Consider the following 62,391-nt stretch of genomic DNA (forward strand, 5'->3'; position numbering starts at 1 on the left):
GGAGAGAGGCTGCCCGGGAGTGTGGCAGACTATGTGATGGATTTCCGCATGTTGGCAGCTGAGAGAGCCAGGAACCCAGAATCGCTGTATCGGAGGAGGTTAAGGATGAACTAGCAGACCGGGAACTACAGATTGGTCTCGACTCACTCATTGCCTTGACCATCCGGATCGATGGGAGGCTACGGGAAACGGGAAGGAGAGGGGGTTCAATTCCACTCGCCCACCCAAAGATTCCACCTCGCCTCCAAGGCAGAAGTCCCCGATGTCTCCTTTGCCGAGAGGACTCGAGGCTACCCAAGTTCACCCAGAGAGTTTCCAAGGTCTGCCGAATCACCTCTTCCTCAGCCGATGCAACTAGGCAGAGCTAAGCTGTCCCCAGCTGAACATCTACACCGGCTTCACACAAAGAGTTGCCTGTATTACGGGACTACTGGTCCTTCCGTGTTCTCCTGTCCACTAAAAGACCAGGCTCACCAGGCGCACCCCTTTCCATGCCATCCTGCTGTGGGGGAACCAATCATCGACTCTGGGGCCGATGAGACTTTTATGGATGCTACTCTGGCGTCCGAGCTGGGCATCCCCACTCAAGCCCTCTCCATTCCCATGGATGTTAGAGTGCTGGATGGGTGCTCTATAGGCCGGGTCACCCACAATACCATTCCCACCAACCTACGAGTGTCAGGGAACCACAGCGAGTCTATCCAATTCATGCTAATTAAGTCTCCTCAGGTTCCCGTGGTATTGGAATTCTCTTTGCTCCAGCGACACAATCTCTTATTGACTGGACTGCTGGTGCCATCATAGGCTGGAGCCCATTCTGCCACACCCATTGCCTGAAGTCAGCACAGCCTGTCCCGGGACGTCTTCCGGTGGGCTCGGGAAGTTGCCCCGGCCCTTTCCGCCATTCCCGCGGAGTACCAGGACCTCTGGGATGTTTTCAGTAAGGCCCGGGCCACTTCACTTCTTCCGCACCAACCCTATGACTGCGGGATCAACCTTCTCCCAGGCACTACACTGCCCCGGGATGACTGTACTCTCTGTCGGGTCCGGAGACCAAGGCTATGGAGACTTACATCAAGGACTCCCTAGCTGCAGGGTGTATCCATCCTTCTGCCTCCACCGCCGGCTTCTTCTTTGTGGGAAGAAGGTGTGGATATGGGACGGGGACGAGTGGAAGACTGCCTTCAACATGGCCAGCATACACTACGAATATCTGGTCATGCCATTTTGCCTTACCAACGCCCCAGCAGTGTTACAGGCCCTGGACAATTACGTTCTCTGCGACATGTTGAACCGGTTTGTGTTATTCTACCTCGATGACATCCTCATTTCCTCCCACTTAGCCCAAGAACACGTGATCCACGTCGGACAGGTCCTCCAGCACCTCCTGGAGAACCAGCTTTTCATGAAGGCGGAGAAATGCAAATTCCCTTGCTCCACCATCCACTTCCTTGGTTACATAATCGCTGTAAGGAATGTACAGATGGATCCCGGAAAGGTGAGAGTGGTGGTGGATTGGTCCCAGCCTACGTCCAGAGTGTAGCTGCAACGTTTTCTGAGATTTGCCAACTTTTATCGCCGCTTTATCTGGGGCTACAGCATCCCTGGCTTCCCCCCTGTCTGCACTCACCTCTCCCAAGGTTCCATTCACGTGGTCCCCAGCTGCTGACCGTGCACTCCGGGACCTTAAGCACCGCTTCACCACAGCTCCCATCTTGGTTCATCCTGACCCGTCCCATCAGATCGTGGTGTAGGCCGATGCTTTGGATGTCGGAGTGGGGGCTGTCCTGTCCCAGCATTATGCCCTGGACCTCAAGTTATATCCCTGTGCCTTCTCATCGCCTTAATGCCACGGAGAGGAATTACGATGTGGGGAATCGTGAGCTTCTCGTGGTGAAGATGGTGTTGGAGGAGTGGAGACACTGGTTGGAGGGGGTGGAACATCTGTTCATTGTGTGGACCGACCACAAGAACCTGGAATATCTCCACACCGCCAAGCATCTCAATTCCAGGCAAGCTAGGTGGGCACTGCTTTTTACCCGGTTTAAATTTTCCCTCTCCTACCGACCAGGATCCAAGAATATCAGGCCGGATGCCCTGTCACGCCACTATAGCCCCGTGGCTACAGACCCCGAGACCATCCTTCCCACCATGTGCCTGGCAACGGCACTCAGCTGGGGAATAGGGAAGCAGGTCCGTGAGGTGCAGCGTTCCCAGCTGCACCCCGGGGGTCCCAGATAACCGGATGTTTGTTCTGACACTGTTCGCTCCTCGGTCCTGGACTGGGCCCACTCCTCCAGGCTTGTCTGCCACGCGGGCTCCTGTCGGACCCTGGCATTTGTACAGCAAAACTTTTGGTGGCCAACCAAGGTCCCGGACGTCTCCGTGTTCGTCGCTGCCTGCACGGTCTGTTTGCAGAACAAGACTCCTCGGCAAGCTCCGGCTGGTCTCCTTCAACCACTGCCTGTCCCTCACCATCCCTGGTCTTACATATCCCTGGCCTTCGTCACGGGTCTTTCCCCGTCTGAATGCAACACCGCCATCCTGACAGTAGTGGACCGGTTTTCCAAAGCCACCCACTTAATTCCCCTCCCCAAGCTACCCTCCACCAAAGAGAGGGCCCAGCTCATGGTGCAGCACGTCATCCGGATCCATGGACTCCCTCAGTTCTCGTACCAGTTCTAGAAGGTATTTTGCACGCTCATTGGGTCATCGGCCAGCCTGTCCTCTGGGTTCCACCCTCCGTCCAACGGCCAGTCGGAGCGAGCCAATCAAGACCTGGAGACGACTCTTTGCTGCCCCACCACCTGGAGCCTGCAACTCGTGTGGGTTGAAAACGCAAACTTGCCTCCCGTATAATCGGCCCTTTCCCCATTTCCAAGATTATTAGCCCCTCTGCTGTTTGTCTTCTGTTGCCCCGTACCCTCTGGATACATCCCACTTTTCATGTGTCTAGGATTAAACCTGTGTCTTACAGCCCATTGTCTCCTGTTTCTAGGCCCAAGCCTCTCCCCCGTCTCATCAACGGCCAACTGGCGTACATGGTGAGGCGCCTCCTGACGGTTTGATTGCTGGGCAGGGGATTCCAGTACTTGGTTGACTGGGAGGGTTATGGTCCGGAGGAGAGGTGCTGAGGCCTCATCGCTGTGTTCCAACGCCAGCACCCCGGTCAACCTGGTATGCGCCCAGGTAAGACGCCAGGTGGCGCCCCTAGAGGGGGGGTAATGTCACACCCTGATCTGTTTCACCTGTCCTTGTGCTTATCTCCACCCCCTTCCAGGTGTCGCCCATCTTCCTCATTATCCCCAGTGTATTTATACCTGTGTTCTGTCTGTTGCCAGTTTGTTTTGTTTCATCAAGCCTACCAGTGCTTTTTTACGTGGCCCTGTCCGTCTCTAGTTCCTGTTTTCTAGCTTTCCCGGTTTTTGACCATTCTGCCTGCCCTGCCCCTGCCTGTCGTTCTGTACCTTTCGGACTCTGCTCTGGACTACTGACCTCTGCCTGCCCTTAACCGGTCGTTTGCCTGCCCCCCTGTTAATGTAACAAACTTTTGTTACTTCAAAACGGTCTGCATCTGGGTCTTCTCTTGAGCGGTGACAGTGTTGCTATATAGCCTATGTAATATTCTAACATGAAAGAATTGACAGGTCAGTTACTTTTTTACATGTAGACCCAATGAACAATGTTATAATATAGTGTTTATATACAGGCATTATAACCTTGACCGATAGTAAACAGTGCAGGGGTCATGTTAGTACAGTGGCTATTATATTGTGGAGTGAATTCTATTAACCCAACTGTTTGAAACTGAATTAATCAGACTTCGTATTGTTGTGAATAAACTTGGTTGAATGGTGCAATATTGCTTTTAACATTAATAAAATCAATCACGTGTTTCAGTCACATCTTCAAGAAAAAAACAAGTTCACACATTCACATGCTTATTCAATGGTTAATTTTTGGCATTTATCACCCTTCATACCAACCCCCCACCCCAACACACACAGCAGTACTAACCTACTTTACGCATGTATACAAACACACACACACGTCAAACCTCCAGAGCCCCTGTGGAGGTCAGTCTGTCAGCAGGGCAGAGGGAGGCTCGTCTCCCCATGACGGAAGACATTTCCCTAGAAGAGACACACCCCCCTCACACCTCCTGCCCTAATGTTGTAGTCCTCCTCCTCCAGAGAGATATGGTATATCTACATGTCATCAAGATCTATTTAACCTTTCATTTAACCAGGTTAAAGCTTTAATGATGAAGCTTTGTATCTCCCCCTCCCTGGACACCCACACACAGATTCACACATTCATCCAGCATACATGCAGTCGTGCACACACACACACACTCCTGAGACACACACTGGGACTATCATATTCAGCTTGCTCTAGCAGTGTGGATGAAGTGATAAAGAGGTCACTGGTTCCCTAATGACATAGTAAGGAAGGGAGATCCCACCGTCTCAGATGTGACCCCCTTATTTTAGAATCTGATTACTCATTTTCTGGGGAATACGGATCCTAGAATCTGAGTTAGTGGAATGGATGTTCTGATTACAAGTGTTCCAATGACGTATATAGGTTGGCAGCCATATTGGAGTATGAATGTTTGAATCAATTTGGATTATACTTGCACACCCGCGTGTGCATGCACACTCACTCAAACACACGCTGCAGCAGTGTTTATAATGTCTATGCACTGAACAAGCAACAGCTGAACAACGTTTTTGTGGTTCAGCTAAGTGTCTATGCATTGAACACCAATGCTTCTCTTGGGTCATCTCAGGCACTATCAAGTTAGTTAGTGGCTTTATCTCAAACAAAGACCTAAATTGTAAATGCTGTATTATCTTGTCCTGACCTGATTCCCTCCCGTGGCAGAACCGTGGCAGGTGTGTGTGTCTTGTGTGTGTGTGTCCATTAGCAGGTTGTTAGGGATCAATGGTGTGGTATTATGGGTCCAGATAACAAGCTATAACAGAGGATATGACCTGGTAAATAACTTAAGAGAGATGGATGGTCATAAACCTATGGCTCTCTTATGTTGTTCGCATCTGTGTCTTCAGAAGATCAGTGTCTTTTGGGATGTTGTGGTCAGGTTGCACCCTGACTGAAGAAAGTGGGCTTTTACACTTTTTACACTCTTTTTAGTGACCAGAAGAATAGCTGACTCTATAGCGAGAAGGGCTTAACCTCAGCTGATTACTGTCCCGTCCCTGTGACTGTTTCCCTTTCAGTTGGTCACTCAGTATAACATACTATGGGGAGTCAACGACCAATCCCATTCACCTGAAACAAACTGAAATCACGCCCCACGGGCCAATGGATGTTGAGACCGCCCTCAGCAGCCCTGCCTTCCTGGCTAAAATACCGGGGCTTGCATCCATTTCCTCAATTCTTCGCTCTTCAGCTCGCCAAACTTTTAAGCATGAAAGCTACCAGATTCGTCTCTGACTTAGGTGTCTGTTAGTGGGGAGAGAGTAATAGTCCCCATAGACGTTGCGAGTTTTGGCTCTTGGTATCTTTTTTTTGTGATGGCTAAAAACACACTACTTTCTGCTCTGCTTGTGTAGCCAGTGCTCCCTTGCATGAGTAAGATGGCCAGCAGAAAGAGTTTGAACCTCCGACAGTGCTGTACGGCATGTGGTTTCACAATGAAAATGAAAGATACTCACGAGTGCTGTCCTGTTGCCTGGGGTGGAAACATGCCCAGAAGGACATGGGTCGGACCAGTTTGTGTGACTATTGTCTCCGGCTGGGTTCAACTTCCATTGGGAGTCGGGCTGACTTTGTGAGGAAAATTCAGAGTCCAGATTCCGGGGAGGATACATTATCCCTGATTGGCTCTGGAGGGTTTTTAAGAGAGTGAATTGGATGACATTAGTCCGGGGCAGCCTGAAGCACCGGCTTCGGATTCGGCCGGGGAGATTGAATGAAGTGGTCAGATGAAACAGATGCTAAGCTAAAGGACTGTTTTGCTAGCACAGACTGCAATATGTTCCGGGTTTCTTCTGATGGTATTGAGGAGTACACCACATCAGTCACTGACTTCATCAATAAATGCATCGATGACGTCATCCCCACAGTGACTGTACGTACATACCTCAACCAGAAGCCATGGATTACAGGGAACATCCGCACTGAGCTAAAGGGTAGAGCTGCCGCTTTCAAGGAGCGGGAAGCTTATAAGAAATCCAGCTATGCCCTCCGACGAACCATCAAACAGGCAAAGCTTCAATACAGGACTAAGATCGAATCATACTATACAGGCTCCGATGCTCAACGGGTGTGGCAGGGCTTGCAAACTATTAGACTACAAAGGGAAGCACAGCCGAGAGCTGCCCAGTGACACAAGCCTACCAGACGAGCTAAATTACTTCTATGCTCGCTTCGAGGCAAGTAACACTGAAACATGCATGAGAGCCTCAGCTGTTCAGGACGACTATGTGATCACGCTCTCCGCAGCCGATGTGAGTAAGACCTTAAAACAGGTCAACATTCACAAGGCCGCAGGGCCAGACGGATTACCAGGACGTGTACTCCGAGCATGCACTGACCAACTGGCAAGTGTCTTCACTGACATTTTCAACCTCTCCCTGTCTGAGTCTGTAATACCAACATGTTTCAAGCAGACCACCATAGTCCCTGTGCCCAAGAACACTAAGGTATCTGCCTAAATGACTAACAACCAGTACCACTCACGTCTGTATCCATGAAGTGCTTTGAAAGGCTGGCCACTCCAATTTGCATCCCGCCCCAACAGATCTGCAGGTGATGCAATCTCTATTGCACTCCACACTGCCCTTATACACAAAGGAACACCTATGTGAGAACGCTATTCATTGACTACAGCTCAGCGTTCAACACCATAGTGCCCTCAAAGCTCATCACTAAGCTAAGGACCCTGGGACTGGATCCTGAACTTCCTGACGGGCCACCCCCAGGTGGTAAGGGTAGGTAACAATACATCCGCCATGCTGATCCTCAACATAGGGGCCCCTCAGGGGTGCGTGCTTAGTCCCCTCTTGTACTCCCTGTTCACTCATGATTGCACGGCCAGGCATGACTCCAACACCATTATTAAGTTTGCCGATGACAACAGTGGTAGGTCTGATCACCGACAACAACGAGACAGCCTATGGGGAGGAGGTCAGAGACCTGACTGTGTGGTGCAAGGACAACAACCTCTCCCTCAACGTGATCAAGACAAAGGAGATGATTGTGGACTACAGGAAAATGAGGACCGAGCACACCCCCATTCTCATCTGTAGTTGACAGTTCCTTGGCGTCCACATCACCAACATACTAACATGGTCCAAGCACACCAAGACAGTCGTGAAGAGGGCATGACAAAACCTATTCCCCCTCAGGAGACTGAAAATAATTGGCATGGTTCCTCCGATCCTCAAAAGGTTCTACAGCTGCACCATCGAGAGCATCCTGGCGGGTTGCATCACTGCCTGGTATGGCAACTGCTTGGCCTGCGACCGCAAGGCACTACAGAGGGTAATGCGTACGGCCTAGTTCCAGTGTCATCCAGGACCTCTATACAAGGCGGTGTCAGAGGAAGGCCCTAAAAATTGGCAAAGATTCAAGCCACCCTAGTATAGGAAAGATTGGAAAGATTCCAGCCACCCATGGACTGTTCTCTCTGCTATTGGAGCGCCAAGTCTAGGTCCAAGAGGATTCTAAACAGCTATGATTGCGTTTTTATCCCCGGTAGTGGAGTTTCTCCAGGTTTTGGGGAAGGTATTTACCTCCTGCCCCTACATTGGTGAAGCGTCGCTTACGCCTGTTTAAAAATGTTTCCGATGAGTGGCAATTGACTTAGCTCCAGAGGCTAACAAGGAGCTTCCAAATAAACAGCACCGGTTCTCGGGATTCCTGAGAGGGACAGGAGAAGGCCCTGGATGAGCCAGTTTTGCTAACAATGTTGTTTTGCTTGGGGCCCTCCTCCCAAAGCATTTACTGTGGCTACTGCACTCCCAAGTGGTTTGGGGGCAAGTTACCTTCCCGAGGTACCGCTCCCGAGTGGCGCAGCGGTCTAACGCGCTGTGTCTCAGTGCTAAAGGCGTCACTACAGACACCCTGGTTTGAATCCATGTTGTATCACAACTGGCCGTGATCCCATAGGGCGGCGCAGAATTGGCCCAACGTCGTCCGGGTTTGTCCGGTGTAGGCTGTCATTGTAAATAAGAATTTGTTCTTAACTGACTTGTCTAGTTAAATAAAGGAAATAAATAAAATATATATATATTTTTATTTTTATTTTGTGGGCTGGGTATCAGAACGCACAGTTCCTTTCACACGTTCAGACACATGGTGGTCAAGAGTGATGGATATGAAAACAAGCATGACAGGACATAATGTAGGCAGGCTGGCAGCATGCTCTGTCCAGTGGCAGGTATGCAGAGTTTCACCATGGGTGATGAGGACGGTGATGAGGGGCTATGGTCTGCAGTTTGCTGTGCGTCCTCTTCCTTTTTGTGGCATCATTACGTCACTGGTCCCCGAGGTCCTAGCACCTGTCTTGAGAGAGGAGATTTCCTCTCTTTCAAAAGCAGGCTGTTTGGGTGGTCCCTGTGTCAGAAGTACAGAGCGATTGGTGCAGCCGGTACTTCTTACTTCCCAAGAGCGATGGAAAGTTGCATCCCATCCTGGACTTGTTTTAATAAATCCTCTTAAGGATCTCTACAGATCGGAGTCCCACCCTCGGGACTGTTGAACTAATGTACGCTAATGTAATTAGCATGACGTTGTAAGTAACAAGAACATTTCCCAGGCATTGACGTATCTGATATGGGCAGAAAGCTTAAATTCTTGTTAATCTAACTGCACTGTCCAAGTTATAGTAGCTATTACAGTGAAATAAGGTTATACCTACAGTGAGGGAAAAAAGTATTTGATCCCCTGCTCATTTTGTACGTTTACCCACTGACAAAGAAATGATCAGTCTATAATTTTAATGGTAGGTTTATTTGAACAGTGAGAGACAGAATAACAACAAAAACCCAGAAAAACGCATGTCAAAAATTTTATAAAATTATTTGCATTTAAATGAGGGAAATAGGTATTTGACCCCTCTGTAAAACATGACTTAGTACTTGGTGGCAAAACCCTTGTTGGCAATCACAGAGGTCAGACGTTTCTTGTAGTTGGCCACCAGGTTTGCACACATCTCAGGAGGGATTTTGTCCCACTCCTCTTTGCAGATCTTCTCCAAGTCATTAAGGTTTCGAGGCTGACGTTTGGCCACTCGAAACTTCAGCTCCCTCTACAGATTTTCTATGGGATTAAGGTCTGGAGACTGGCTAGGCCACTCCAGGACCTTAAAGTGCTTCTTCTTGAGCCACTCCTTTGTTGCCTTGGCCGTGTGTTTTGGGTCATTGTCATGCTGGAATACCCATCCACGACCCATTTTCAATGCCCTGGCTGAGGGAAGGAGGTTCTCACCCAAGATTTGACGGTACATGGCCCTGTCCATCGTCCCTTTGATGCGGTGAAGTTGTCCTGTCCGCTTAGCAGAAAAACACCCCCAAAGCATAATGTTTCCACCTCCATGTTTGACGGTGGGGATGTTGTTCTTGGGGTAATAGGCAGCATTCCTCCTCCTCCAAACATGGCGAGTTGAGTTGATGCCAAAGAGCTCCATTTTGGTCTCATCTGACCATAACACATTCACCCAGTTGTCCTCTGAATCATTCAATGTTCATTGGCAAACTTCAGACGGGCATGTATATGTGCTTTCTTGAGTAGGGGGACCTTGCGGGCGCTGCAGGATTTCAGTCCAATTGTTTTCTTGGTGACTATGGTCCCAGCTGCCTTGAGATTATTGACAAGATCCTCCCGTGTAGTTCTGGGCTGATTCCTCACCGTTCTCATGATCATTGCAACTCCACGAGGTGAGATCTTGCATGGAGTCCCAGGCCGAGGGAGATTGACAGTTCTTTTGTGTTTCTTCCATTTGCGAATAATCGCACCAACTGTTGTCACCTTCTCACCAAGTTGCTTGGCGATGGTCTTGTAGCCCATTCCAGCCTTGTGTAGGTCTACAATCTTGTCCCTGACATCCTTGGAGAGCTCTTTGGTCTTGGCCATGGTGGAGAGTTTGGAATCTGATTGATTGATTGCTTCTGTGGACAGGTGTCTTTTATACAGGTAACAAACTGAGATTAGGAGCACTCCCTTTAAGAGTGTGCTCCTAGTCTCATCTCGGAGCCAGACACCTGGGAGCCAGAAATCTTTCTGATTGAGAGGGGGTCAAATACTTATTTCCCTCTTTAAAATGCAAAAGTGTGTGCGAGCAAGGAGACCGACAAACCTGACTCAGTTACACCAGCTCTGTCCGGAGGAATGGGCCAAACTTCACCCAACTTATTGTGGGAAGCTTGTGGAAGGCTACCCGAAACTTTTGACCCACATTCTTAAAATAAAGTGGTGATCCTAACTGACCTAAGACAGGGAATTTTTACTAGGATTAAATGTCAAGAATTGTGAAAAACTGAGTTTAAATGTATTTGGCTATGGTGTATGTAAACTTCCGACTTCTAAAAATACAAGGGGGATTGGAAATGACGCAGACAATTACTTAGATGGAATCTACAATCTATCCCCACTATTAAAGCTGATCTACCTGATAAATATATAATAAAAAATAAAAATAAACTGTTTGGGGAAGGCCCTTTCCTGTTTCAGCAGGACAATGCCCCCGTGCACAAAGTGAGGTCCTTACAGAAATTGTTTGTCGAGATTGGTGTGGAAGAACTTGACTGGCCTGCACAGAGCCCTGACCTCAACCCCATCAAACACATTTGGGATGAATTGGAACGCCGACTGCGAGCCAGACCTAATCGCCCAATATCACTGCCCAACCTCACTAATGTTCTTGTGGTTGAATGGAAGCAAGTCCCTGCTGCAATGTTCCAACATCTAGTGGAAAGCTTTCCCAGCAGAGTGGAGGCTGCTATAGCAGTTCCCTGTGGGTTTGAGCCTTGGGCTGCCGTGGCTGCACAGGAGTACACAGTTTCCATGTTACCGCAGGTTTCCTGTAGGTTTGAGCTTAGGGCTGCCGTAGTTCCTCGACTCTGGTCGATGCTATGCAGCGCACGTGTGCGCTTCACCAAGTCACGACAGGTGTTCTGTTGTTTTGGACTTGCGCTTCCTTGTATGAGTTCTGACATTTCAGGCTTGCAAGGTAAGTATTGTTCTTGGAACCGTGGGGTGTAGGGATTTGGGATGCAGTGTGTCAGTGTGCATAGCACCTTAATTGGGGAGAATGGGCTTGTGATAATGACTGGAGCGGAATCAGTGGAATGGTATCAAATACATCAAACACATGGTTTCCAGGTAGTTGATGCCATTCCATTTGCTCTGTCCCGGCTATTATTATGAGCCGTTCTCCCTACAGCACCCTTCTGTGGTGCATAGCCAAGTTGCATGAGGCTCTGACAGTTCAGGCGTCTCAGGTAAGTATTAGGGGAAAAGTTGGCTTCTATAATCCCTTTTTGGAGCTGGTGTGTCACTCTAGCATGACAACACATGTTCGAACTTGGCATATGGTTGGAGTTCCGACGGGAGCTGTGCCGGACAGTCATTGGCTAACTATTCCCACAAGGTCGTGAAGATGGCGTCATTGGCTGATTCTTGGTCAGCTCCTTGAGCGACACTGTCTTGTAGGAGGTGAGTGTAGGAGCTGGATGAGATCCTCCGCGGAGTCAGCCTGGTGGAGTCTGGGGGAACTGAGCGCGAAAAGAGATCTGCCACCACATTGTCCCTGCCCGGCGTAAACCGCAGCTTAAAGTTATACTGCATGAGGCGGTCTCACCAGCGGTACATGCGGAGGGGCTTGTGACCCGACCTGGAGGTAGACGTCAAGGCTATGAGGGCTGGTGGTCGGTGCGCAGGGGGAAAGAATGTCCGTAGAGGTAAATGTACCACAGCTCACAGGCCCAGATGCATGCTAGTGCCTCCCTCTCTCCAACGGAGTACTTCTGTTTGGTGGGCCTCAATGCGCCAGATGTGAAAGCCACTGACTTCGCAACACCATCCTGAAGCTGAGAGAGGACGGCTCCCACTGTTGTGGCTGATGTGTCACAGGTGACCAGAGTTGGGCTGTTGAGGTTAAAGTGGGCCAGGACAGGTGAAGTGGTCAGCAGTTCTGTGAGAGAGTGGACAGCCTGTGCACAGTCGGGTGTCCAGGCCCAGTACACCTTTTTCAACAGCTAACGCAGAGGGGAAGTGATGGCCGAGTACTGGGGCAGGAAACGCATGTGTAGCAGATGTCGGTTCTGGGACATGACGGATAGCTTCCAGGTTTGACTGCAGCGGTGAGAAAGGGCATGAGGTTGGTGCATGGGAAAATGGGCTGGTGCTGACCTACACCACTTTGCAAAATGGTTTGGTTTCTGACATCGTCGCCATGTCTGTCCACGAGCGGGGCAGTCAGGGGCACGTGAATTGTATCTATTGGAAACACAGTTGGCACACCGTTGACACGCAAGGGTTCTCATCAACTGCACCGAGGAGCTCATGTCACTGTCTGAGTGATGGCTACAGTCTGAGGACTGAGACTGCTGCAAAGCTTGAACAGCACTGGAAGCATGTGCCTGTGCCTCAGAGATCTTAGTTGCACAGTGAGCTGCTGATTCCACTTGGGAAGCTATGGCTACAGCTGTTGCTAAAGTCAGATCATCCTCTTCAAGGAGAAGCCTTTCCCGCACGAATGAGCTTGAGGTTCTTTCAATTAACTGGTCCCTGATAATTTAATCTCAAAGATAACCAAACTGACATGACTGCGCCAGCCCTACTCGGTCACTGACTCACCCACTCACCGTGAGCGATGCCGAAAATGTTTCTTTGTGAAATGTCCATCCAAAAGTTCAACAGCTGCATCATGTGTGTGCTTCCCCGAGCGTTTGGAAGATGTGCAGGCTCTCGGCACCAAGACAGTGAAGAATGGCCCTTTTTCTCTCAGGGCTAACCACATCCAGTCTGGTAGCTAGCATGGACGTGTCAAACGACAACTTCCATCTGTCCCATAGGACTGTTGGTTTACCCGCATGAGGCAAGAACTGCTCCGGTGGAGGTAGGGATATTGCAGAAAAACTTTCAGCCATCCTCGTTCGCCAAATGTTATGTTAAAAAAAACAAAAAACCCCCACTTGTTCTCAGTTGAAGCGGACGTTTATCTCAACGAGTAGCATCTCAAAATACAACGGAAATAGAACCACCAAATCACCTAGTCATTTCCAATGAAAAAACAAACAAAATGCTGTCCAATCGATGATACGATTCATGGATGCTATACTAGACAATCAATGATGAACACAACTGAACCTGTTTGTGCTTGAGCTGCCGTGGTCCTCCTAGCTTGGTACCCTCTGAGCCGACTTGGGGCATGATTGTATGTCCCCATAGTATGTTATACCGAGTGACTGACTGAAAGGGTACGTACAGTTATGAATAAAACTACTGTTCCCTGAAGGAGGGAACGAGGTATGACATATTTTGGCTACGCACCGCCAGGGCGCTTGGGTTCGCTGAAGAGCGGTACTGAATTGAGGAAATAGATGCGAGCCCTGGTATTATAGCTAGGAAGACGGGGCTTCCGAGGGAGGGCTCGGCTTCCATTGGCCCGTTGGGCGTGATTTCAGTTTGCTTCAGGCGAATAGGATTGGACGTTGAGACCCCATAGTATGTTATCCTCTCTAGGGCAGGTGGCACCAAATCGTCCCACCTACGTAACAGCCTTAATACCTTAGAAATGCTATTACTTCAATTTCTCAAACATATGACTATTTTACAGCATTTTAAAGACAAGACTCTCGTTAATCTAACCACACTGTCCGATTTCAAAAAGGCTTTACAACGAAAGCAAAACATTAGATTATGTCAGCAGAGTACCCAGCCAGAAATAATCAGACACCCATTTTTCAAGCTAGCATATAATGTCACAAAAACCCAGAAGACAGCTAAATGCAGCACTAACCTTTGATGATCTTCATCAGATGACACACCTAGGACATTATGTTATACAATACATGCATGTTTTGTTCAATCAAGTTCATATTTATATCAAAAACCAGCTTTTTACATTAGCATGTGACGTTCAGAACTAGCATACCCCCCGCAAACTTCCGGCGAATTTACTAACAATTTACTAAATTACTCACGATAAACGTTCTCAAAAAGCATAACAATTATTTTAAGAATTATAGATACAGAACTCCTCTATGCACTCGATATGTCCGATTTTAAAATAGCTTTTTGGTGAAAGCACATTTTGCAATATTCTAAGTAGATAGCCCAGCATCACAGGGCTAGCTATTTAGACACCCAGCAAGTTTAGCCTTCACCAAACTCCGATTTACTATTAGAAAAGTTTGATTACCTTTGGTGTTCTTCGTCAGAATGCACTCCCAGGACTTCTACTTCAATAACAAATGTTGGTTTGGTCCCAAATAATCCATAGTTATGTTCCAACAGCGGCGTTTTGTTCGTGCGTTCAAGACACTATCCGAATGGTAAATAAGGGTCACTCGCACGGCGCATTTCGTGACAAAAGATTTCTAAATATTTCATTACTGTACTTCGAAGCATGTCAACTGCTGTTTAAAATAAATTTTTATGCCATTTTTCTCATAAAAAAGCGATACTATTCCGACCGAGAATCTGCAATTAGGTAAACAGACGAAAGAAAATAAAGCACAGGCTCGACTCGGGCACGCGCCTAAGCCCTTTGTACTCTGATCGGCCACTTGGCAAAGGCGATAATGTGTTTCAGCCAGAGGCTGCCTCGATATCGTTCAGCTTTTTCCCGTGCTCTGAGAGCCTATGGGAGCCGTAGGAAGTGTCACGTTACAGCTAAGATCCTCAGTCTTCAATTAACAGAGGCAAGAACAACAACACCTTGTCAGACAGGCCACTTCCTGCATGGAATCTTCTCAGGTTTTTGCCTGCCATATGAGTTCTGTTATACTCACAGACACCATTCAAACAGTTTTAGAAACGTTAGGGTGTTTTCTATCCAAAGCCAAGAATTATATGCATATTCTAGTTACTGGGCAGGAGTAGTAACCAGATTAAATCGGGTACGTTTTTTATCCGGCCGTGTAAATACTGCCCCCTAGCCCTAACAGGTTAAACCTCGTTCCCTTCGCCAGGGAACCATAGTTCCATTCATAACTGTACATTATGTGGACTTTACCTTGTTTTGACAGTCAGGAGGCTCTCTCTGTCCCTGAGGTGGAATTTGGGACTAACACCGGGTTAGTTTGAGAACAAGAGATATAAATTAAAGGGAAGTATTCACAGACACAGAGAGACAGAGAGAGAAACAGAGACAGTATCCCAGTACTACTGTGCTCCATCTGAAAACAGTGTTAGTACCAATTACAATGTGTTTAGCTGTCTAGCATCAGTTTTGAATTTTAGATCATTATGAATAAGATTGTATAGACAGATCGTAGATTCACACTCCTACTCAGCTGCTTTGTGGACACAGGCGCTGGGGCCTCATTTATAAACGTTGCATATGAACAAAATATACCCCAAAACATGGGGCGGCTTATTTAAAAACTGAATGTGACGTGACTTCCCGCAAACTTTAGACCATGCATATGCAGATTCTAGTGGTTGAAGTATTGCATTGCAAGCAGGCAAATAGCCTAGTATTTCAACCTGGTCTCAGAGCATTTCCTATTAATCTGTACACTCCATTTAATGTTATGTTACGTTTCATATGGTATGCATTAATTTGTGGATGTCCAGCATCCATTTCTTATATGTTACAAATAGCAATCCGTATATGTTCCGAATTGCAATTCGTACAGTATGTTATGAATTTGCAGTACATATATGTCATGAATTCCAATTTGTTGTGGCTAATGTTAGCTAATGTTAGCTAGACTAGCAGTTAGGGATTAAGGTTATGAGTTAGGTAACCTTAGGTAACCTTAACCATTTAACCTAACATGCTAAGTAGTTGCAAAGTAGCTAAAAAGTATTTGCTAAAATGCTGAAGTTGTCCATGATGAGATTCGAACACTCAACCTTTTGGTTGCTAGACGTTCACATTATACACCCACCCACCCTCCTTTTGTTGTTGCCAACCACTTAACGACACGCCCCTTTTTTTCAATTTTCACCTAAAATGACATACCCAAATCTAACTGCCTGTAGCTCAGGCCCTGAAGCAAGGACATGCATATTCTTGGTACCATTTGAAAGGAAACACTTTGAAGTTCATGGAAATGTGAAAGGAATGTAATAGATCTAGTAAAAGATAATACAAAGACAAAAACAACCGTTCTTTTGTATTTTTTTGTACTATCATCTTTGAAATGCAAGAGAAAGGCCATAATGTATTATTCCAGCCCAGGTGCAATTTAGATTTTGTCCACTAGACAGCAGCAGTGTATGTGCAACGTTTTAGACTGATCCAATGAACCATTGCATTTCTGTTAAACATGTATCAAGACTGCCCAAATGTGCCTAATATGTTTATTAATAACTTTCATGTTCTAAATTATGCACTCCTCAAACAATAACATGGAATTCTTTCACTGTAATAGCTACTGTATATTGGACTGTGCAGTTAGATTAACAAGAATGTAAGCTTTGTATGAGACCATGCTGAGTATTTTGTGCAAATGGGGGGGATATGACACTTATAAAAATAAAAAAAGGAAATATAATAAGATGCAATCATTTGCTGCTAGTGAGAAGAGCAAAGATAAAACATGTTTGCATTCTAAAATGGTTAGAAATGAGCTTATATTTCCCATTTCATTTCCATGATCACCGTTTCTGACTGTGATGGTTTCCTACTTGCGAAGTACCCTACAGGCCTACAATGTCCCAGCTCTCATTTAATTGGACCCACATTAGTGGTAATCAATAATTTCAATTATTTTGCTCTAAGTGATTCTTTTTTTTTTTTTTTAAATGTGTCAAGTAGTTCTTTTTGTTTTCTCTTAATTTGGTTAGGTGCAATTGTGTTGCCAGAACCAGCTGGCTGCAGGGACTCTTTAGGTTAATCTCCTTGCAGGTTAAGCCTTTGTGCGGGAAGGTTTAGGCATATAAATCTCTATATTTTTGTACATGCAGTCTTTTCAGAAATGGCACGTAGATATTTAGTGTGAAATGTGCACAAAGGTTACAAGTTCAGTAAAGAGATAGGATATCATGGGATTGCCAAAACAAACAAAGTTGTGTGACAGGTTAGGTGATAGTGTGGCCAAGTGGTCTAAGGCGCTCCAATCTCTTTGGGGGCGTGGGTTCGAATTCCACTGCTGTCAGGGTCCGCTTTTGATCATAGTGAACAACTAAATGGAACAGTTGGTAAACACTGGTATAAGTTGTTTGAGCCAAAAGGTAACTCGAGCACTCAACTGTTAAAAGGTCAACATTTTATTTTAGAGAGGTTGTCCAACTGTCAGTCAGTGGCTGTTGTTGGCCAGTTGCATTCTGGGTATAGACCTTTTGAAACAGTCACTGTGCATTGGCCAAAGAGTCAACTTATGATATGTAGTACACAACATACCCCTGGACAGGGGACTGTGTGTATACTGTACTTCAGTGGAGGCTGCTGAGGGGACGATGGCACCTAGTAAATGGCTGGAATGGAGTCAGTTGAATGGTATCTACCACATGGAAACCATGTTTGATACCATTCCAGCCATCCTCCTCAGCAGCCTTCACTGCTGTACTTGTACATCAACTCTGCCTCATGCTCCAGAAACAGTAGATAAACTCCAGCCCCACAGGCCATTCTGGCTCAGACAAGGCTTACTAATACGTACATACACAAAAATATAAATGAGGGACAGTTGTGGTGGTAAGATGTACATGAACACTTTTATTGCAATAGCTCTATTGAAAGCAAAAAAGTTGGATAAATATAAACACTATGCTCCAAATTCCTCCGCTAGGACTTCACCCCCATCCCTCCTGAAGTGAAAAAGAAAAAAGGTGCCTTGAGGCGCAATTATCATGAAAAAAAATACTATAATATTTAAATAATTTCTCTTTTTTTGTTTTAACACTTTTTTTTCTCGTAAGGACATACGTTGCAGAGAAATATAATGCACATGAGGATTAACACCTCCACCGTATGAAGAACTGTCTGTTCCATAAAGCTAAATGACAATGCCATTAAATTCTGAACAAAAACACAGGTAGCAATGAAAATGACATCGTCACGGTTGCCATCAATCAACAGCATTCAAATGGTTATTTTGTAATACTACACAGCAGCAAATAAAATCGGAAGTTACAAAACATTAGGCAGAGGTTCTTTTTTATTTTTCTGTTTTTAAATTATTTTTTTTACAAAACCGCTAAATGTCTACATTGTCACTCTTGAAAACAAGTTTATCCCACTGTCTCCGTTTAGCTTAAAAATGATTTTAAACCCCGTCTTTAAGAGTTCAATCAAAAGTATCAACACAACACCCAGAAAACTATGGAGATTTAACTTCTGCTCTTTCTATAAAGTAGTTAAAAAAAAAAAAGATATACTGTTGCACATTTATGCAGTACCGTTTAGTTCCTCTGTAATATATTATGTAGTTATTATTAGATTTTCCCCATTATTTCCTAAAAGGGTTTGTTATTATTGTTAACTCAAAATGCTACGGCTCTGTTCCAACATCCACACTAGCATACTACTTAGTATGCACACTAGTAGCACACTACTGAGAATGCGTGTCCAATACATCGCTAGTAAGGAGTGTGGGACCCGATCATATTGGCCTATAATATATCATCAACAGAACAAAGTAGAATCATCATCCACCAAATAGTACAGAACAAGGCTGATATGAGTATCGATAATCAAGCCTATTTTAATAATCAAGCCTAAGTAAGACTTCTTAAATCACAGAAAGTCTTGCCAAAATAAAGCTTTTGTATTATTCAAATCTAATAGCTCAAAGCCGAAAAGCGCTGCAGCGTAACCAAAACTAAATAAAATCACAGTACAGCCTTTAAAATGTGTTCCAACCACAGAATTAGAATGAGGATTCTAGTTCTATGGTTTCAGCCTTGGGTAGGTATAGTAACCGTTCCTTTTCCATAACATACAGTAACAGTAGGTTCTGTGCACTGCAACTGTACCATATAAGACATTGGTTGTACCAAATGGGATCTGACAGGCTGTTTTTTTTTTTGCCTGGGGGGTGGGGGGGTCAACCTTTTCCACAGTCCATTATTCTGTACCAACAAATATATCATCATCTTCATACTTTAGTTAACACAACGACAAGACGTACCATGATACTTTCGAGCCCTTCTAATCCCCCCCTCCCTTCCTAACAAGCATCAAGCTCTTTTTTTCTTTTCACTGACATTTCGGTTCAGTCATCATCAAATGACTAAGGGATCTAGAAAAAGAGGGAAGGGAAGGAGGGGGAAGGGAGCGAGGGAATAAATCAGGTGAGCGAATAAAATTAACACTCCAGTCACGCAATCAATAGTGCCACTAACATCTTCTCCCTCTGCCCCCCCCTCCCCATTCCTCCCACCTACACCCATAGTGGGTTAACTATATAAAAAGGCTGACAGAGATTGCACAGAAAAATACACAACAGTATTCTAGCAGAACTCACTGCTTCCAGCCTTTCAGAAGGGAGACAGGAGGGTACATTTTTTTTTAGGGATATATATATTTTTTAAAAGGCATGGCACACGAGTCAAAATACTGAAATGAAAGAAAATGAAGAGGACAACCTACAGCGGTCTTTCAGTTAGGATGGTAACATGATCACTCCTCTTAAGTGGCGCACTGACACGTTTTTTCCCCCCTAACTTTTCTAAACGGACTCCAAGCAACATATTAGACAACGTATTTTTACCTTGTACCTCATCTCTTGTATTTAACCCTTTGTTGTAGCTACACTTCCCAGCGCTAACCCTAAAGTAAAAAGTCGTCATAGGCTGAAAACCTCTCTGAACTGGTTCTTGTGGATCCCAGTTTAGGCCGAGAATAGACACTCACTCCCCTGCGCTCTCTCCCTCACTACGGCCAGCCTACATGCTTGGCAATGTGAGGGGTCTAACGTGCGTAACCAGGGAAGTTAGGGGCTGGCAGAGGTGTGTGTCCATGTTGCACCTTGGGGGGTGGGGGGGGGGGGGGGGGTAGAGTCAGGTTACTGGAACCCCTAACGTCACACCAGCCCCGTGTGTCACCCAGCACACTTACTGATGGATTAGTGGAGTCACAGCAACAGGGGGCATCGCGTGTGTGGTGAGTCACTGTAGCCAGGGCCGTAACTACGAGGACACAGCGGTCCGGACCTCTAATTTGTTTCTAATAAAAATAATCTATTATGGGTCAACATCTGAATATTGCTTTCAGCATTGATCAAAGCTCAGAACGCTTACGTTCTTGATCTGACTGTTTTAAATCACGCCGGCTTCTTTGCGAACGAGTTGGAATCAGGAACAGTGGTTTGTTCGTTATGTTCGCCTGCGTCCCCTGGATTTGCCTCCCAGATTTTCCTTTTTAGCAGCACATTCACCACTCTCTCAAACGGCTAACTTTACCCTCTTGTGGCACAGGCCGAGGGCCAGCTAGAAGGATGAAGTAAGAAGCTAATGTTAAACGAAGCCTACCTCAACAGGAGCAAATAAATCGTTTAAGATCTCACAATAACTTTGCTTTACAGAGAATAGGCTACTGAGACAGACAGTGATGTGGCAACTCAGTGTTAAGGTTGAGGCAGGCTGCAATGGAAGCAGAGAAGGAGTGGTTCCCAAACTTGGGCCTGGGCCCCTGAGAAAATCTGTACTAATCTTTTAAACAGGTTAAGGAACTTAAAATTTGTTTCAATATGAACATCTCAACATGGCCATCTTCCCTATAGGCCTAGGCCGACATTACATTCAAATCGAAATGCAAACAATACAGTACACAAAAAATTACATACGTTTTCATTTATATTGGTAGCTGTTTACCCCTGGAGTTTATAGTTTACCCATTTCTTTTTTTTACCACTACATCACTGATATTAATAGAGAATCATAATATTCTAATAATTCATGTGCATGTGATAATACGATCTGTGTGCTCCTTTGACGTCTGTTTGTGCAGAGCTTGATTAGTAATGCCTAGGGATACAAACGTTAATGCTATGTAATTTGAGAAGAGAGACGTGTAAAAATGTGATTTTATGCAATTCATCATTACAACTGACTCAACAGTCGCTGATGCTATGGGTCAGTTTGAAATCATTCCTCCTATTTCCCCCCTTTCAGGGATATAACATTACAATTGTATAGCTAATATATGTTTATAGATCGACTGAGGTGAATGAATGAACCTACAGCAGCCAAGGTGATAATGGCGGGGGTCGTTTTAGCTCGTTTTTGCTGTTCTACAAATAGCTTTTTTTTTTTAATTGTATAGAAATGCAGTAAATGAGCTTCATCGTCCTCCCCAAAAACCAGACCTCACAAAAACCTTGGTTACGGCCCTGACTGTAGCCTAAAGAGCACAGACAAGTGTGTATATATATTATATCCATCCATGAGCCAGACCTGTGCTAATAAGGCCCTTAAGTGGAAATAAAGTACTTGCGTCTTTTATGGAAAATATTGGGACTATCGTTGAGTCCAGTACCATCTTCTGCTAATAGAAAAATACTAAATAAACCATGTTAGAATAACAAATGCACTATGTGGCTTTAAATACATGTAGCAGTTTCTCAGTGAGAAGATGAGTAAACTCTAAGATAAGAGTAATACTTAAGAGTAAACTCTACTGACCAGTCTCAACCCAGTCTAAGAGTTGTATTATTATTTGGCTATCATTATTTTTATTAACTTGCAGTGATACTGTGTTTGAGCGAAGCTCACTTTTTGCGCTGTAGATCAGAAATAAATGTTTTTATATCTAAAGTCCTTCAACGACAAGAGCAGACTCAAAACCAGCCACTGAGCAAACAAAAATTAGGGCAATTTTTTTTTTACTAAAATGCGAGCGCCTTCAGTCTTCATCTTCTGCCGTCTTCGTGATGTTGTGGTTCAAAGGGGGCGTGACCTTGTGGGCCAGCCTTGGGGTCGAGGTTGAAGGGTGGTGGCGGAGGGCCAGCCTTGGGGTCGAGGTCAAAGGGCGGTGAAGGGATTTAGTTAGAGGGGTGAACCACAGGATCCCTCCATCGAGCTTCATTCTGTAGAGAGAGAGCGCATCAGTTAACTTCACCAAAACAGTTGGTAAAGAAGCATGTCCCTTCGTGGCCCACACACATTAAGGCAGTGGATTAGGCTGGGCTCTGGCTGCGCATATCCCCTGTATCTAAAGCGTGTTTGTATATCCCCCTGTGTGCGTGCGTGCATGCATGCATGTGCGTGTGCGCGTGTTTTAAGGCTGGCCCCAGTTGACCCTGAGCAGGGCTTTGATAGGGGCTTTGTCCTGTTATAACAATGGCTGCTGGGTCACAATACAGATGCTTTGAGAGAGGGCTTCAGCTGTGGAAGGGCTGGAGCGACAGGAATGCTGGCTAACGCTTTCTGTCTGTTGGGGGGGGGGGGGGGGGGGGAGAAAGGAGTGGGAGGAGATGGGGACACAGAAAGAGCGAGAGAGAGGAAGGGAAGGAGAGATGGGGAAACAGAGATATAGAGAGAGAGATGAGAGAGAAGAGGTGGACAAGAGGTCTTTAGGATATTTTTATGGCAGTTTACTTAGACCATAACAATATGCTCAGGCTCCAACCACTGCTGGACACTATCTGACTTATCTGGCGATGAGTCAGATAAACTCGTCGATACCATTTTTAAGTCGCTGCGTACAGTATGAAGGAAACAAGATGTTGTTTCGCAACTCAGTGCTAACTAGGATTAGAGTAATGACGAAGTCTACATGTTAGCTGTTCCCATTAGACTCCCAGTCATTGCGCAGTTGCTAACTAGTGTTAGCGTAAACGCTAGAGAGCATACTTCCTTTAAAATTGCAAGCAGACATAAAAATGGTATCCACAAGTTCATCTGACTCTGGGGAAGTAGATAAAGAGCTTCATTGCCAAAATCCCAAACTACTAAGTCTACTTACCTCAACTATGAATTTAATAATTATTTGTATTTAAGCCAGTTAAGAACAAATTCTTATTCACAATGACAGCCAACCAAAAAGCAAAATGGGGGCCTGGGATTACAAAATAAAAACAATATATAGGACAAAACACACATCACAACGAGAGACAACATTACTACATAGCAAGGCAGCAACACATGACAACACAGCATGGTAGCAACACAATATGGTAGCAGCACAAAACATGGTATAAACATTATTGGGCACAGACAACAGCACAAAGGGCAAGGTAGAGACAACAATACATCACGCAAAGCAGCCACAACTGTCAGTAAGAGTGTCCATGATTGAGACTTTGAATGGAGAGATAAAGCTGAGATAAAACTCCAGTTTGAGTGTTTGTTGCAGCTCATTCCAGTCGCTAGCTGCAGCGAACTGAAAAGAGGAGCGACCCAGGGATGTGTGTGCTTTGGGGACCTTTAACAGAATGTGACAGGCAGAACGGGTGTTGTATGTGTAGGATGAGGGCTGCAGTAGATATCTCAGATAGGGGGGAGTGAGGCCTAAGAGGGTTTTATAAATAAGCATCAACCAGTGGGTCTTGCGACAGGTATACAGAGATGACCAGTTTACAGAGGAGTATAGAGTGCAGCGATGTATCCTATAAGGTGCATTGGTGGCAAATAACATCTAGCCGCTTGAGAGCACCCTTAGCTGCCGATCTATAAATTAAGTCTCCGTAATCTAGCATGGGTAGGATGGTCATCTGAATCCGGGTTAGTTTGGCAACTGGGGTGAAAGAGGAGCGATTACGATAGAGGAAACCAAGTCTAGATTTAAATTTAGCCTGCAGCTTTGATATGTGCTGAGACAAGGACAGTGCACCGTCTAGCCATACTCCCAAGTACTTGTATGCAGTGACTACCTCAAGCTCAAACCCTCAGAGATAGTAATCACACCGGTGGGGAGAAGGGCATTCTTCTTACCAAGCATTTTATCCTGTTAGGGCTAGGGGGCAGTATTTACACGGCCGGATAAAAAACGTACCCGATTTAATCTGGTTACTACTCCTGCCCAGTAACTAGAATATGCATTTAATTATTGGCTTTGGATAGAAAACACCCTAACGTTTCTAAAACTGTTTGAATGGTGTCTGTGAGTATAACAGAACTCATATGGCAGGCAAAAACCTGAGAAGATTCCATGCAGGAAGTGGCCTGTCTGACAAGTTGTTGTTCTTCTTGCCTCTGTTTATTGAAGACTGAGGATCTTTGCTGTAACGTGACACTTCCTACGGCTCCCATAGGCTCTCAGAGCCCGGGAAAAAGCTGAACGATATCGAGGCAGCCCCAGGCTGAAACACATTATCGCTTTTGACAAGTGGCCGATCAGAGGACAATGGGCTTAGGCGCCTGCCCGAGTCGACCCCATGCTTTATTTTCTTTCGTCTGTTTACCTAATTGCAGATTCCCGGTCGGAATATTAAATCGCTTTTTTACGAGAAAAATGGCATAAAAATTGATTTTAAACAGCGGTTGACATGCTTCGAAGTACGGTAATGGAATATTTAGAATTTTTTTGTCACGAAATGCGCCGTGCTCGTAACTCTTATTTACCATTCGGATAGTGTCTTGAACGCACGAACAAAATGCCGCTGTTGGAACATAACTATGGATTATTTGGGACCAAACCAACATTTGTTATTGAAGTAGAAGTCCTGAGAGTGCATTCTGACGAAGAACACCAAAGGTAATCAAACTTTTCTAATAGTAAATCGGAGTTTGGTGAAGGCTAAACTTGCTGGGTGTCTAAATAGCTAGCCCTGTGATGCCGGGCTATCTACTTAGAATATTGCAAAATGTGCTTTCACCAAAAAGCCATTTTAAAATCGGACATATCGAGTGCATAGAGGAGTTCTGTATCTATAATTCTTAAAATAATTGTTATGCTTTTTGAGAACGTTTATCGTGAGTAATTTAGTAAATTGTTAGTAAATTCGCCGGAAGTTTGCGGGGGGTATGCTAGTTCTGAACGTCACATGCTAATGTAAAAAGCTGGTTTTTGATATAAATATGAACTTGATTGAACAAAACATGCATGTATTGTATAACATAATGTCCTAGGTGTGTCATCTGATGAAGATCATCAAAGGTTAGTGCTGCATTTAGCTGTCTTCTGGGTTTTTGTGACATTATATGCTAGCTTGAAAAATGGGTGTCTGATTATTTCTGGCTGGGTACTCTGCTGACATAATCTAATGTTTTGCTTTCGTTGTAAAGCCTTTTTGAAATCGGACAGTGTGGTTAGATTAACGAGAGTCTTGTCTTTAAAATGCTGTAAAATAGTCATATGTTTGAGAAATTGAAGTAATAGCATTTAAGGTATTTGAATAACGCGCCACAGGATTCCACTGGCTGTTACGTAGGTGAGACGATTTGGTGCCACCTACCCTAGAGAGGTTAATGAGGGAAATAAGTATTTGACCCCCTCTCAATCAAAGATTTCTGGCTCCCAGGTGTCTTTTATACAGCTAACGAGCTGAGATTAGGAGCACACTCTTAAAGGGAGTGCTCCTAATCTCAGCTCGTTACCTGTATAAAAGACACCTGGGAGCCAGAAATCTTTCTGATTGAGAGGGGGTCAAATACTTATTTCCCTCATTAAAATGTAAATCAATTTATAACATTTTTGACATGCGGTTTTCTGGATTTTGTTGTTGTTATTCTGTCTCTCACTGTTCAAATAAACCTACCATTAAAATTATAGACTGATCATTTCTTTGTCAGTGGGCAAACGTACAAAATCAGTAAGGGATCAAATACTTTTTTCCCCCCTAACTGTATTTCTCATTTGCCTGAACGAGAGCCAGTAAGCCTGAGTGTGCTGAGCCTTTCACCAAATGCAATACTTGAGGTGGAGTAACTCTGCAAGATCACGGTCAAACTTGTTTTTAATTCTCATTCTTTTCATGGGGGCATGTTAACAATACCATTGAAAATATTTTCTAAAAGTCCAAGCGTGCTCGACAGTGGGGATCAAGCGGATTCTATACCATTTTACAAAGGCCAGTTCATGAAGGAAGGCTTGCTCATTAAAACATTTTTTAGCAAGCGTCTATGACAAATCCGGACAGGTCGTTTCAATGAGCAGCCATTACGAACGCAGGCTGTAAAACAGTGATCACTAAGGTCATTACAGAAAACACCAGACTGATACCTATCAGGATTATTTGTGAGGATAACATCAAGGAGAGTAGCCATTTCTGGGTGTTTGGAGTCATACCTTGTGGGATTGGTAATAATCTGAAAAAGATTTAGGGAGTCCCATTGCTTTAGGACTTGGTCAGGTGGTTTAAGCATGTCCCCGTTTAGGTCACCAAGCAGGACAAATTCAGACTTAAGGGGCCAGGAGAGAGCTTAGGGCAGGTAGGGTACGGTGCTGATGGAGGACGATAGCACCCAGCAACAGTCAACAAAGAGCTATTTGAAAGGTTAAAGCTTAAAACCAGCAAATCAAATTGTTTGGGGAAAGATTTAATGGAGACAACCGAGCACTGAAAGTGATCCTTCGTAAAAATAGCCCCTCCCCCACATTTGGAAGATCTGTCATGCCGAAAAAGGTTTTAACCAGAAAGGTTAACATCAGTATTCAAAACACTCTTAACCACGTCTCAGTAATGACCAACACATCTGGATTGGAGCTGTGAACCCACACGTTCAATTGATCCATTTTAGGTAATAAGCTTCTTGTGTTAACGTGCAGAAAACCCAGGCTTCTACGAGAGCAGAAATCAGTGAAGCAGATATCAGAGCACAAGTTAGAATTGGGGCTAGCAACAGTAGATGGGCCAGAGTGTACATGCACATTTACAGAAATCATCAACAGTAATACAATCAAGGCACGGCATAGGACAGGGAGAGCTCTGCAGTGCTGATTTATGACATCTGCATCAGATAGCAACAAGATCATATTGTACAGCAATTCCATCAGGTGACATGAATACAAAGCCGGCGAAAGGTGGTTAGAATAGGATGGCAGGCCAAAGGTCTGCGTTACCAATAGAGAGTCAGAGTCCCGAGTGTGGGAACACAGTCTGTCCCACGGTTGGGTAAAGAAAGTTTGCTGACTACAACGTATGCAGCAGTCATGAGGCAAATAGCAAAATGCACAAGAAATACATTTTATTTTTAACGACTTGGGGCTAGCCATCGTGAGTTCAGAGTCACTCGACCCAACAGTGCGTGAGTACTGGAGGCGAGCAGAAGCTCGGGAGGGGTGAGTGTGGTGGGGTACCTGTACCAGACATGGGGGAGACAGGCCAGGGCAGACGGTGAACAGATCGCCAGGTGGAATCCAAGCAGCAGTGCAGCAGGCAACGGGAGTAGGTGTCACACCCACTTGGGAGAAGCTTTTATTTCTGGAGGCAGATTTATTTTAGAAAATGCCAGTGAATGGTCTTTAAACAGCAGGAGAGGGATTCCTGCCACTTTCTGGGCGCAAAGGCCTCGACACCTTTTACTTCACACCTTAGTGCCAATTGAATTTGTATCTGGTCTGTCCTTGCAAGCCTGGGAGCTTCAATTCAGCATTCAGTCCCCTTAAATATATAATTGTAATGTACTTTATTTTTCTTCTTGGCTTTCAAAATAACATCAGACCAACCACTACTCACTCAATCAGTTCCAGGTTGGATGGTGTCCTCAGGTCTCTGCTGTTTGTTTGCTAGAATTGGGCCCAACGTGAACGTCACACCATCATTTGAGACTAATATATGAGAAATCAGCGGACAAATTCAGGTAGGTCCATCCCCGTTTTCTTTCTGGTCAAGTCTGGGTTTGGTTCTGCGGTAAAACGTAAACTGTCAATCAGCTTACAGGTTAAGTGTCCCTGATTAGTCAATAGCCAAGGATCTCCTGTATACCACCCCTACCTTGTCACAACACAACTGATTGGCTAAAATGCATTAAGAAGGAAAGAAATTCTGTTCATCGAAATGCATTACAGGTGACTACCTCATGAAGCTGGTTGAGAGAATGCCAAGAGCGTGCAAAACTGTCAAGGCAAAGGGTGGCTACTTTGAAGAATCTCAAATATATTTTGATCGGTTTAACACTTTTACGGTTACTACATGATTCCATGTGTTATTTCATAGTTTTGATGTCTTCACTATTATTCGACAATGTAGAAAATAGTAAAAAGAAAAACCCTTGAATGAGTAGCTGTGTCCAAACTTTTAACTGGTACTGAGCGCACACACACACACCCCCCCTAATGTTAGCCCCGTCACTAAAGGTTCTTAGAAGGTCAAATGGCCACCAACGCTACTGTCCCAGGATAAGTAGAGAAGACCGACTGTTGGACTGAAAAGGAAGGAGAAAGAGTGCGAAAGAGGGAGCGAGATTGACCTGAGAAGACTGCTGACGCCGGAAAGAGGAGGAAGGGAAGGAATTAACCTAGCTGCATTGGACACTAATTAATCCCACTTGAAAACCAATTAGATTACTCGGCTTCACCACCCTTCCTTCTCTTCCTCCCACTCTGTTTGCTCCTCTTTCTCCCCACCATCTCTAGTTTAGGGACTTTGGGTCAGTTCCATCCAAAGGGTCAAGTCCAATAGATAAATGCCATAATTAAATGATGGGAGTCGAAATAGGCTTAGTGGTAATGCCATTCACCCATGTCAACATGGTCTCTCACACATGTATTAATTTTTATTTATTTCACCTTTATTTAACCAGGTAGGCTAGTTGAGAACAAGTTCTCATTTGCAACTGCGACCTGGCCAAGATAAAGCCTAGCAACTCGACACATACAACACAGAGTTACACATGCAATAAACAAAACACAGTCAATAATACAGTAGAACAAAAGAAAACAAAAAGTCTATATACAGTGAGTGCAAATGAGGTAAGTTAAGGCAATAAATAGGCCATGGTGGCGAAGTAATTACAATATAGCAATTAAACACTGGAATGGTAGATGTGCAGAAGATGAATGTGCAAGTAGAGATACTGGGGTGCAAAGGAGCAAGATAAATAAATACAGTATGGGGATGAGGTAGGTAGGTAGACAGATGGGCTGTTTACAGATGGGCTATGTACAGGTGCAGTGATCTGTGAGCTAATCTGACAGCTGGTGCTTAAAGCTAGTGAGGGAGATATGAGTCTCCAGCTTCAGAGATTTTTGCAGTTCGTTCCAGTCATTGGCAGCAGAGAACTGGAAGGAAAGGCGGCCAAAGGAGGAATTGGCTTTGGGGGTGACCAGTGAGAGATACCTGCTGGAGCGCGTGCTACGAGTGGGTGCTGCTATGGTGACCAGTGAACTGAGACAAGGCGGGGCTTTACCTAGCAGAGACTTGTAGATAACCTGTAGCCAGTGGGTTTGGCGACGAGTATGAAGCGAGGGCCAACCAACGAGAGCATACAGGTCGCAATGGTGGGTAGTGTATGGGGCTTTGGTGACAAAACGGATGGCACTGTGATAGACTGCATCCAGTTTATTGAGTAGGGTATTGGAGGCTATTTTATAGATGACATCACCGAAGTCGAGGATCGGTAGGATGGTCAGTTTTACAAGGGTGTGTTTGGCAGCATGAGAGGAGGCTTTGTTGCGATATAGGAAGCCGATTCTAGATGTCATCTTGGATTGGAGATGCTTAATGTGAGTCTGGATGGAGAGTTTACAGTCTAACCAGACACCTAGGTATTTGTAGTTGTCCACGTATTCTAAGTCAGAGCCGTCCAGAGTAGTGATGCTGGACGGGCGAGCAGGTGCAGGCAGTGATCGATTGAATAGCATGCATTTAGTTTTACTTGCGTTTAAGAGCAGTTGGAGGCCACGGAAGGAGAGTTGTATGGCATTGAAGCTCGTCTGGCAGTTAGTTAACACCGTGTCCAAAGAGGGGCCAGTTTTGAGTTACATAGTACAGGTAAAAACAAACATGTACTGTTATGTCTAGTCAGAGTGACCAGGCTGCCCATGTGGCCTCTCAACACTCAGTACCTTGACTCCCCCTCATCTCCTCTGAAATGGGGAGTGCAATCCTTCCACTTGGCCTAAGGATCTGTGTGTGTGTGTGTGTGTGTGTGTGTGTGGCCTAAAAAGGTCCGTAAGTCCATCCCAGACACACGCATGACAAGTTGGTCATGGCCAAATGTCAGGTGATAGATAATGGGTGAGGGGTGGCGCGCACACAAACTACAGTAAGAAAAACTTGAGTGATGCAACACACAAGAACGATTTAACGTAAATAACAATACTATATTCTACTGGCTGAAAAGGAATAACCTTCCAAGCCAGACCATTATGTAGAGTTAGAACGGAATTCGGAATTATTTAACTAACATCACAATTCTGTAATGGAACCCATAGAGGAACTGTGTCTCTCCCGGAAACAGAACATAACAGATGGCACTGTGATCGACTGCATCCAGTTTGCTGAGTAGAGTGCTGGAAGCTATTTTATAGATGACATCACCGAAGTCGAGGATCGGTAGGATGGTCAGTTTTACGAGGGTGTGTTGTCACCTTTAGATCTGGGGTTTAGTTTATTAGGATCCCCATTAGCTACTACACGTGGAGTTACTACAGATCCGGGTTCGAACACGGGCTGTGTTGCAGCCAGCCGCGACCGGGAGACCCATGAGGCGGCGCACAATTGGACCAGCGTCATCTGGATTAGGGGAGGGTTTGGCCAGCTGGGATGTACTTGTCCCATCGCGCTCTAGCAACTGCTTGTGGCGGCCGGGGCGATGCTACCAGTTGGATATCACGAAATTGAGGAGAAAAAGGGGTAAAAAGCACGAGTAATCGAGTACCCAAACGGACATCAAAACTAACACATAAAAAAAAAAAATACTGTAGAACTATTTGGTGGAATGCGCTTTATGGCTGCCTGAAAGGGCAAGTCCAATTTGGTCCCGAAAACAACTGACATTTTGTCTTTAAGACATTGTTCATTTGCTTTGACTTTAGTGTTCCATTTGTACATGTGCATTTGCGGCGCAAAACAAAAAAAATGTATAAAGCCAAGCATCACAGTTCTTTTCCCTTAATTCCCATTCTCCTCCATGTCTCACTCACTCAATTGTGTTCTGACAACTCCCTCTACACATGTGCCGAGTGCGCACACAAGCTCCCGTTAGGCCTACAGAAATATATGCCTATAAAAATGTTTCTAACTGATGGGATACACAAGCAAAATTTATTGCCAAATGACTAGTTTTATCACCAATTCAAAATGGACTGGCTGATTGAAAATGGGGAAATGTGTGTGTTCCAACAACGAACTGCAGTTTTGTAATAATTGCGTCCCGTCTATTTTCCGCTTAAGCTACTTTGCGAATTGGTTAGCCTAGGCCAGGGCTATTCAACTAGTGGCCCGCGGGCCAGATCGAGCAGATTTATGAATTTAGAATGGCCCTTTGATAAATTCTGAACCGCAAAAATCCGATGTTTAGTGCCAAAAGGAGATCCTGTAGTCCCGCCCATTAAGTACTGCCAATCAATATCACCCAACATACCAGTTACAGCCAATCACAGCTTTTAACAGGGGTAGGGTCTGTTTGCCCAACTATTGGCTTTTCTGCCACAAATGATATCACTACACTGCCTGATACACTCGGCCTCCCGAGTGGCGCAGCTGTCTAAGGCACTGCATCTCAGCGCAAGAGGTGTCACTGCTGTCCCTGGTTCAATTCCAGGCTGTATCACAACAGGCCGTGATTGGGAATCCCATAGGGCGGCGCACAATTGGCTACATCGTCCGGGTTTGGCCGGTGTAGGCCGTCATTGTAAGTAAGGATTTGTTCTTAACCTCTTACAGCTACTTAAGGATAGGGGGCAGTATTGACAATTTCAGAAAAAATATGTGCCCATATTAAACTGCCTCCTACTCAAACTCAGAAGCTAGGATATGCATATTAGTAGATTTGGATAGAAAACACTGAAGTTTCTAAAACCGTTTGAATGGTGTCTGAGTATAACAGAACTCATATGGCAAAAAACCTGAGAGAAATCCTACAAGGAAGTGGAAATCTGGATGCATGGGCTCTCAAGTCGTTTCCTATTGAATACACAGTGACGTAGTCATATTTGTGCACTTCCTACGGCTTCCACTAGATGTCAACAGTCTTTACAAAGTTGTTTGAAGCGTCTACCATGAACAGAGACCGAATGAGAAGGAGGGGAACTTGTTGAGGCAGGGAATGACATCACTTCTTGGCGCGCGTTCATGAGGATGGATCCTCCCGTTCCAAAACCTTAAGACACAGCATCCGTCCGGTTGAAATATTACTGAATCTTCACGTTCTGAAGGCCCTAAAGATTGATGTTTTACAACGTTTGAACGAACGTATACACAACTTTTTTTACTTTTCGTCGCAACAAGGAGTTATTTGGACATAAATTATGGACTTCATCGAACAAAACAACATTTGTTGTGGACCTGGGATCCCTGAAAGTGCCTTCTGATGAAGATCAAAGGTAAGGGGATATTTCTAATGCAATTTAGGATTTTAGATGACTCCAAGATGGCGGCTATCTGTATAGCCTAGTGTATTTTTCTGAGCTCAGTACTCAGATTATTGCAAAAAGTGCTTTCCTCGTGAAGCTTTTTTGAAATCTTTCATAGCGTTTGCATAAAGGAGATGTTCATCTATAATTCTTTGAATGACAGTTTAATTTTGTATCAACGTTTATGACAAGTATTTTTGTAAATTGTGGCGCTGATTCACCGGCAGTATTTGAGGGAAAATATTTTCTGAACGTCACGCGCCGATGTAAAATGCTGTTTTTATATATAAATATGAACTTTATCGAACAAAAAATGCATGTATTGTGTAACATGATGTCCTAGGAGTGTCATCTGATGAAGATCGTCAAAGGTTAGTGCTGCATTTAGCTGTGTTTTGGGTATTTGTGATGCATGCTAGTTGCTTGGAAAATGGCTGTGTGGCTATTTTTGTCGATGTACTCTCCTAACATAATCTAATGTTTTGCTTTCGCTGTAAAGCCTTTTTGAAAATCGGACAACGTGGTTCGATTCAGGTGAAGTGCATCTATAAAATGGTGTAAAATAGTCCTGTTTGAAAAATAGAAATGATTAGATTTGGTTTTGAATATGGCGCTCTGATTTCTCACTGGCTGTTGATCTCGCTAACGGTATCCGAGCAGCAAGAGGTTTTAACTGACTTACCTTGTTAAACAAAGGTTACATGTATAAAAATACTAAATAAATATATAATAATAACCACAGTGTGCTTCTAGGGTACTAATCAGGATACTAGATTTCCCTTGGTAAAAAAAGAAAACAAAGCACACAAAAATAACTATTGTCCTTTAAAGCCTACTTTTTAAAAATATTGTGTGCTTTATCTTGCAAAATAAACAAAATGTGACTCTGGGCGACAACGTAAGGCAGTTTTTTCCCAACATTAGGACTGTTTTCCTCAAGAAATTCAGTCCAATTCATGATTTGTTTCCTTTGCTTCCTTTTCTTCCTAGTATTGCGATATTGGTATCGTGACAACACCATCCTAGAAAGTACACACACACACACACACAGGAAAATGTGGCGCCGGACATCTGACCAGCAGCACATTAGTTTACCTGTAAATTTGAGAAATTTACCGGACCCATATGCAGTGGGTGCGTAACCTGATTAGTGTGTCCGGCAACAGTGCTCAGAATGACAGAAATCACATTTTAATAATGGTAATTCAAATGAACAGAACATGCAAGTCAAATTTCACATCAAATTTTATTTGTCACATTTGTCGAATACAACAGGTGTAGACCTTACCGTGAAATGCTTACTTACAAGCCAAAAACTGTTTCTTGAAGTGCATTGTTGGTTAAGAAAACATTTACTAAACAAGGTAAAAATTAAAAGTAACAATAAAATTACATAACAGTAACGAGGCTATAAATAGGGGGTACCGGTACACAGTCAATGTGCGTGGGTACAGGTTAGTCGAGGTAGTTTGTACATTGGGTTGGGTTAAAGTGACTATGCATAGATAATAAACAGCGAGTAGCAGCAGTGTAAAAACAAAGGGGGGGGGGGGGTCAACGTAAATCGTCCGGGTGGGATCATTTGAGGTGGAGGGTCTGTCATGGTCTGGGGCGGTGTGTCACAGCATCATCGGACTGAGCTTGTCGTCATTGCAGGCAATCAACGCTGTGCGTTACAGGGAAGACATCCTCCTCCCTCATGTGGTACCCTTCCTGCAGGCTCATCCTGACATGACCCTCCAGCATGACAATGCCACCAGCCATACTGCTCGTTCTGTGCGTGATTTCCTGCAAGGCAGGAATGTCAGTGTTCTGCCATGGCCAGCGAAGAGCCCGGATCTCAATCCCATTGAGCACGTCTGGGACCTGTTGGATCGGAGGGTGAGGGCTAGGGCCATTCCCCCCAGAAATGTCCGGGAACTTGCAGGTGCCTTGGTGGAAAAGTGGGGTAACATCTCACAGCAAGAACTGCCAAATCAGGTGCAGTCCATGAGGAGAAGCACTGCAGTACTTAATGCATCTGGTGGCCACACCAGATAATGTTAATTTTGACCCCCCCCCCCCCCCCCCCATTTGTTCAGGGACACATTATTCCATTTCTGTTAGTCACATGTTTGTGGAACTTGTTCAGCTTGTGTCTCAGTTGATATATCTTATGTTCATAGAAATATTTACATGTTAAGTTTGAATGAAACGCAGTTGACAGGGCGAGGACGTTTCTTATTTTGCTGAGTTTAGGTCCTGGATGGGAGGAAGCTTGGCCCCAGTGATTCATTAGCCCGTACGCACTACCCTCTGTAGCGCCTTACAGTCGGATGCCGAGCAGTTGCCATACCAGGCAGTGATGCAACCGGTCAGGATGCTCTCGATAGCGCAGCTGTAGAACGTTTTGAGGCTCTGGGGACCCATGCTAAATATTTTCAGTCCCCCGAGGGGAAAAAGGTGTTGTGCCCTCTTCACGACTGTCTTGGTGTATTTGGACCATGATAGCTTGTTGGTGATGTGAACACCAAGGAACTTGAAAAACTCTCGACACACTCCACTACAGCCCCATCGATGTTAATGGGGGCCTGTTCGGCCCTCCTTTTCCTGTAGTTTACGATCCTCTCCTTTGTCTTGCTCATATTGAGGGAGAGGTTGTTGTCCTGGCACCACACGGCCAGGTCTCTGACCTCCTCCCTATAGGCTGTCTCGTCGTTGATTAGGCCTACTACTGTTGTGTCGTCAGCAAACTTAATGAAGGTGTTGGAGTCATGCTTGGTCACGCAGTTGTTGGTGAACAGGAAGTACAGGAGGGGACTAAGCATGCACCAGAGGGGCCCCCGTGTTGAGGATCAGCATGGCAGATGTGTTGTTGCCTACCCATGCCACCTGGGGACAGTCCGTCAGGAAGTCCAGGATCCAGTTGCAGAGGGAGGTATTTAGTTCCAGGGTCCTTAGCTTAGTGATGAGCTTTGTGGGCACTATGGTGTTCAACACTGAGCTGTAGTCAATGAACAGCATTCTCACATAGGTGTTCCTTTTGTCCACGTGGGAAAGGGCAGTGTGGAATGCCATTGAGATTGCATACTACGTTACAAGACAAGAGACCGCAAATTCACTAGCCTACGTCAATCTACTATCCACCATAGTAGAAAGGTTAATTTTCCTCATCTATGGCCATTAACATTGGCTCAAATTACATCCATTAGACTTGATTAATTATAGCTAAATCAATTAATGTATTAAATGAATAGTTAAGTTCCAAAACAGCAAAAACACTAATTTCTGAAGCTTATACTTTGTATTTTACACAGCATACTATGATTCCCAGAGTGCATTTCAACTCCCAGGGTGCAATGCTTCACTCAGGGCTGCCAGCTGGCTACGGCTAACAAGTCCAGAAAAACAAAGTAACTTTATTTGAAATATATTGCTGTTATTTCTAAATTACGAGTACATTTCACTTTGCAGCCTGAAAGTAATGTCATTGTCACTCAAAAATCATTTGAACTTAGTTGCTAGTAGAATAACGTTATAATGCAAATCTGTGTAAATTAGTTTTAAATATAATTTTGCAACTATACCTCCCTTGCACTACACTGTTTTGGAACACCTTTTTCATAGTTGTTTTGGAGGGCTGGCCCTCATCTGCTCTGTAAGCAAAGCACTCCCATAGTTTGCTTCTGGAGCCAGTTTTGAGTTTTGTGGAGGCATGATGTTTTTGTTAGAAGAATCCATGCTGTCAGAATTCTCTACCCTCCTGCTTTCTTCTCAAAAGTGGCTTGCTTTGTGTGAATTGCATGCGCAAGTAGCCTGGCTCGCTTTCTAGTGCCCCCTTGAGGAGATTCAGACAAATTACTAGACATCCTCTGTACGACGTGAGACAAATTTGACAGAAGTACCAAAAGTAACAAATTCCAGTACAGAACTGTTTCATGTTCTAGTATCAAAAAAGACCTGAAGTTCCAGTATACCGTGCAGCGATACTAGGGACACTGAACAATGAAATTATAGTGAACAAATAGGTGCGCAGTGAGCACACTACGATCTTAAGAACAGCATTAGCCAACTTCTACTGTCCTTCTATGGTCATACAAACAGCACTAAGCTTTGGCATTGAGGGGGATTTTTACACTCAAGGCACATGATTATTCAACCAAATTTGTATTAGTCACCTCACATCCTCCTAAGTGGATAGGACGGAACGTTTACTCTCCAGCAAGGCCTATTAGTCAGTCATTTAACGTCCCAGAGAACATTTAGCACAACAAGGGTTTCCATTGGCCAAAAGACGGCAATTACAGCTGATAAAAAAATGAAAAGCCTGCCAAATTGACCAGCCTAACATTTTTGTAAAATAACGCTTTTTAATGAATTGATTGAAATAGCAGTCATTATAAATACTTTTGACAGTCATGTTAATCAGTATATTAGGTTCATTTGCATAATTTGGTGGAATTAAATTGCCGTCTGTATTTATGTTAGTTACTGGATAAATAACGACTATCACACACGCACAGCATCCTGGTTTCTGCTGGAGTAAAACACGTGTTTTTATAAGCCCATTCATTGCGCAACAATTCTAAAATGTTAACAGTTTTGGTGCATGTTTAAAAAATATTTTTTTATATCTCGACTGATAATTGAAGCACGCCTCCCATTCACCAGTCAAGTGGAAGCAACAGTAGGCTATCAGCATAACCTCTTTACAATGTGAGCCAGTATGCATTTTTAAAACCTACTTAATTGTTTGAAACCTGAATGTTTTACTTCATATTATGAGGCATGTCTTACCTTGCTTCAAAGTTGCCTACAGGCAAAATCTGACCATAGAAACGTGGAGGCAATTATTTTTCAATTCAATTTCTCCCGATCTGTGTGCCAGTTACGATTGCCATATGCTCACTTTCGTGGAACAGTTTAATCTCAATAATAAAGTTGGTTTTCAAAATCAGTCACGTGGTTATTATAAAATTCTGAATTCAAATGATAAAAATCTAAAAGTTTAAATTAAACTAACACGAGAGCACCAGCCTCTGCCATATGGACACATTGATGACACACATGATCTATTGGCGGCTAAAGAAATGAGTGCATGGAACTAGAGACAGGCCTACTGCTGCATTGGCCCATAGTTGACAATAAAAGTTATAGCCTAAGTAAAAATACATAAAGCCGACAAAAAAATAATGAGATCCAGTTCTTTCAAATTGCATGAAGCTTTCCACTAGCGAACTTGCAACATTGTATCAACTAGCCTATTCTGGGCTATCAGACAACTGTTTTTGCCCAAAGGAAAGTAGTAGTTCTCTCTTTCACACAGAGGCTTGGTGATTATCAGGACAAAAATTGTTGAAAAGATTTTTCAAAATAGACCTATTGTAAGGAACTATTATCATTCGTAATGGATGTAAACAAATAATAATTTACAAAAAAAATGGCTTTGTTGTCTGACTATGTGATGTGAAGAAAGAAAATTACTGAGAAGCTCAGGTTATTAGTTGTGCATGTGGTGAGTTAAGAATTAGAAATCCCCAAATGGGCACTTCCCTATATTTACACACAGAAGGTCAGGTACTTCTATGCATGCGTGCGCGCTCCGTTAACATAAAACAGGACAGAGAAACCAGACACTTGCTCATACGGAGCACTCAAAACAAATGAAAGAAAAACAAAAAGCTACATTTTTGTTTCCTCACAAGTGTAGCAGGTTGTGAACCGTAAATAATACATGCAGTGAAATAACGTAACGGTGATTAATAACCCTTTGACACGTACGAACACGCGGGTGTGATCATTCTACAGTGATCCCTGCAGCTTGTGCTCAAACCGGTGTGTTTAGAACGTCCCGTTACGATTGACGCAAACGTCAGCGATAGACCTGGCCACATTTTGCACAAACACATTCTTTACAAAGCTGTTCTCGATGTGAGCAGTTTATTTGCAATGTTAAGACATCCATAGAAGTAGCGACAGCATAACAATTCTCATCCAAACCGGAAGACGTAGGCTACATTGGTCGTAACTAACTCTCAGCCGACAAACCATAATATTAATTAGAAATTACTATTTACAATTCATCACATCACGGGTGACCTCACCAGTGATATAAATTATTTAGTAAAACACTTTCTAGAAAATCGAAAGTAATCCGACGATAGGTAGTTTGTGCGAGCAGCCATGTTTGTTTTTTCGCATCAACCAAAGATAAACAGTTACAAGGAGTTGGGTCTGTTTGCAGTATGCATATTGAAGGGGGTGTGTCGTCTACCATCATTCACTTCCGGAAGTTTACCCGAAAGATGAGTGAACCATCCCTTCACTTCGTTTTGTTATAATATCTTTGGTCTGACAGACGTTTAAGTGACAACCAGAATGCATTGTATGACGTCAACAAACATGGCACCTCAAAACTGGCAATTAGCTTAGCATAAGCTCATCATAAATCAGTAAAAAAAAAAAAAAAAAAAAAAAAAAAAAAAAATTCAGGAAATGTTAGGCAGAAACTGTAATGATAACGTAAAAAGACACTGATAGGAATGAAAATTATTAGTAGTAGCGAAGGCAATGTGGGGGCCACCTGGGGAAATGTGCCAGAGAGGAAAAAGTTTGCGCTTGGGCTGCTCAGTAATGCCTCAAACGTAAAAAAAAAAAAATGTCCAAAACAGTAAAATGGGCTACTTCTATTAACTAGGCACACCAATTCAAAACTGATGTTCAAAAATAGAACTTCAAACATCTCCTTCACATAGAGTTCATCAGGCTGTTGTTTGTGGCCTGTAGAATGTTGTTCCACTCTTCAATGGCTGTGCAAAGTTGCTGGATATTGGCGGGAATTGGAACGCACTGTTGTACAAGTCGATCCAGAACATCCCAAATGGGCTCAATGGGTGGCATGTCTGGTGAGTATGCAGGCCATGGAAGAACTGGAACATTTTCAGCTTCCTGGAATTGTGTACAGATCCTTGCGACATGGAGCCGTGCATTAGCATGCTGAAACATGAGGTGGTGGCGGCGGATGAACGGGCACCACAATGGGCCTCAGGATCTCATCACGGCATCTCTGTGCATTCAAAATTACCATTGATAAAAATGCAATTGTGTTTGTTGTCCATAGCTTATGCCTGCCCATACCATAACCCCACCACGTGGCACTCTGTTCACAACGTTGACATCAGCAAGCCGCTCGCCCACACAACGCCATACACGTGGTATGCGGTCGTGATCCAGGTTGGATGCACTGCCAAATTATCTAAAACGACGGAGGTGGCTTATGGTAGAGAAATTGACAATCAATTCTCTGGCAACAGCTCTGGTGGACATTCCGACAGTCAGCATGCCAATTGCACGCTCCCTCAAAACATCTGTGGCATTGTGTTGTGTGACAAAACTGCACATTTTAGAGTGGCCTTTTATTGTCCCCAGCACAAGGTCCACCTGTGTAATTATGCCGTTTAATCATTGTCTTGATATGCCACACCTGTCAAGTGGATGGATTATCTTGACAAAGCAAAAATGCTCACTAACAGGGATGTACAGAAATTTGTTCCCAAAATCTGAGAGAAATTAACTTTTTGTGCATAACATTTCTTGGATCTTTTATTTCAGCTCAACAAACATGGGACCAAAACTTAACATGTTGCGTTTATATTTTTGTCAGGGTAATTTGAAATTGACAAGTTGAAACATGGCCTATAGATAATTAGCAGGCAGCATGCCTTGGTCTGAGGCCAGCGTGGGTTGCACAGCTATTTTCACCTTCCAACAGGACAACACTTACCACACAGCCAAGACAACGCAGGAGTGGCTTCAGGACAAGTCTCAATGTCCTTGAGTGGCCCAGCCAGTGCCCAGACTTTAACCCGATCAAACATCTCTGGAGAGACATGAAAAATAGCTGTGCAGCGACACTCCTCATTCAACCTAACAGAGCTTTAGAGGATCTGCAGAGAAGAATGGGTGAAACTCCCCAAATACAGCTGTGCCAAACTTGTAGCGTCATACCCAAGAAGACTCGAGGATGTAATCGCTGCCAAAGGGTTCTTCAACAAAAGTACTGAGTAAAGGGTCTGAATACTTACGTAAATGTGATATTTCAGTTTGCAAAAATAAACTTATTTTGCTTTGTCATTATGGTATGTGTGTAGATTGAGGGTGGTAAAAAAATAAACATTTAACCCATTTAAGATTAAATCTGTAAATTAACAAAATGTGGAAAAAGTCAAGGGGTCTGAATACTTTCCGGATGCACTGTAAATCAGCGGAGGATGCTGCAGGGAGGACGGCTCATAATAATGGCTGGAACGGCACAAATGGAACGGCATCAAACGTATAGAAACCATGTGTTTCATACCAATCCACTCATTACCACAAGGCCATCATCCCCAATTAAGGTGCCACCAACCTCCTGTGATATACTACATACATAAGGATCTGCATGTCATTGTGTCAGTAAGGGGAAAACGCTGCATGAAACCTTCTTCACTCTTCAGTTAACATAGTTAAGGATTACATTGAATCCTACCTTTGGAAGCACATCTCATGAGTAGCAGACCCTTTTCCTTTCTTCCCATGCCAATCGAATTTGCCTAAACCTACTGTCAAGCTACCAGGTTGTTAGCTAGCGAGGTAACATGACTGAACAACGTTGTTTGTTATGAAACCAATAACTAGTGACACGGGATTAGTTTAAAATGGCCCGTGACATGGTTTGTGAAATTATATAAAATGCGTGCAAAAGCCGACAAAGAAAAAAGAAAAAGGCATGTCCGGTAATATGGGCCGTATTTCGTTTAACAGTTTCGGCTAGAGTTGTTTTCTTTGCTGTTAAGCTACAAGCGTGCCTGTCGCGTTTTCACTCTCTGACATTGAGGCTGCAACAAAAACTATTATTGAAATGAAACTACCACGAAAATGAACATATGAACATTACAACTGACACGCAGATCAGTAGAAATTGTATGATAATTTGTATACTTCCCCAAACTTGAAACTCAAAAGCTGCCGATGAAGTCTTTATAAAATAATTGCCTCCACCTTCCTATTGTCAGATTTTCAAGCAAGGTAAGACATGCATCATATGTAGTAAAATATTCAGGTTTCAAACAATTAAGTATGTTTTCAAAACGCATACCGCCTCCAGCGCACATTGTAAAATGGTCGGTGATGCGCCGATAACCTGCCTAACGTAGTTTTTCTCCTCCCGGTCAATTTGGCTGGCAACAAATTTATTTATTGGCTTTTCATTTTTTTTTGGGGGGGGGGGGGGCAAAAGCCGGCAATTTGCAGTTAATGGAAACCCTGGTCTTGAGTTTAATTTATTCAGACCCTTTACTCAGTACTTTGTTGAAGCACCTTCGGCAGCGATTATAGCCTTGAGTCTTCGTGGGTATTATGCCACAAGCTTGGCACACCTGTATTTGGAGAGTTTCTCCCATTCTTCTCTGAAGATCGTCTCAAGCTCTCTCAGGTTGGATGGGGAGCGTTGCTACTATTTTCACGTCTCTTCAGAGATGTCCGGGCCACTCAAGGACATTGAGACTTGTCTCGAAGGCACTCCTGCGTTGTCTTGGCTGTGTGCTTAGGGTTGTTGTCCTGTTGGAAGGTTGAACCTTCCAGTCTGAATTCCTGAGCGCTCTGGAGCAGGTTTTCATCAAGGATCTCTGTACTTTGATCCGTTCATCTTTGTCTCGATCCGGACGAGTCTCCCAGTCCCTGCCGCTGAAAAATATCCCCACAGCACGATGCTGCCACCCCCATGCTTCACCGTAGGGATGGTGCCAGTTTTCCTCCAGATGTGACGTTTGGCATTTAGGTCAAAGAGTTCAATCTTGTTATCATCAGACAAGAGAATCTTGTTCATCATTATCTTTCGGTGCCTTTTGGCAAACTCCAAGCGGGCTGTCATGTGCCTTTTACTGAGGAGTGGCTTCCGTCTGGGCACTCTACCATAAAGGCCTGATTGGTGGAGTGCCTCAGAGATGGTTGTCCTTCTGGAAGGTTCTCCCATCTCCACAGAGGAACTCTGGAGCTCTGTTAGAGTGACCATCGGGTTCTTGGTCACCGTCCTGACCAGGGCCTTTCTCCCCCGATTGCTCAGTTTGGCTGGGCGGCCAGCTATAGGGAGAGTCTTGGTGGTTCCAAACTTCTTCCATTTAAGAATGATGGAGGCCATTGTGTTCTTGGGGACCTTCAATGCTGTAGAAATGTTTTGGTACCCTTCCCTAGATCTGTGCTTCGTCACAATCTTGTCTCGGAGATCTTCGGACAATTCCTTCGACCTCATGGTTTGGTTTTTGCTCTGACATGCACTGTCAACTGTGGGACCTTATATAGACAGGTGTGTGCGCCTTTCCAAATCATGTCTTATCAATTGAATTTACCACAGGTAGACTCCAATCAAGTTGTAGAAACATATCAAAGATGATCGATGGAAACAGGATGCACCGGAGCTCAATTTCGAGTCTCATTGCAAAGGGTCTGAATACTTATGTAAATAAAAGGTATCAGTTTTTTATTTTTAATACATTTGCAAAAATGTGTCATTATGGGGTATTGTGTGTAGATTACTGAGGATATTTTTTAAATTTAATCCATTTTAGATTAAGGCTGTAACGTAACAAAATGTGGAAAAATGAAAAGGGTCTGAATACTTTCTGAAAGCACTTTATTCTTTCCTCCCATTCGTCCAGCCAAATCACAGGTAGGCCTTTGCCAATATGAGCAAATGAGCCATTTTATGCAGTATTATATACACTAAACAGTGTGAAGTTAAAAATCAAATGTGTTGTATTAAGTAGAAGTGTGAATTTCAGTAACAGGTTTTTGGAGAATGTTTAGCAAACGTGACCAAGCGTCCGGAGGACGGAGCGAACAGGATGCTAGGCCACTTTTTTTGTTTTACCGTGGCATTGTGATACTACTCGGTAACGTCATACTTGGCCTGGTATCATTTTGGTATGGTGACAAGCCTACTGTGATCATTGGCGGCTAAATAACCTCAGTTAGCGCACGGAACTCAGAGATGGCCAAAGGGGTTTTCTAATGATCAATTTGCCTTTTAAAATGATAAACTTGGATTAGCTAACACAACGTGCCATTGGAACACATGAGCGATGGTTGCTGAGTGGGCCTCTGTACACCTATGTAGATATTCCATAAAAAAGTATAAATCTACCGTTAACAGCTACAATAGAGATTTACAACATTAACAAATGTCTACACTGTATTTCTGATCAATTCGATGTTATTTTAAATGGGGAAAAAACAAGTACATTTCTAAGTGACCCCAAACTTTTGAATGGTACATGCACACGAGGGGTCCGTTTTTTCATCTTTTCTCAAATACTATTAGACCATTACCATGTCAATCAACGCTTGAATAGAATCATAGCTAACACCCCGGATGTTAAAAATGCTACACAGTCGCTACATTCCCATTCGTTTTTATTGCAGCCTCGTTTGAATGCTGTGGTTACACAAAATGTGTTGAAATCAAATCTTGTGCTTATTGAGGTGGAATGACCCAGACTTACATCGTCATTCATAGCAACTTATTACAGAGCAACTTATTATACAGCGATAAGGAAATTAATGAGCTCACCCCAATAAACGTCAACCTGCAATTAATGAGACGGGTATATAGCCTACTAAAACACAAAAATCGATTTGACCTAACATCTTGTGATTACATTAACATCTGTATGTATTTACGTCAGAGTGTTTGAGAGCAAGTTTAGGTTCTTCGACACACACACACACACACACACACACAGAGGTCCAGTTGCCTGTGCCTGGGTAGTGTCCTGCTTTAGGTCTAGTGTACATTCTGTAGTGCACTACATAGGGAATAGGGTGCCATTTGGGGACGCAACCTACATATGCTTACTGCTAGGCCCGGCTCATAAATAAGTGTCAGTCTGAAAATAAAGCAGTAAATATAGATTGAGGTGGTATTGGAAAGGGCAGTTAGCGAACACTCAACAGCAACTAGCTGATACACCGCTCTACGAAACTTAACTCAGCCCCATACTACCAGTAACCAGTATACTCAGTCACACTGAAGGGGACCAATGGACATGGGATAGGAATGGGCAGCAGCTAGCTAACGCCCTCTACCCTCTCTACTCTAAGCTAAAAGACAGTAGCTAGCTAGCTGAAACTCTCACTACTCTGTACTCAACAGGACCATAACCAAGCTCCAAATAACTCCATGCTCCAGACAACAAGTAGGCTACACTCACACTTTCACACTCTGGAGCCTACCTATGGAGGTCACAGGGATAGGAAAGGGCAGCAGCAAGCACAACACTGTACGCTCTTTCAACCATGCTCCACACACACACAGACACCCCTCCATATAACTCACTCTGAAGCCAGGGTCGTGTTCAGTATAGCACACATAGCAAAACAAGAAGGAAAGTCTGTGCTGTTATCTATCAGACAACTTCGAATAGTAGCCGACATTCTGCCCATGTTCCCGTTTCAAAAGGTTTCACTACGGCGTGCCCTAATGAACAGGACCTAGTAGCCCACTAACTTCCCTGTCTCACTCCATTTCCAAACATTTTCTCACGGAGGAAAAAATGGAAAGGGTACTGAAAGAGACTCAGGTGTGCCTGGCTGCTCAAGGCAGGTCACAGGAAGTGCATTCCTGTGTGATGATGCGTTTCCTGTGCCTCTTGCCGTGCTGCTGAGACATGCTGGGCCAATTAGAGCACATCAAAGACCATCCGCATGACTCAGACACACAACAGCGGAAACACACCCTTCATCAGAAAAGTGTTTTTTCCCTACGGAAAACGAGAAACACGCATACCCACAAACAGTATTTATTCTCCTATGGGAGCATGACCTCGCTAAGGGGGGCAGAAAGGGGTCAATGCAACAGACACACACACTCACCTCAGGAGAAAACACAGACACACCACACGTGAACACACACAACTGCATGTCAAGGTTTCTCCATATTACCTTGGTACTGTTTGACCTACTTTGGCACACTGGCCAGGCTCAGGGTCAATGAACTTATACCCCTTTGTCCATTTCAGCCACAGCTCAACAGTTAACATATGAGTCAGCCTGTGGCTGCATGAACCTATTGAGTCAAACTATCAAGCACCAATCACCCCGGATGACATTGCTCATTGTCTAGGATTTGTTTGTTTCATTAGATGGCTCTTAGGATATGTTGTAGAAGAAATTATAGGTTAAAGGCTCAAAAGAGAGATGCTTGTCTCACTTAACACCGGATAGACTGCACTTCACACACACACACACACACACACACACACACACACACGCAAGCAGTGTGCGTGTGAACACATGTTTACCAGGCTGACACCTCATGCTTCTTTCCTAATGGGCTGTCAAACCAACCCAATCTTGTCTGTACTGTAGTAGGCATGTACTGTACTAAACGGTACACTGATGTTCTGGGGCCGGATTCACAAAACACTACTTATGAAAAAACGTAAGAAGTTTAAGGGGGGGGGGAAAAAAATACAAGTTCACAAGATAGATCGTAAGTGCAATTGCTCAAAATGTTCTTAGGAACATTGCAAATATCTTACCTAAATAATTTGTAAATATCTCCTTATGTGGCATTGACATTGGTGATGTGCTTGAAACCATAAATAAGCCTGTGACAGGGATGATAGGATTTTGCCCACTATAATAAAGTGTTGATAAATAAATGTAATACATATCAAGTATCTGCTTTATGTCTCGAGAATACATAGATTTTTTAGTTGGCTCGCAAACCATTTATACACAAAAACAAAATGTTATTTTTCACACATTATAGCCATCAGACTAGCTTTTTAAAAAAATGGATAACCAAGGAAAGCACAATAAATGCTTCAGCAAACAAGTGCTTGTAGTGATGGTGGAGAAAATAGTAGCCAGGAAAAGGTTGCTGTTGGGGAGACTTGATAACAGCGGGGTCACTGCAGAGACCAAAAAGAGAGGATGGCCGAGTCAGTCTCTGCCGTCGGGGGTAAGGCAAGGGACAGTTCATGGTTACAAAAGTATCCATTCATCACAAGACAAGGGTTTAGCTGTCCTAAAGCTAAAAATCTCTTAATTAAAGGATTGTCCCCCCCCCCCTCAGGACCTGAAGCAAGGATATGCATATTCTTGATACCATTTGAAAGGAAACACTGAAGTTTGTGGAAATGTGACATTAATGCAGGAGAATAATACATTAGATCTGGTAAAAAGACAAAGAGGAAAAAAAAGGTGTTTTCAAATTTTTGGGGGGTTCATCGTCATTGAAATGCAAGAGAAAGGCCATTATATGACTAAGGAGTCTAGGAGAAATTGATTTTGGCCACTAGATGGCAGCAATGTCCAAAGTTTGACTGATCCAATGAACCATTGCATTACTGTTCAAAATGTTGTATCAAGACTGCCCAAATGTGCCGAATTGGTTTATTGTTACATTTTGAGGTACATAACTGTGCACTCTCCTCAAACAATAGCATGACATTCATTCACTGTAATAGCTACTGTAAATTGGACAGTGCAGTTAGATTAACAAGGGGAGGGGCACCGATCCTGTATATGTTAAGTACATTCCCAAGAAGAAATCATAAAACAGAATAATTGAGGAATGCCAGGTGTAAGTAGACAAACAAAAATAATTAAATTGTTGCCAGTAACAGTTCGTCACTAACCCTCTTGATAACATGAAAACACTACCAGCTCTGCTAGGGCGAGTAAAATGTTCAGAGAGGTGTTCTCTCATTGTGTCTGGAAATAGCTAGCTAGTAAGCTAGCCAACTTTAGCCAGTTGGCTTGGGAGCTTGACCCCCGTTGTGAGGTCAGAACGCTCAGATCAACCCAACTCCTCAGCCAGTCCTGAATTGTTATGAGTACCACTTCAGCGTGGCGGTGGCACCCCCAGCCCCCACGGTGGCACGTGTGACACCCACACTGCTCAAATCATAAGCAAATGCACCTTTTTTAGCCTAATACTCATCTTGTTGAAGACTGCCTCAGCAGGAATGGTAGGCTATAGACTTATGGGTACTTGGCTGCTCTTCCTTAGCTAACTAGAAATATGTTTAAAATGTACAAATCAGGGCTCTCCCTAGGATTTTCTGACAAGGCGGTGCTGATGTAGGCCTAGGGTTGGGTCAGTCAACTTCCCCCTCAGGAAGTTGGAGCATTTTGCATTTTTGAATGCCATTTCCTGAAAGAGTCTTAAACTATATCAAACAATGTAGACAACACAGAAGTCTTGTGTTGAATCCTAAATGAAATTGAGGTAGTCATTTCAATGACACCTTCACATTTTTTCTAGGTTAAAATGTAGGGGCATTGATTATTAGGTGTCTATGTCAATAGTCCAGTGAAAATGGCTTCTTAACTTTGTTTGGGGATTACTGGATATGGCCAAAATATCACAGTATTTTTCCAATTTTGGGTGGCATTTTATGTTTTTCAATGATAAAATTGTAAAATTTGCTTTATGAGTAGTGCGGGACCCTAGAGTGGCAACACATACAGAACCAGTCAAAAGCTGACACCTACTCAAAGGTTTTAATTTTTACTATATTGTAGAATAAAAAGTGAAGACATCGAAAATATTAAATAACACACGGAATCATGTAGTAACCAAAAAAAGTGTTAAACAAAAATATATTTTAGATTCTTCAAAGTAGCCACCCTTTGCCATGATGATAGCCTTGCATACTCTTGGCATTCTTACAACAAGCTTCACCTGGAATGCTTTTCCAAGTCTTTTATTTAACTAGGCAAGTCAGTTAAGAACAAATTCTTATTTACAGCCTAGGAACAGTGGGTTAACTGCCTTGTTCAGGGGCAGAACGACAGATTGTCAGCTCGGGGACTCGATCTAGCAACCTTTTGGTTACTGGCCCAACGCTCTAACCACTAGGCTACCTGCCACCTTGAAGGAGTTCCCACATATGCTGAGCACTTGTTGGCTGCTTTTTCTTCACTCTGCGGTACAACTCATCCCAAACCATCTCATTTGGGTTGAGGTTGGGTGATTGTGGAGGCCAGGCCATCTGATGGAGCAGTCCATCACTCTCCTTCTTGGTCAAATAGCCCTTACACCTTATATGTTGAAAAACAAATGATAGTGGGACTAAGCGCAAGGGGCGGCAGGTAGCTTAGTGGCTAGAGCGTTGGGCCAGTAACCGAATGGTTGCTAGATCAAATCCCTGAGCTGACAAGGTAAAAATCTGTCGTTCTGCCCCTGAACAAGGCAGTTAACCCACTGTTCCTAGGCCGTCATTGTAAATAAGAATGTTAACTGACTTGCCTAGTTAAATAAAGGGGGAAAAAAACAGATGGGATGGCGTATCGCTGTGGTAGCCATGCAGGTTAAGTGTGCCTTGAATTATAAATCACAGACAGTGTCACCAGCAAAGCACCATCATCACACCTCCTCCATGCTTCACGGTGGGAACCACACATGCAGAGATCATCCGTTCACCTACTCTGTGTCTCACAAAGAAACAGCAGTTGTATCCAAAAAAAACAAAAAAAACCCGCAAATTTGGACTCATCAGACCAAAAGGACAGACTTCAACCGGTCTAATATCCATTGCTCATGTTTCATGGCCCACACAAGTCTCTTCCTATTGGTGTGGTTTCTTTGCAGCAATTCAACCATGATTCACACAACTGTTCAGATGAGATTGATGTTGAGATGCGTCTGTTACTTGAACTCTGTGAAGCATTTATTTGGGCTGCAACTTCTGAGGCTAGTAACTCTAATGGACGTATCCTCTGCAGCAGAGGCACCTCTGGTTCTTCCTGTCCTGTAGCAGTCCTCATGAGAGCCAGTTTCATCATAGTGCTTGGTGGTTTTTGAGACTGCACTTGAAGAAACTTTAAAAAGTTCTCAATTTTCCAGATTGACTGACCTTCATGTCTTAAAATAATGGACTGTCGTTTCCCTTTGCTTGTTTGAGCTGTTCTTGCCATAATATGGACTTGGTGTTTTACCAAATAGGGCTATCTTCTGTATACCACCCACACCTTGTCACAACAACTGATTGGCTCAAACTCATTAAGGAAAGAAATTCCACCAATATACTTTTATCAAGGCACACCTGTTAATTGAAATGCATTCCAGGTGACTACCTCATGTAGCTGGTTGAGAGAATGCCAAGAGTATTCAAAGCTGTCATCAAGGCAAAGGGTGGCTACTTTAAAGAATCTCAAATATAAAACATTTGGAGATGTTTAATACTTTTTTGGTTACTTCATGATTCCATATGTGTTATTCCATGTGTTATTCCATAGTTTTGATGTCTTCACTATTATTCTAGAATGTATAAAATAGTAAAAATAAAGAAACTCGAATGAGTAGGTGTCCACATTTTTCACTGGTACTGTACATTCTAAGTGACTTCAATGGGTTCCTCTACTTTGACTGTTTGCTACTGTTCAATTAAACTTCAACCCCTCCCCAAAAAATCTGCATTTCCTGCACTCATTTCAGATCATTTCCAGACTGCCATGTAGGGCTGCAAGATATGGGGAAAAAAAGAGGCTTGTTTTTAACCAAGTGTTGCAATTGCGATTTGCCTTGCGATTAGATCAAAACACTTACGTGAACCGTTGGAATCACAAGAAAATAATGATTATTCTAATTCTATGGTTAGAAGATAATAGTGGGCACTTTGAATACAGTGTTGTTTGACATGACAACGAATGAAAATGCCAGGGAGGAGTTATTGTGACAAGGTTGGAACCAAAGAGTTGGTCATCGTTTCCTAGGGCACCTTATTATCTTTAGCTACATTAAATATTTTCTTAGTTACTTCATGTAGCTAACAGTCATGCTTCGCCTATTCCTCTGATTTAGAAGATAAGGTTGTAAAAACAACATGCTGATTTAGGCCAGACCATCAATGGTATCAGGCTGTATTAGCGAGCTGTTTGCGCTGACTCAGTACTTTTATTAGCTAGCTAACAATTAGCATTAGCGGTTAACATGACTTAGCCACAACTCGCTAAGACAAACTAGCTGTTTGCAGATGTAAGAAACACAAACTTAGTGTAATTATAGAACGCTTGTGGATTTATATTAAGAAGTAAAGTGGAAACAGCGTCGCAGTCATCAACATTGCTGCATTAACCACGCAGACTGAATGCAAGTGTCTCGTGGTCGAGCAACAATAAAACGCGCTCCTCCAGTGACAGGGCTAGGTCTGTGGAAAGTGGCATAGAGAGAGATGACTCAAGTAGCAGAGTAAACTGTAACAATTGACTTCATGCAAGGCGTATCACATTTAGAAAACCAAACATTTAAATACTGTTATAGAAGGTAAAGTAAAAACCCAAACTGGTCCGTGCATCAATTTTTTTATTTTTTTATTTCACCTTTATTTAACCAGGTAGGCAAGTTGAGAACAAGTTCTCATTTACAATTGCGACAATACCGGTATATATTAAAATATGGTACACCTAGGGCTGTGGCAGTCATAACATTTTGTCAGCCGGTGACGGTCAAGTAAATAACTGCCGGTCTCAACTGACTCAGACCTTTGGAACATCTACATTTTAAAAAGTCTAATAAATCCATATAATATAGCCTACACCATCACAATAAATCCATTGTTCTTTTTAGACAGGTCTAAAGAAATATGAAAAAAATGTATATTTCAGAAGAACAGAATAGCGTACTCAAGTTGTCCTTATGTTAGGCCCGGATCTGGCTATGCCATATTGGCTGTGTTAATTTAGCAGCAGTTAATTTAGCAGACAAGATTTGCTTAGAATTCCGTGGGATTATTTTATAGTATGAAGAATACAATTGGACATAGCTGAATAAAATATATTAAAATATATTCCAAACAACTTCAGGGAGTGCACACATACGACTATTCTGTGTTGAGCGGTTAACAAAGAAACATGTCAATCTACTATCCCTCATAGTACAAAAGTTAACGTATTCTATTGGTCAACTTGTACTTCTGAGTGAGAATTACAATGGGGGATAGTAGGCTGGGACAGATGTGGAGTGCGATAGATCCCAAATTAATACAACCACTAATATCAAAAAAACAATTTTTTTTTTTTTTTAAATCAATGAGGCCGATTGAACAGATTAGAACGTTTAGCTTAAAATGTTGATAAACTATTAGGCTATTTATTCACATTATAAGTGCATTTTACGGTCACTTTTGAGAATGTTGTTTTCCTGCTAATTGCATTTTGGAATATTCGTGCTTATAGCCTACTGCCATGTGCGCAGTAGGCTATAAGCACGAATATTCTGTGACCGTAAATGCAATTATGCATGTAATGCGTTATTAATGTGCCTTTTTATGGTGAAAATTATATTCTCCAAATTCACACGCCACCTATGTATGCCAGTTAAGCTCTACACCGGTTGTAAAATTGATTGTGTTTAATTTTTTCTCCTTGCCCAAGGCCTCTGATTGGCCTAGCTCCAACTTCAGACGGTTGAGTCAAAAACCAATGTGCCAACCAGAAGTCTATTTTTGCATATTTTACATTCCTTTTTCATACCAGCGTACTTTGAACTCAAGTTGCGTGCATGGTACGCAAAACGTGTGCAAGTTGGCAGGTCTGCAGAGCGTCTCAGTGCTCATTCTGAACGCTCAGTGTGAAACACTCTGAATTTAGGAAGGGACAATCTGTCAACCTTTGAATTTACAAAACGCTCTGAGCGCCCTCTGACACTCGAGTGAATTTACGAAGCACCCTTAAAACTCATCCAAGGTGTTACATTTTAACTCATGACTGATGCATCTACAGCATGACACAGGAATGCTGCTGATTCATAAAACTTTTTTTTTTTAAAGTGTGTGCAGAGTGTAGGGCTGGGAATTGCCAGGGACCTCGCAATACGACATTATCACGATGCTTAGGTGCCGATACGATATGTATTGCCCTTCTCACAATTCTATATGCATGTATAGCGGTTCAATACTGTGATTCTATGTTGCAAACATATTGCTCATTATATGTCTGCTGCAGTTGGAAAAGAGAGCATGAGAAAATGTGTTTTGATCAGTCATGGAAATAAAAAGTGCTGAAAACAAAATTGGCTCACAATTTAAAAGGAAGATGGAGAACAAGCTATTAAGTAAAAATACTGGGCTGTTGGTGCAGGTACAGCCAACTAGTGCAAAAATAGTATTGCGATAGTCAAAACGAGACAATATATCGTCAAATTATTTCCCGATATGCAACTAGCGATTACCCCCCCAATCACTAGTAGAGTGCAGTAGGGGAGAATACCTCTCCTCATTATCACCTTTTACACTGCAGGGCAAGCATGCCTCCCTGCATGCAAACAGACACAACTGGAGGACCACACACACACAGAAACACAGAACTCCTACAAGCACACTGAACACAGAGCAGATGTAAACACGGACACAGAAATGCAGATCCACACACACACACACTTATGAGCATTAGGCTAATATACACAGACCCTCCATACACAAACCCCACCTCATCCCCCACAAAAATACTCTGTCACTCACCCGTGAATGTGGCAGTCATCCCGTCTGACTTGGTGAAGTCTATACTGGCGTAGACGCCGTTGTTCTCTGCTACTGGCACAGTCACATTACCAGCCGAGGTGGCGTTGGGGGTCGGCCCGGTTCCCCCCTGTTGCTGCTGGGGTATGGGGAGTGTGTTAGATTCCTGGTCCTCTCTCAGCTCCAGGGCAATGTAATTGAGGCCATTCTGATACCCCACAGACACATTTCTGCACATACGTCCTCCAGGAGGGCCCCCAGAGGAGGCTGAGTCCATGCCCAGATCAGAGGGCCCTGGTTGGGCAGGGAAACTGGCCAAATCTACCCCTATCCCATCCACACACATCCACACGCTGTCAAAGGAGCCAGAGCCGGCCCACTTGGAACCCTCAGCCAGGAGAGCTCCGTTGAGGGCCGAAGGGTTGGCTGAGCCCGAGGGGGGATTGGTGCCGGTGCTAGAGCTTGTGGTTCTGCCTCCTCCGGGGGTGGAGGAGAAGGTTTCAGAGCTGTGTCTGCGTCGCCCCTGGGGGTCAGCACGTACCACTTTGGGGGGCTCAGGCTGGGGGCTGGAGGATGAGGGAGGTGTGACGGGGTGGGGGAGTAAGGTAGGGGGGTACCGGCCCTCCATCACACACATGTGCTGCAGCATGGCTGTGGGGCTACTCTGTGACCCCCGCGACCCCTCACCCTTGCTAAGGTTAAAGGTCATATCTGTGTAGTCATCTGTTCCCGTCCGCCAGTGAGTGCCAGAAGATCCAGGAGCTCCGCTCAGGGAGGAATTGGCGGTCAGGGGTCGAATGTAGCTAGGTGGGTTCCATGGGGCCACCAGAGAGGGTCTGGGGGACTGGTTCTTAGCCAGGCGGCAACCATCATCACCCCCACTACCACCACCTCCAACCTCTACACTCATATAGTCCTGGTTCTGGGGAGGGGAGTGGCGCTGCTCGGCGGAGCCCATCGAGGGTGAGACGTACTGGTCAGAGAGAGGGCAGGATGTGGGGGGTCCGTAGGGATCCCCAAACTCGATGTTGATGTACTCGCCGGGGCTGGAGGGCCCCTCGGCAGCAGCTGGCTCACTAACCCTCAGTGACCCGTGGAAGCTGTGGCGGCCCAGGGGGAGGCGGTTGGGCCGAACCGCAGTCGTTCGCCGGTCACCGCGAGCAGCTTGGTGGTGGGCCCCGTAGGGCGGGGGGTGGTGGGCGTGAGGGGTGTCTGACCCCCCACTACTGAAACCCTTTGTCGTAACGCCAGTGACCTGGGAGTAGACAGGTTTCGCCGGGGAGCTCATGGGCACGTATTCCTCGTGCTCCCATTTTCTCTGTTCTCCATCTCTGGCTACGGGGGCCTTGTAAGAGCGAGGCAGGGAGAAGTAGGGACTGTATGATTTGGGGGTACCTTCAGGGTTGCTCAGTGTGTAGTATCCCCCCTCGTTGGAGAGCTTCCGTCCTCCTGCCTCGTTCCCTCCTCTTCCACTGCTGTATGACATGTCCATGTACTCTCCAGTCTGAGGCCGCTCCACTATACTACCAGAACTACCGACACCCAGACCCATGTTACTGCTACTGCTGTGGGGACTTGGGGAGGCCTGGACTGGGGAAGAGGAGCTCGGTCCCCCTGGTAGCATTATCATGTAGCCTTGGGGGTCCGTAGGCTGGAGGGGTTGGAGCTGGTGGGCTGAGCGTGGGGCCAGGGATGGGCTAGAGGCCTGGGGGGAGTGGGAGGGCTGGGGATGGTGAGAGAGAGAGTGGTGATGGGGATGAGAGTGGGAGCTAGGTTGCATGGGCATGTAATCCGGGGTGTCACGGGGTGAGGCTGCCACCCCACACAACATGGGCATATAGCCACTGTCCTCCTTGGCCGAGGAGGAGGGGTAGGAGGAGAGAGGAGGGGGTCGGCCCTGGCTGTGCTCGGAGCAGGAGCTGTAGTCAGAGCGTAGGGAGGAAGAGGAGGAGGAGGGCTGGTTGCTGCTGCCGGTGGGGCCCAGAGACAGAGCCTCTTCTACAGACACCAACTCGTCCTGTGAGAATGTGGTCTGGGTCATCTTCTGGTACACCGCCACGCCGCTGCTACCGCCGGCAACACCACCCTGACTCCCGGGCCGCGTGAACGAGTGTGTCCGCCGCCTCAGAGACCGGTCTTCGTCCGTCGACGTGCTCTCGTCCCGGTGGGGGGCCTCAGCGCCGCCAGAGCTACTCACGCTGCCCGCTCCAAACACCTCACGGTGCCAGCCCATGGCCATGTAGTCGCTCAGGCTGTTCTCTTCTCTGATTGGTGGGGTGTTGCCCAGCGAATCGGGTGTGTTGCTACGGACTCGGAAGTAGCGAAAGTCTCCGGGGCTTGAGCCGTACTCGTCTGAGGAGTTGAAGCCTCCGTCAGAGGGGGAGCCGCATATGGATGCGCTGGAGGGCCGGGTGAGGGTGTCAGAGACTGAGCCGTGACCGCTGCTGCTGGATACGCTGACGGGGGAGGTGGTGGAGGAGAAGTGGGAGACGGGGAGCGAGGCGGAGCGGGTGTGGCAGTTGGTGGCCGGTAGCGCCCTGGCGTAGCGCCCTCCTCCCCCGGTGTTCCCTGCCCCTCCCCCACCCTCCTGGCGCCCTAGGTGTATCCGGGCGGTGTTCAGGTGGATCAGGCTTCCGGTAACAGACCGGAATGGCCGGTTCATCGTCCCTTCGCCTTCACTCGACGTCCTGAAGCGGTAGCCACTGGCACCGGAGCTCTTACTCGATGGTGGCGTACCGACCGCTGACTCGGTCCGGGAGCGGCGCTGGAGACCCGTCTGGCTCGGCGGCAGGTTGCCTAGGTGACGCCGGGTGGTGATGAACGCCATGGGGTTGGAGCCCGATGATTGGCTTTTACTCCTGGGGCGGATCTCTGCGAAGGCCTTCAGAGCCTTCATGGTCTCTAAGATGGTCTCGTGCATGTTCTGAGCCACTACAGAGTCATCTACCTGCATCCATATCTCCCCTGGTCCTATGGAGGACGACCGACCCACCTCGATGAAGAAGAAGCTTTCTGAGTGTCCACATCGTCTGATGTTCATTAGCTGGAGGTTAACATACGGTGTCTCAGAGTTTAGTTTGACCAGATGGATAGTTTTAGAAGAGAGGCATAAACGATACACACCTGTGAGGTTCTTGGTCTGACCCAGCCCTTTGGGTTTCACGTTCACCTGCCACACCTCTTTGAAAACCGTACCTGGTGTGACTGTACCATAGCCATCATCCAACTCGTCAGAGTCTAAATGCCCCTTTTTCCCCTCACTCATCAGTTCACTCAGGGCTACATACCAGTCCTCTTGCTCCTGCTCGTTTTCAGCCACAATGGCAAAGTACTCATCCTTAGTGTAGAGGGCTATGAGGTGTTTGTTCTTGGAATCCGCTCTTTTGTTGACGGTGAAGCACTGATACAGATAGATCACCCGTTTCGGTGCTACTGCTGAAGACCGCTGGCTACTGCGGAATTTTTTATCGCTGTCATAGTACTCCAGCCGGCTGAGGCCTAGGTGGCTCGCCCCCCTCAGAACGAAAAACCTCTTGTGTCCATGCTTCTGTTTCCGTAGGTAGCCACACTTCCGAATGTCGTCCATGACCCCTGAGGTAGCGACGCTAACGTTAGCATTCGCAGCCAATTGAATCGCAGCCGACGCCGCGTTCACCGATGCAGCGAGTGCGTGGTGGCTAGCAGAGGGGTCCTCATGTACCAGGTTCAAAGACGACAACGAGGCTTTCCTTACCGGGGACCCAGGGATGTTTTCACCAGAGAGAGTATGCTGATGTTGCTGTGTCGCCGCCTGATAGTGGTGCAACAGCGGGCGTTGTTCTTTGGGCAGCGAGCTCTGGGGGTAGTGATGGTGGCCGTGGTGGTTGGAGGGCGGCAAGTGCTGATGAAAACGAGCTCCACTGCCACCGCAGATATTCAATAACGGGGAAGGGGGTTCCCCAATTGAGGTGTAGCCGTTGGCTGCCGTAGCCGCTGGTGTCGTCCCGATGCCCCTCTGTTGCGTCTCCACCAACAACATAGCGGCTTTGTTTTCTTGGTAATTCATAAAATTGGCCATTTATAGAACACAACCAAAGGTCACTTTACCTAAGCAGTGCTGTGGACCTAGACCCCATTCTTGTTTAGGAGACGGGCTCCGGCTGGCGCTGCTGTATTGTGGTGGCTACACGGCGCGATGGTTAGCTACAATCAAAGCAAAAATGTCAGATTGTTGAGTTAAAAACGACCGGTCCAGGCCTCTTCGCGAAAAACAGGTATCCAATATGGGGTTTTATGAAATAAAGCCGCCCCTGTGCAACATACCCACGTTTCTATAATCGTTAGAATCCAAGCTAGCTGGCTAGCAATCTGTCCCCTTCTCCCTCTCTGTACATATATCTAGAGAGCGGAGCACAAACAACACGTGACTGATGCGTCATCCATGAGTAGGAGGAACATGAGCCAGACGGGGCTTCTCATTGGAAGTTCAGCGAGATTGACAGGAACTGACAGGCAAACGAGACAACTGTTTTGTGTCATTCGTGTTTTACGTCAATACGGTGGACCAATGAGACATCGCACATATTTTCATTAGTTTAAGAGAGGTATTCGAGATGATTGACAGCTGACTGGCCAATGCTTATAGGTACAGTGGATAGGCGTTGGTTGATGCTATTCCTTTCATTGGACAATATTGTTGATTGACCACTGTTTTGATTTGGCACGAAGGTGTATTTTTATTTAACTAGGCAAGTCAGTTAAGAACAAATTCTTATTTACAATGACTACCTAGGAACACTGGGTTAACTGCCTTGATCAGGGGCAGAACGAGAGACTTTTACCGTGTCGGCGCTGGGATTTGAGCCACCAACCTTTTGGTTACTGGCCCAACGCTCTAACCACTAGGCTACTTGCAAAATGTGCCCCAAAACAACTCCTTGCCTCTTTCCCATTTGGTGTACTTTACAGATTCCAAAGAAGTGGGCTCCAGTAAAACCATTGGAATGGTTGGAGATATTACCTTACTGATAGCACCTATCCGATTATTTCAGATCTGCAAAATTGGAAGGGCCCGGTGTCACAGTCAGGGGCCACAGTAATTATTTAGGGTGTTGTTTGTAGAATCTGTTGACAATTTGTGTTTTCTTTTTGCAATCATCTTGTTTGTTAGCTTGCTGTAGAATGATTAGTGGTGTGAATCATGACTCAGCATGCCTATGTTTTGTTGTTGCCGCTTGGCGCTTGTGCAATAATTTACCTGTGACCTGTGTCTGGTCAAGCTCCAGAGAGACAGACATGGGTGTAAAGTATAATAATGAGTTATTCATTCTTTCCAAACATTATTTTAATCGCTACAGTATCATGATCTTTTCACATTCATTATTTGACATGGGACATCCCTGGATTGGACTAGTCCCCCCCGATCTTTATATATATATTTTTTTATTTAACCTTTATTTAACTAGGCAAGTCAGTTAAGAACAAATTCTTATTTACAATGACGGCCTACCCAACATGGATTTATCAAACAATACTGGCCATTGAAGGAGTGGAAACTCCTTTGCTGGCATATCTGTAAGAAATTATACCACAACTTTTAATAGTCATTGTTATGTGTTCTGTCAGTACTTTTGTTAGACGAATGTTTCAACAGTATTGCATTGGCATTACAACAGACAGTTTGAGCGTCCTCTACTGGTTTCCTTAGTACATTACAGAAGGTCTGCCCATTGTGCTGTAAGTGTTATGCCGTCTGATAATAATGGGACCACAATAATATGTTGTAATAGTCCTGATTAAGCAATGTGCCAGAGAAAGACGCAGTTGGGTGTGCTGTAGTTACATCTATAGTGATGTATTGTAGTTGTTGGGTTATTTTATCTAAAGATGCATGGACATAGAACTAAAATGGAATAGTGAACAGTAAAAGTGCTTACCTACTTTGCATGCTTATACATATAATGCTATAGGCTATCGCCTTTTCTCCCCCCCTCACCAATCCCCCTTCAATTCCCTTCATCCTTCCCCTCTGCCCCTCCCCCTCAACCACCATTCAACTCCAGATTACATAATTCATCCCAAAATGACTGTTCTCTAGTCTCCTTCCTATTCTGCATGCCATACATTGCATTCGGAAAGTATTCAGACCCCTTTGCTTTTTTTCACATTCACAATTACAGCCTTATTCTAAAATTGATTAAATTATGTTTTTCCCTAAATAATCTACACACAATACCCCATAATGACAAGGCGAAAACAGTTTATTTAAAAAAAAAATGCAAATGTATTATAAATAAAAAACAAAAATACCTTATTTACATAAGTATTCAGACACGTTTGCTATGAGACTCAAAATTTAGCTCAGGTGCATCTTGTATGCATTCATCATCCTTGAGACATTTCTACAACTTGATTGGAGTCAACCTGTGGTCAATTCAATTGATTGAACGTGATTCGGAAAGGCACACACCTGTCTATATAAGGTCCCACAGTTGACAGTGCATGTCAGAGCAAAAACCAAGCCATGAGGTTGAAGGAATTGTCCGTAGAGCTTCGAGACAAGATTGTGTCTAGGCAGAGATCTGGGTAACAGATGTCTGCAGCATTGTAGGTCCTCAAGAACACAGTGGCCTCTATTAGTCTTAAATGAAAGAAGTTTGGAACCACCGAGAGCCTTCCTTGAGCTGGCCGCCCGGCCAAACTGAGCAATCGGGGGAGAAGGGCCTTGGTCAGGGAGATGACCAAGAACCCGATGGTCACTCTGACAAAGCTCCAGAGTTCCTCTGTGGAGATGGGAGAATATTCCAGAAGGACAACCATATTTTTTGCACTCCACCAATCAGGTCTATATGGTAGAGTTGCCAGACGGAAGTCACTCCTCAGTAAAAGGCACATGACAGCCCGCTTGGAGTTTACCAAAAGGCACCTAAAGGACTCTCAGACCATGAGAAGCAAGATTCTCTGGTCTGATGAAACCAAGATTGAACTCTTTGGCCTGAATGCCAAGCGTCTGGAGGAAACCTGGCATCATCCCTACGGTGAAGCAAGGGGGTGGCAGCATCATGCTATGGGGATGTATTTCAGCGGCAGGGACTGGGAGACTAGTCAGGATCGAGGGAAAGATGAGTGGAGCAAAGTACAGGGAGATCCTTGATGAAAACCTGCTCCAGAGTGCTCAGGACCTCAGACTGGGGCGAAGGTTCACCTTTCAATAGAACTTACAACCCTTGGCACACAGCCAAGACAACGCAGGAGTGGCTTTGGGACAAGTCTCTGAATGTCCTTGAGTGGCCCAGCCAGAGCCCGGACTGAATAAAGTGTCTGAATACTTATGTAAATGTAATATTTCAGTGTTTTATTTTTAATAAATCCTCAAATATTTATAAAAAACTGTTTTTGCTTTGTCATTATGTGGTATTGTGTGTAGTTTGATGAGGGGGAAAAAACAATTTAATCAATTTTAGAATAACGTAACAAACGTAACAAAATGCGTAAAAAGTCAAAGGGACTGAATACTTTTCGAATGCACTGAATATCCATATACAGACATACTGTGCAATACATGCATTACTATGTTTAACCAGTATGAATTACAGAACATTATCATTAATAATAATAATTTCTGGAGAGCTATGTGCAGGCTTTTGTTCTAGCCTGACACTAATACACTCAATATGACTAACTAGGGTCCAGGCTGAAGTGATCTGTTGATTGAAGTCCACAATAAATATTTTTAAACCGATCTGGTTAGTGCTGGACAAGAACAAAACCCTGCAAACCATAGTATTTATGTCACGGTTGTCGTATGAATGAGACCAAGGCGCAGCGTGTGTATCGTTCCACATATTTATTTATCTGTGAAACTATGCAAGACATACAATAAACTATAAACAAAAAAACAACAAACCGTGACGAAGAGGTGCAACATACACTAAGTCAAAATAATCTCCCACAAACACTAGTGGGAAAAACAACAACTTAAATATGATCCCCAATTAGAGACAATGATGACCGGCTGCCTCTAATTGGGAATCATACAAAAACCCCAACCTAGAAAAAAGAACCTAGAACCAAACATAGAAATAAATAAACTAGACAAAACCCCAAAGTCACGCCCTGACCTACTCTACCTTAGAAAAATACAAGCTCTCTATGGTCAGGACGCGACAATTTATGCTCATCCTGATGTACTGTAAATGGTGTTTTAGTCTGTTGATACATATTCCCAACACAGCAGACCAGTGAAGTGTTGTAATAAAAATCTGTCTGTAGTGCTGGACTCGAAAGAAATCTCTGCAAACTCAGACAGTAGCCCCCATGTACAGTAAATGGTGCTTTAGACGGATACTTATTCCCAGCAGACTAGCAGTGTTATCATACACTCTGTGTAGTGCTGTTGAAAGAAAATCTGTTAACCCAGATTACACTGTAGGCTAAATTATACTTTAGTCTGATACATATTCACAGGCAGCAGCGTGTTCTAAAATAACCTCAATCTGTTTGTGGCTCTATGATTAGGTTTATAAATGGTGCAGAGGGACTATAATCTGGGTTTGCTGTTTTTTGTTCCTGACCAGTAGTAGAACATTGAAATGGTAATGTATTGTAGTCTGATACATATTCCCAGGCAGCATATAATCTGTGTGTGGCTCTATCTATGAGCAGGTTTATAACTGGGGCTGTAGTGTGATTATAATATGGTAAAGGATGACCCAGCCCTCCTACACATGATGTCCTTCTAGGAGCAGGCAGACTGCCCCGGCCGCAGGGAGTAGAGCAGTAGATAATTCATAGATTTATACTGAATAAAAATATAAACGCAACATGCAACAATTTCAATGATTTTACTGAGTTACAGTTCATATAAGGAAATCAGTCAATTGAAATAAATTCATTAGGACCTAATCTATGGATTTCACATGACTGGGCATACAGATAACAATCTGTTGGTCACAGATACCTTTAAAAATATGGGCCTCACAATGGGCCTCAGGATCTCGTCACGGTATCTGTGTGCATTCAAATTGCCATCAATAAAATGCAATTGTGTTCATTGTATATGTGGTCTGCGGGTGGACGTACTGCAAATGTTTTTTTTAACTATGTTGGAAGAAGATTATGGTAGAGAAATTAACATTCAATTCTCTGGCAACAGCTCTGGTGGACATTCTGGCAGTCACCATGCCAATTGCACCTTGCCTCAAAACTTCAGACATCTGTGGCATTGTGTTGTATGACAAAACTGCACATTTTAGAGTGGGTTTTTATTGTCCCCAAGCACAAGGTGCACCTGTGTAATGTTCATGCTGTTTAATCAGCTTGTTGATAAGCCACACCTATCAGGTCCATGGACTATCTTGGCAAATGAGAAATGCTCACTAACAG

General features: G+C 44.4%; 1 protein-coding gene across 1 annotated transcript; it reads right to left on the reverse strand.

Moving 5' to 3' along the window:
• Positions 1 to 17,837: 17,837 nt before the first annotated feature.
• On the reverse strand, positions 17,838 to 57,419 carry LOC115198586 (insulin receptor substrate 2-B). Its single transcript, XM_029760636.1, has 2 exons — positions 53,032 to 57,419; positions 17,838 to 22,175 (listed from the first exon to the last, which is right to left on the reverse strand). The coding sequence occupies exons 1-2, from the start codon at positions 57,083 to 57,085 to the stop codon at positions 22,171 to 22,173; spliced, it is 4,059 nt and encodes a 1,352-aa protein (XP_029616496.1). The 5' UTR covers positions 57,086 to 57,419; the 3' UTR covers positions 17,838 to 22,170.
• Positions 57,420 to 62,391: the final 4,972 nt, after the last annotated feature.

Source organism: Salmo trutta, chromosome 8, assembly GCF_901001165.1.
Source record: "Salmo trutta chromosome 8, fSalTru1.1, whole genome shotgun sequence".
In the NCBI taxonomy this organism is placed as follows: domain Eukaryota; kingdom Metazoa; phylum Chordata; class Actinopteri; order Salmoniformes; family Salmonidae; genus Salmo; species Salmo trutta.

Coding starts and splice junctions, on each gene's coding strand:
- LOC115198586 (XM_029760636.1), bottom strand. CDS start 57,085: ATGGCCAATTTTATGAATTACCAAGAAAACAAAGCCGCTATGTTGTTG.